The 69303-nt window shown below is 38.8% G+C and overlaps 2 protein-coding genes across 4 annotated transcripts; both read right to left on the bottom strand.

The window, feature by feature from the left end:
* Positions 1–11049: 11049 nt before the first annotated feature.
* On the bottom strand, positions 11050–36114 carry LOC118726888 (myosin-1). Its single transcript, XM_036452184.2, has 40 exons — positions 35999–36114; positions 35707–35737; positions 33915–34158; positions 33677–33820; positions 33412–33568; positions 32347–32374; positions 31472–31583; positions 31288–31380; positions 31093–31156; positions 30331–30429; positions 30135–30238; positions 29844–29982; positions 29535–29653; positions 29297–29446; positions 27294–27464; positions 26053–26365; positions 25882–25958; positions 24434–24521; positions 24236–24353; positions 23414–23537; positions 23190–23326; positions 22836–23091; positions 21907–22149; positions 21640–21816; positions 20402–20547; positions 20232–20322; positions 19759–20148; positions 18998–19124; positions 18255–18373; positions 17937–18133; positions 16422–16605; positions 15705–15870; positions 15494–15618; positions 14791–15099; positions 14500–14703; positions 14028–14153; positions 13768–13938; positions 13394–13498; positions 13176–13271; positions 11050–11308 (listed from the first exon to the last, which is right to left on the bottom strand). Exons 3-40 carry the CDS (start codon positions 34116–34118, stop codon positions 11156–11158), a joined length of 5826 nt encoding a protein of 1941 aa, XP_036308077.1. The 5' UTR covers positions 34119–34158; positions 35707–35737; positions 35999–36114; the 3' UTR covers positions 11050–11155.
* LOC118726889 (myosin-2) lies at positions 11050–65277 on the bottom strand. Of its 3 annotated transcripts, XM_036452186.2 has the most exons (41): positions 65252–65277; positions 63296–63522; positions 63066–63209; positions 61603–61759; positions 60472–60499; positions 60277–60391; positions 60095–60187; positions 59900–59963; positions 58139–58237; positions 57948–58051; positions 57419–57557; positions 57110–57228; positions 56876–57025; positions 55437–55607; positions 55003–55312; positions 54317–54390; positions 53371–53458; positions 53166–53283; positions 51830–51953; positions 51607–51743; positions 49942–50197; positions 47585–47827; positions 47295–47471; positions 47064–47209; positions 46890–46980; positions 46412–46801; positions 45683–45809; positions 44894–45012; positions 44552–44748; positions 43675–43858; positions 43418–43583; positions 43191–43315; positions 42716–43024; positions 42425–42628; positions 41798–41923; positions 41537–41707; positions 41353–41457; positions 41139–41234; positions 38662–38810; positions 36643–36650; positions 28060–28070 (listed from the first exon to the last, which is right to left on the bottom strand). In XM_036452186.2, the coding sequence occupies exons 2-40, from the start codon at positions 63500–63502 to the stop codon at positions 36647–36649; spliced, it is 5826 nt and encodes a 1941-aa protein (XP_036308079.1). In that variant the 5' UTR covers positions 63503–63522; positions 65252–65277; the 3' UTR covers positions 28060–28070; positions 36643–36646. The 3 variants fall into 3 exon arrangements, with proteins under 3 accessions (XP_045442484.1, XP_036308079.1, XP_036308078.1); XM_045586528.1 differs by lacking the exons at positions 28060–28070; positions 36643–36650 and adding an exon at positions 11050–11173 and having other exon boundaries at positions 38676–38810; XM_036452185.2 differs by lacking the exons at positions 28060–28070; positions 36643–36650 and having other exon boundaries at positions 38528–38810.
* Between the last annotated feature and the right edge of the window lie 4026 nt (positions 65278–69303).

The raw sequence follows: 69303 nt of genomic DNA, 5'->3' as shown, positions 1-69303 counted from the left end.
GTTTTGCCACATACACAGCTGTTGCTGAATATGACAGGAAATCTATCTACTCTCAGTGTGTCCCTAAGATCTGGTGTGATATTTCAACTGTCTTTGGGCAGCTTAAATTACTGATTAATGTGATCACAGTTTTTATACCTACTATTAACTTGGAATTTTTCTTTAACACGTGATAGCTTGAATTGTTTCTACCTTTTTTTTACTTTCGACACAATGCTGTGGAATAGTTGGTCAGACTTCTTTTTTTAATATCCATGGAAATTATTCACAGAAATCTAGTGACTTACCCAAAATGTTAGACTTTAATCTAGAAATAAGAAACATATTCTGGTTTTTATTTAACTTAAGATTTTGATGACTCACTCATTTTTATTTCTTTTGCAATTTAATATCTAAATTATAGACATAAATGTTATGAAACATGTTCCCAATACTTTGGGAACTGAAAGATAAAATAAACTGTGGATGAGATTAAGACACTCAGACTAAATCATTAGCTCTGGCTAATGGGGACTCTGCCCAATCGCAGATAGACTCATCATGCAGATCTTGAACACTCTAAAACTACAGTGATACTGTAGTAGAGACTGGCATGGACCACCAGGAGTCGCTCAGGGATCTCTGCAGAGCTTGGATGAGGGAGAAGACTTTCTCTCACACTTGCTTTTCTAATGACTGTCTACATTGGAAATGCAGGATATTAACACTAAGTATTCTTGTATGTGTGTGGTTCTTTATGAGTAGGTATGGGTAGGAAGGAGAGTGATTTTGGATGCTATATTTAAGCAGTCTGGATAAAAGCTTCTCTCTAGCATTTCTCATTATCCTCAAGATTCTGAAATATTATAGTCTCCTGTGATCTTTATCAATTAAATACATAAATATGGTGAAAATCTAATATTCACCTTATAGAGTTGTATGAATTAAATTAGATCACATCATTAATTTATAGTATATGTTACTTATATATATAAGTAATATATGTATTATAGATTCTTTTACTATATTGTAAATGGAAACTGTATCCAATTTATATGTAACCTCATTTAATTTATACACATATACATAGATATATATTAAAAATTCTTAGCATAGTGTTCACCATGGACTGCTGAAGCAGACATTTCTTATTAGAGGTGAAGGTCAGAATGGCATGCTGATCATTTCCCAAATATGCCCAGAGGGTCAAAGTGGTAGTAAAGGGCTGAGGACAGATGGAGTTTAGGAATTGTCAATGAGCAAGATTATTTTTGTTGTTATGTTTTTCTTATATAAGTTGTGTTTTAAAAAATACAGTTGGGAACTAGGCTGGAGAAATGCTTACGTCTTAGTTTCTGTGGTGTCCAGCATGACAATATGACTTGAGAAGTTTCATTAAGGTCAAGCATGACAATATGACTTCAGTAGTCTTACTGAGGTGATATTGTCATGCTAGACACCTTGTTTGATTTCTTTTAAATTTCTCTGGGATTCCAATGAGTCATCACTACTGAAAAGAAGCTGTATATTTATTTTTAAGTCAACTGCTTGCTACAATTTAGAATTCTCATTCTAACATGTGGGTGCATTTGCCTATTCAATATATATTTATTGAATGTCCACTACATGTCAGCCCTGTCCTAGCACAGGGTGTTGCTATAAAAATTGGCAAATCCTATGTCCTCAAGACAATTTCAGTGAATTGAGGAAAACGTACACAAACAAGTAAGTCAACAAGCAATTTGGTAGTAAGTGTAAATAGAAAAATAAAGCAGAGTAAAGGGGAAAGAGTATTGTAACAAGTCAGCTTCTACAATACGGTGACTTTTGGGTAGAAGTTTGAGGGAAAATAGAGTTTCTAGTTGCTTGCTTCTATTTTCTTAATGAAATATGAGGCAAGATTTTTGACTGAGAGGAGGGCAGTGGAAGAGATGTAGTGGATATACAGATAGAAGATGTGAAGTTCATTTTCAAGGTTTGCCCAGAAATACTGTGCTATGATCATGAAGTTAAAATGAGAACAGTTCAGAAGATTTGTATTTTTTTAATATATATTTTATTGATTTTTTACAGAGAGGAAGGGAGAGAGATAGAGAGCTAGAAATGTTGATGAGAGAGAAACATCAACCAGCTGCCTCTTGCACTCCCCTTACCGGGGATGTGCCCGCAACCAACGTACATGCCCTTGACCAGAACCTTTCAGTCTGCAGACAGATGCTATACCGCTGAGCCAAACCGGTTTAGGCGTGGAGATTTGTATTTTTTTCTCCATCAACTTTAGTTGTTGGAGATGACCATAGAAAATATGAAGAGTGAAATGTAGGGAGAGAGGGGCAAAGAGTCAAGTGAGTGATTATAATATTAGACCATGAAAGTTAAGCTTGAAAAAGGAAGAAAATAAGAATATAAGAGGACATCGAACAATGAAAAAGTGGTATAGGTCAATGGATAGGTGGTTGTGATGATGTCAAAGAATTGCAGGGATGGAATATTTGGAGTAGGTGAGCTGGAAATGAGTAGATATTGGGTAGAGATCGAATGAAATAAATCTCTCTTGGCTGTGATGTGTATTGCTTTTTATATACTGTTGGATACAGTTTCCTAATACTTTGTTGGGGATTTTTGCATCTATGTTCATGATATATATTGATTTGTAGCTTTTCTGACTTGTAATGTCTTTATCTTGTTTTGTTACTGGGGCCATTTTAGACTCACAGAATGAGTAAGAAAATCTTCTCTTTGTTTTTGTTTTCTTAAAGACACTGTGACAAATTGGTGTCGTTTCTCTTAAATGATTGGTAGAATTCACTAATAAAAGCATTTGGGCCTGGTGCTTTCTTGAGAAAGCTTATTAATTACTGATTAAGTATATATATACATATACATATATATATATATTTATATATATATATACATATATATATATATATACCTATTCAGAATATATATTTCTTCTTTATGCTTTGGTAATTTATGTAGAGTCTTAATGGGATGCTTGAAATTGGGATTTTCGTGAAAGTACAGATATTGATAATGATAAAGGCAGTGATGACGATATGACTTATCACTCTAAAATTTGAACTTGCTTTGAATAACAGGATAGGTACGACATGTATTAACTGAAGAGGAGAGATAAGGTAAAATGCATTGATTGAGTAGGAGACAAAGATAGGATGACTAACTGAAAAGAAGAGATAAGACAGATACAGTAATTAGAGAGGAGAAATAAGAAAGGATGTAATAGAGAAGCTCTGAAGCTGCTGCGAGAGGTGCTGGTTGGGCACCGTGGCAGGCTGCTCTAACAGTACCTTTTCTTTCTTTTATTTCTTTCTTTTTTTTGTTTTTTGTTTTGTTAATCCTCACCTAAGAATATTTTTCCATTGATTTTTTTAGAGAGAGTAGAAGTGGGGTGTGAGAGTAGAAACAGAGTGAGAAACATCAATGTGAGAAGTCCTTTTTTTGCCTCTTCCATGCACCCTCGCCAAGTATGGGGATCAAGGCAGTAACCAAGCATCCATCCAGATCAATAATTTGAACTCTGTCAGCACCCAGGAATCCCTCTGTTTCCCTTGCAGTCAATGTCTCCTTGCACTCCCCACCCCCTGCTCCAGCTCCCCTGGGCAGTGGGAATAAAATATTAGCTGATCAATATTTTATCCAGCAGGAGCAGCCACTGCTCATGACTGTGTGAGATGCAGCAGCCCCGCGACCACACGAGGAACTGCTGCCCCATAAGCAGCCACTGCCACAACCACCTGAGGAACAGCTGCTGCCCATGACTGTGCAACCCACCACCATGCCCACTGTAACAACCTCAGGCTCCATGCGACATAACACCTAGTTCCTTTCATGAAAGCAAAAATGAGGAGACAGAAGAAAAATCCCCAAAGGAAAGAAAAGGAGGAAGCACTAGAAATGAACTAAATGAAATTCAGAAAAAGAATCCAGAATAAGGGTGATACAGTTCATAAACCATATAGATGAGAAAATCAACAACCTGTAAGGAGAAAATAAAGAGTGATATAACTACAATAAAAACAAAAAAACAATATGGAAGCTTTCAACAGTAGATGAGGAGAAGTGGTGGACCAAATTAATTAATTAGAAGACAAGGAAGAAAACCACATACAACCTGAACTGCAATTAGAGAAAAAATCAAAAGGCAGGAAGAGAGCCTGAAGGAACTTTGGTACAACATTATATGAAGCAACATATGTATAAAGGGGTACCAGAATAACAAGAAGAGGAGCAAAAACTAAAACCATTTCCCCTAAGAGTAGGAACAAGACATGGATGCCCACTTTGACTACTGTTTGGCATAGTATTGGAAGTGCAAGCCATGACAATCAGACAAGAAGAAAAAATAAAAAGCATCCAAATTGGAAAAGAAGTAAAATTGTTGTTATTAGCAGATAATGAAGAACTTTCAATATTGTACATCTAAAACCCCAAAGACTCCATCAAAAACTACTAGAACTAATAAATGAATTTGGCAATGTAGCAGGATACAAAATTAACACCTAGAAATCTAAGGCTTTTTTATACACCAACTAGATGCCCATTGCATGAAATTCATGCTAGGATAGTCCTTCACAGCCCTGGCTGCCTAGGGATTCCAGCTGCCTCACGACCCCGTCTCTTATGCCTTCCACCCTCCCCACCACCCAGACTCGCCTTGGCCTGGTACTGCTCATGTCCACCACTACACACCCCCAGTTCCCTTGTTCTGTGGAGCCCCCCCAATTGTTTGTCCCACAGAGGGTAGCCTGGGCCTCCCTCTTTGGGGCAATTACAGAGCCCACTGATTGATTGCCCCACTGGCCAGTGGCCTGGACCTCCTTCTTTGGGTGATTACAGATCCCCCCTCATCAATCACCCCCTTGACCAGTGGCCTGGGTCTCCCTCTTTGGGGGCAATTATGGAGCCCCCTGATTGATCACCCTGCTGGCCAGTGGCCTAGGCCTCCCTCTGTGGAGTGATTGAGGGGTGATGGTGGGGGTCTCCCCCTGGACCAATCACATCACAACCATCTTGGCTGGCCTGGCGCCAGTGTATGTCATAGCATGGTTGTCCAGAAGGTCATCCAAACAGTTGTTCTGCTGTTTGATCATTTGGTTGATTTGCATATTATGTTTTTAGTATTATAGATAATAAACTCACAGAAAGAGAAACTAAAAAAAAAAAAAAAAAAAAAAAAAATTCCATTTACCATTACAAAAAAAATTTAAGATACCCAGGAATAAATTTAACACAGGAGATAAATGACATGTACTCAGAAAATTACAGGACACTGAAAGAAGAGATAGAGGAAGATATAAACAAATGGAAGAATATACCAAGTTCATGAATTGAAAGAATCAACATCATTAAAATGTCTATACTACCCAAAGCAATTTATAGATTCAATGCAATCGCCATTAAAATACCAATGGCATACTTCAAAGACCTAGAACAAACTCTCCAAAAATTCATCTGGAATAAAAAAAGAGCCCGAATAGCTGCAGCAATCTTGAGAAAGAAAGACAAAGTTGGAGGGATCACAATACCAGATATCAAGCTATATTACAAAGCCCCTGTTCTCAAAACTGCCTGTTGTTGGCACAAGAACAGACATATATACCAATGGAACAGAACAGAGAACTCAGATATCGACCCAAGTCATTATGCTCACTTAATATTTGATGAGGCAAGAGCATACTATGGAGTCAAGATAGTCTCCTCACTAAATGGTGTTGGGAAAATTGGACAGATACATGCAAAAAATTAAACTAGATCACCAAGATACACCATACACAAAAATAAACTCAAATGGATAAAGGCTTAAACATAAGATGGGAAACCATACAAGTCCTAGAAGAAGCCATAGGCAGCAAAATAGCAAATATTTGTTGTAGCAATATTTACTGATACAACTCCTAGGGCAATAGAAACTAAGCAGAAAATAAACAAATGGGACTACATAAAAATAAAAAGCTTCTGCACAGCAAAAGAAGCCATCAACAAAACAATGAGAGAGCCACTGTATGGTCAAACATACACTAAGCCAGATTATTTTGACCACCTGATGTTTGTAGGCAAATTAGCCGAACACTGCATCATATGGGATATGGAAGCCCAAGGCCTGTTTGAACACCTTTGCAGCCTGCAGTTACCAAGATTAAAATGACTCCAATTCACACAGGAACCCAAGGATTGGACAGTCAAGCATTGGAAAAGTCATGTGGGTATGATGAATCATGTTTCCACTTGCATCATGCAGATGGCAGAGGGAGAATTTCTCGGAAATCGCCTGAAAATATGCACCTTATATGCATGAGTACAACCCTTCAAGCTGGTGGGGGCAGTATCATGGTTTGGAGTATGTTTTCCTGGCGTGATTTGGGCCCTTTAATTTATGTGGTCCAACGTATGAATAGCACAACATACCTAAATATCATTGCTGATCCAAGTTCATCCTCTCATGTTGTTGGTGTATCCCAATGGAGATGGCTTCTTCCAACAAGACAATTCGCCATGCCACAGTGCTCATATTGTGCAGGAGTTGTTTCAAGAACACGAGGGAGCCTTTACCTTGCTTAGGTGGCCCCCACAATCACCAGATCTCAATCCAATTGAGCATTTGTGGAACAAAGTTAAAAGAGCCATCAGGCAGCTGGTTCCACAACCATAAAATTTCACAGAACCGGACAGTGCTATTCATCAGGCATGGTGTCAGATTCCTCTCATCACCTTTCAACAACATGTAGAATCAATGTCAAGAATAATCGCTGCAGTATTGAAGGCAAAAGGTGGCCCAGTGAAGTACTGGTGGGGAGGTCATAACAATCGGGCCACTCAGTGTAATTGCCAATGTTATTTCTGATAAGGGTTTAATCTCCAAAATTTATAGTGAACTCATACAACTTAATAAGAAGATAAACAACCCAATCAAAAAATGGGCAAAGGACCTAAATAGACACTTTTTGAAAGAGGGCATACAGAAGACCACGAGACATATGAAAATATGCTCAAAGTCACTAATAATCCTAGAAATGCAAATCAAAATGACCATGAGGTACCATCTCACATCTGTCAGAATGCCTATCGTCAATAAATCAACAAATAAGTGCTGGAGAGGATGCGGAGAAAAAGGACCCCTGTTGCATTGCTGGTAGGAATGAAGACTGTTGCAGCCATTGTGGAAAACACTATGGTATTTCCTCAAAAAATTAAAAATAGAACTTCCATTTGTCACAGTAATCCCATTTCTAGGACTATATTCCAAGAAAACAGAAACACCAATCGGAAAGGATATATGCACCCCTGTGTTCACAGAAGCATAATTTATAATAGCTAAGATTTATAAAAAGCCTATGTGTCCATCAGTAGATGAATGGATTAGAAAAAAATGTGCTACATCTACACAATGGAATACTATGCTGCTATAAAAAAGAAGGAATTCTAACCATTTGCAACAGCATGGATGGACCTGAAGAGCATTATGCTAAGCAAAATAAGTCAGTCATAGAAAAATAATTATCACATGATCTCACTCATTTGTGGAATATAATGAACAATATAAACTGATTAACAAAATAGAACCAGAGTCATAGAAACACTGAACAGACTGTCAACTTATGAAGGAAAGCGGGAGATGAGGGGGTAAGAGATCAACCAAAGGACTTGTATGCATGCGAATGAGTATAACCAATGGACACTGACGGATGGTGGTAAGGACATGTGCTGGGTGGTGGGGGTGGCTGGGGAGTGGTCAATGGGGATAAAAGGAGACTTACATAACACATTAAACAATAAAGAATTTAAATTTAAAAAAAGAAAAAAAAGGATGCAATAAATTAGAGGGGATAGGGAGAGAGAGAACAAAATGTAATAACTGAACAGGAGAGAGAGCACAGGATGGAATAACTGAATAGGAGAGATAAGAAAGAATGTGAGTCCAATCTTTGGTTAGGGTGGTTGGGGTGCATACAGGTGGAACTGATGGATGTTTCTCTTTCTCCCTCCCTCTCTCCCTTCCTCTCTATCTAAAATCAATAAAAACATAACTTTGGGTGAGGATTTTAAAAATTTAAAAAGAAAAGAGAATGATCAGATGCATAATATTCAATTTGAAGGTTGATTTAATTAAGGATTCATTTGATTTAGCAGCAAAGAAGTCATAGGATTATGTGAAATCCATATAGGTAGAGTGGAGGGAGCAAAAGCCAGATTGGAGTCAATGGAAGAGAAGGAAGGAGGTGAGGAAATGGAGTCAGAGTCTATCCACAATTCTTGAGAAATTTTGTTGTAAATGAAAGTAAGGAAATGAGACAATAACTAGAGAAAATAGGATTAAGGGAGAGCTTATGAAAAGGTCCAGTAGAGTGGGAGAGATTGGAATAAAAGTGAAGGAAAAGGATGGTCCATTCTATAAATATACTAAGTGAGAAACAGGATGAAATTCAGAGCCAGGCATGGGAGGTGGCCCTAAATTGGAGAAGAGACTTCCATAGTGAAAGGAAGAAGATGGCTTGGCAGTAGAAATGTAAGACCATTTTCATCCAATGGCATCTACTCTTTCTTTTAAACAGGATGTGAGATTTTTTTTTTTAGAATCAAAGAGGAAAATGGAAATTTGAAGAGAGTGGGCAAGATTTCAAATAGGGAGAAGTAGAGTGATTGAATAGGCTGACAATGTTACTCCAGCACTGAAGGCCCAGTGAGTTAGTGGTTGGGAATATATAGTGGTACCATTTTCTCTGAAGTTTGGAATAATAAATTATCATATTCATTTAGGTGTAGTGTTTTTACACTCAAGTATAATAGAGGGATAGGAAATGGCAAAGCATTTTACAGTGTTGTCTAGAAAATAGACAAAATGATAGATGATGAATGTTTCCTTAATTGGGAGAGAAATTAGCAGTAAAACGGAGGCTGGTGAAAATGAAAAAAGTAAAAGGCAAGAATAATGAAAGTGTCAATGATGTTGCAGATCTGTTATATTGGGAATAGTCCAACAAGCAAGCTAGAAAATCAGGAAGGAGATGCTTGGTTTGGTGACTTTGAAGCTTGGATATTTTCTGGACTAAGGTTGTGGTAGAGGGAGATGGAAGAGAAGGCAGTGGAGGGTGGGAGTCAGTGTTTTGGATGAATGTTTCATGTGGACATTGAGTCTCCTAGAAATGTGATATGAAGAGAGAAGAGGTGCCAAAATCTTTGATGAATGAAAAGTCAGTAGTTGATAGCGATAGGGATGTGGAATAATTAAATAGCATGAATCTCAAAGAAGGGCTTCCTACATTAGTTTAAGCAGCAATGGAGACCGAGGGTGAGGGGTGATTTTGTGTCTAGCTCGGGATTAAGGAGTTGTTAAAGCATAAAAGGATAATGGTTAACTCTTAAGAGAGTTTCCAGGGAAGCTTTGATTTTAGGGAGGAGCAGGTTTCAATGTAAGCCAAGCAATGAGGGGAATGTTCCTAGGAATGTAAGAAATCCCATGTTTTTCCAGGATGGTCAGTATTAGGTGAGGGTACAACTAAGGTTGGCTACTCTTATCAGGCTCTATCTTCTTTTCCTGCCTCTTGCTGAACATTTGCCTATTTATTCATTTCCTCATGAAGTGAATAACCAAATGAAATGGCAATGTGGAATTGCACTAATAGATTGTAATTTTTAGCAGAAAATTGGATAACATATTAAGGCCACTTGTTTTATAAATTACTATATAGTTAGCTCAAGATGTAGTGTTAATCAATTCAATGATCACTACAAAATAAGTGAAGCCAGAGGGAAACTTCCCCTGGAACTGAGGTCCAGAAGTGTTCAGCTGAATAATTTAACCTACTGGATAACAAGATTTAAAACATTTCATTTTATATTGTTTCTCTTAAGTAGGTTGTATAGTGTTCTTATAAGATCTCTGTTAAGTTCTAATGGACAAGATTCTTGTTTGCTCCATGTCTGATAAAAAAAATGAGATAAACAGAAGGCCCATGCTACCCTCAGTACATGTAAATCTGTAGTAATAATGCCACAGATTTTATACTTTTCAATTATAGCTATAATGAGGTTATACATTATAATCATGATGATAATTGTCATAACACCACAGAAAGGTACAATGTAGCAACCTAAAGATAAAATGAGAGTAGGAAACAGACTTTTAAAAAATATTAATTGGCCTTCTTTTGCTATCAGAAGTTCTATGAGGAAGCCTTGTAAAAGATGCAGCAGTTTTCAAAGAAAAGAACAAATACTTAAAATATGTTCATTCTTAACTCCTGTTTACCTTCTGATGTATTAACAAGAGAGGAGACTCGGTGTAACAAACAACTAAACATCTGTAGGTAACAAAAAAAGAAAAAATCTCATATTTAAAAAGGACCAGTGCCCTGGCCAGTGTTGCTCAGTGGTCAGAGTGTCGATTCATGGACTGAAGGGTGTTGGGTTCAATTTCTGGTCAAGGGCACTTACCTAGGTTGTGGGTTCGCTCCCTGCCCCCAATTGGGGATCATGCGGGAAGCAGCCAGTCCATGTCTCTCTCACATTGATCTTTCTCTCTCCCTCCCTCTATTCCACTATCTCTAAAAAGCAATGGAAAAAATATACTCAGGTGAGGATTATATAAATAAATGAATTGGACCATAAAATCTAGAACATATTTCCCCCCTTAGCGATTCTAATGACAACTTAATAGTTCATATCATTTTAGTGAAGAGTTTGTATTTTAAAGTGTCTTATCTACATTTTTTACTTTCTCTTTTATCTTTTATTTTGTGTTGGCAATTCATGTTGTACCCTATTTTTACTCAGCTTTGGGATCAAGACTATTTACTTCGCTTAGAGAAATCTGCCAAGTGAGGTTTAACAGGTACTGATATATGCATAAGGTCTGCCTCTAGCTTTCACCTGCCCCCCACAGGGGCATATATGGGTTAGAGCATATATGTAAGGCTGCTCCTATCACCTCTTATTTTTGGTGACTAAATCCTTCTCCATTAGATGCAAGCAAAATGTTTGTTTTTTTATTTGATGCCTAAAAAGGTAAATTTGACACGGGTGGGGGGGGGGGGGGGAATGAAACACAAATTCTTTGCAAATAAATTTTTTATTTGCAAAAACTGTAAATACAAAACAGAGTGACAAAGATTTTCACATTTTGTGCATTTCTTTGGTCACTTTTCAACATTTGGGTGAATTACTCTTCACTTATGATTTTTGTGTGAACCTCGCGGCTCTTCACCCGCAGCTTGTTGACCTGGGACTCTGCAATGTCAGCCCGCTCCTCGGCCTCCTCCAGCTCATGCTGGAGCTTGCGGAACTTGGAGAGGTTGACGTTGGATTGTTCCTCCTGAGAATGAATAGAAAGGCATTCAGGAGTGAATAGAGTTCAGAATTTCTAGTTTCTCAATAGTTGGTCTTGAATTTTCTTTTTACTTAAAAATGAATCACTTATTAGCAAACCTTTTTTTAAAATCTAGAGAAATGGTCTGAAATCTTGAACTCATGGATAACAAGGAAGGACAAGTGACATTTGTCTCCAAGGTGCTCTAAAAGTTCTCCTTTTAGAACTTCTAAACAGCTTAGAGCTACTTCTAAATTGCCAACTTTCAAGCCTCTTCTTTTTTCAAAATCCTGAGAATGGAACTAGACCTTTAAAAATGCTGGCATGGCCCTGGCTGTTTTGGATCAATGGATAGAGTGTTGGCCTGAGGATTGAAGGGTCCCGGGTTTGATTTCAGTCAAGGGCAACTACTTCAGTTACAGGATTGATCCCCTGCTCTGGAGTGGGAAAGTGTAGGAGACAACCAATCATGTGTCTCTCTCACATCAATGTTTCTCTCTCTGTGTGTCTCTTCCCTTTTCTTCCATTTTCTCTAAAAATCAATGGGAAAATATCTTCAGGTGAGGATTAACAACAACAAAAATGCAGACATGCAATCTATATTATACCAAACCAATAGCCTTGAGTATAAATTTTTGCCAGTTAAGGCAGTTTAGTAATTAAACAAAAAGTTGATTAAGTCTATTTTAGAGTGGTCTCTGATTATGTTTGAATATATAGCAATGAATTTGAGAAGCCCAGTCCTGGTTTAGACTCTTGTAACCATACTTTTTTTAAAGGCTCATTTAGAACCACCAAAATATGGCATTCAAATTTAGAACATTAAAAAAACTTAAATAAGTAAATAAAGTTTTTTTGGGGGGAAAACTTAGTTCTTCCTCTTACAGATAAAGAAAGTTGGAGCTAGAGAAAGGCTAACTAAGTCCTCTCTGTCTCTCTCTGACCTAAGAAGTTTAGAGATCAGGGGGAAAATAAAAATAATAAATGAACACAAGAACTAATTTATGATATGTATTTCTCTATAGCCATACTTTTATACTTGGGAAATTGATGTTACTTGATCATTATTTCTCATGAATCACAGGCTGGGGAAATTCGATAAGGTGGAATGCTAAGAATTCATGGTGTATATAATGGTATTTCAAACAGTGTTTCCAACATAGAATTACTGTTTTCTTCTTGCAGACCTGCAAATCTGTTCTTCCTTTAGTTTTTTATTTTAATAATACACCACCCACCTAGTTAATCAAACCATAACTTGAGATATTATCTTTGATTTCCTTTCTCTCACCTCCCAAGTGCAACCTATTTGCATATCTTGTAGTTTCTACCTCCAAAATAGCCCCAATTCTCTCTGTATGCTTCACTACTATCCTAATCCAAGCCATGTTTTGCTATACCTACCTTTGTCACCCAAAAATCATCCTCCATATAGTAGCCAAAATACTCTTTGAAAAAAATATAAATCAGGACATGACTGACCAAATGCAAAATTATCCTGTGGCTTCCCAGTGTCCCATTATGCTTAGAAAGAAAGCCAGACTTCTTATCATGAACTGGATGACCATGTGATCCTCCTCCTGCCAGCTCTTCAGCTCTATCTCTATTGCAACTTCCCTCATTATTCTACTTCTTGAACCAGACTCTTTTCTACACAAAAGCTTTGCATTTGCTCTTCTCCATTCCTAGAACAAAAAATTTCCCTGACTTATCAAATGGTTGGTTTCTTCTCATTCTTTAGACCTTCATTGAACCATTTACCTTTAATCTTTCCTCATTTTACCCTTTTTTTGTTCATCCTTTTAACCAAATTAGCTTGGACATATCTGAGAACTGGAGGCTGCCTAATCACCATGAGAGATTCTGAACTCACCGCTTCCTCAGCTTGTCTCTTGTAAGCTTTCACCTTTGCTTGCAGTTTATCCACCAGATCCTGGAGTCTTAGTACATTCTTGCGGTCTTCCTCAGTCTGAAATTATATTTTAAAGAGTGAGTTTCTTGAAAGTATAAATACCATCATATTTTGTTGTATGTTTGGTTTTCAATCCTCTGTAGACTGGGGTGAAAACCTAGAGAGGCCATTTTCCTTACTTGGTAAGTGAGTTCCTTTACTCTTCTTTCATGTTTGCGTAGACTCTTTACAGTTTCAACATTGCGCTTCTGTTCACCTTCAACTTCTCCTTCAAGTTCACGTACCTGCAAGAAAATGTGCATTTTAAAGACATTTATTATGATGCATTCATTTAATGAATTTCTACTCTTCAAATGTCCTGTAGTACTTCTTTTACTCTGCTTTATTTGTAGTTATTGATACCCTAGTCTAATCTCCTCCTTTTATGTTCTTGGCAGCAAGGAATATCTCTCATTCATCTCTGTATGCCACACATCATCCAGTTGTGCTAGATATTGAAAAATCATGCATTGGATTAGAATGAGGTGGGAAATATGCTGATCAGAAGACTCACTCTAGCCTCCAGTTTCTGGATCTGCTTCTTCCCGCCCTTCAGGGCCAACTGCTCAGCCTCATCCAGACGGTGCTGCAGGTCCTTCACCGTCTGCTCCAGGTTCTTCTTCATCCGCTCCAGGTGGGCACTGGTGTCCTGCTCCTTCTTCAGCTCCTCGGCCATCATGGCCGCCTAAGTAGCAGTAAATTAAAACCATTCAGAAAACTGAAATAGCACATTAAGATTCAAATTTGACCACCACTGTGTTGCCCTCTGCTCACATCAGTGATGGCCTTCTTGGCCTTCTCTTCTGCGTTGCGAGCTTCCTGGACAATGTCCTCCATCTCTCCCTGGATTTGGGAAATGTCTGTCTCCAGCTTCTTCTTGGTGTTGATCAGACTGGTGTTCTGGTTAAAACATCACAATTAAAAATACTAAATACCCAAGAGAAAAATTAGGATGCCCGCTGTTCTAATGAAATCACAAACTAGTTAATTAAATTAACTAATTGGTATCCCTCCTTGTTACATAAAGTATTTCAGGTGCCAATGTATTTTTAAAAGACAGTCAACACTAGATGTCAAAATTAAGATAAGCAAAATATTCTTAATCCAAAAATATTAAATGTTTTAAATTTTATCCTCCATGAAACTATTAATATGAATAATTTTTTAAATAATACTAAAATGTGAGCAAGAATTTGATTTTCCTTCTTCTGTATTTTTTCACTCTTCTTCTACTCTGTCTATTCACCTGGGTGTGCAGAAGCTGGACACGCTCACTGGCATCCAGCAGCTCCTGTTCCGCAATTTTCCTGCTCCTCTCCGTCTGCTCCAGAGTGGCCCTCAGCTCCTCAATCTCAGCCTGCAGCAGGTTGGCTCTGCGCTCAACCATGGCCAGCTGCTCCTTCAAGTCCTCCTGGCCCCGGAGAGCGTCATCCAGGTGCAGCTGGGTGTCCTGTGGGGTGAAAGATCATTGAGACATCTTGTTCTCAGGGCTTCAGCCACCCCAACTGCACTGGGACCATCTCTTGACCCCATTTACCTTGAGAATGCCTTGTGTGTTCCTGTAGTTCCTCAGGGCCTCAGCAGCCATGCGGTTGGCATGGTTCAGCTGGATTTCCATTTCATTCAGGTCTCCCTCCATCTTCTTCTTGATCCTGATGGCATCATTCCTGCTCCTGATCTCAGCATCCAGCGAGCTCTGCATGGACTCCACCACTCTAATGTGGTTTCTCTTCAGTTGGTCAATCTCCTCATCCTTTTCAGCAATTTTCCTGTCAATTTCAGACTTGATTTGGTTCAACTCCAGCTGGATGCGCAGGATCTTTCCCTCTTCATGTTCAAGAGATGCCTTAATGACAGAAAGGGTGATATTAGCGGAGAATGGAAATATATAGTATTCTAGAAACAGGAATGAGTTCCTACTTTTTTGCCACCATAACACATCTTTATTCCATTACTATAGAAATTTCTACAATGTTCTGTTGTTGGTTTTATATATGTCTATCTCCCCAGCTTGATAGTGCCCTTGATGGCAAGGCCCTTAATTCATCTTTGTTTTCTAAATATCTAGCATAGTTCTTGACATATAATTATGTTAGTTGTATACATGGTCAATTCTCCATTTCCATACTCATATGCAGAGTAAAAATTATTTTTCTTTTCTCTTGATTCATCAATTCTTGTGTGAAATTGACCTTAATTTTTCTCATAACTGTTTTTACAGTGTACAATAATATGCCTACCTCTGCCTCCTCTAAAGCAGCCTGAAGTTCACACTTTTCTTGCTCAATTTGTTTCTTTAATTTTTCCAGTTCATGGATACGTTTCCCTCCTTCTGCAATCTGCTCAGTGAGATCAGAAATCTCCTCTGTTGGTGAACAAAAATAGAGATATTTGTTCATTGAGGGAAAGCATTATTTAACTACTTCTTAAAGAAAAGTGAAATGTGCTCACGTTGCAAATTCTTATTTTCCCTCTTTACGGTTTCAAGTTGGTCTAAGGATTCCTCATAAGCATTCTTAATCTTGAACAGCTCTGTGCTGAGGGAGCGGGACTCCTTCTGGGAAGCTTCAAGTTCAGCATGAGTTTCTTCATACTTCTGCTTCCATTCAGCCAGGATCTGAGGGGCAAGTTATGGTCAAATTTAGTGGAGTGAATACAGAGGCAGTAAAGCATCAAACAGACTGTCAAATTATATCCCCTATTTTCTTAGGAAGGATAGGGAGAGGTGGGGGAGATAAGAGATCAACCGAAGGATTTGTGTGCATGCATATAAACATAACCAATGGTCGCAAGACACTGGGGGGTGAGGGCATGTATGGGAGTGAAGGGAGGGGGGCAATGGGAAGATATGTACACATGTAATACCTTAATGAAAAAAATGGAAATAAATAGCCATGGGGGGGGAGAGAGAAATTTAGTGGGTAAAGTTTAATGTAATGAAACCATTCACTCTAGCATCTCTGAGAGTTAAGATGATCTGGGGTGAAAAATTATGATGAATGGGAACAGTAGAAACCACAAGAACACTCCCTCCCTCCACCTACCCATGAAGCAGGAACTACTGAGTATAGTCCTCAGATGGTTTGAATAAGTCACACTGTAAGGCACACTGATGTTAGCAGGCTATCTTGAATTGTATGCTGAGGCAGAAGCTTCTGCAGTGATTACCTTGTCAAAGTTCCTCTGCTTCTTGTCCAGGGCTGCGCAGGCGGCATTAGATCTCTCCACATCAAGCATGAGGTCCTCCACTTCATTCTGGAGCCGCTGCTTCGTCTTCTCAAGGGAGGCACACTTGGCATTCACAGCTTCTACATGTTCCTCTGCGTCCTGCAAACGCTGGGCCAGCTTCTTCCTGAAAAGTGAAATGGGGACAATAGAAGTGAATAGTCATCAGCAGAACTCAGTGTTCGAAGTGGGTACAAGAGAGTGATTTCCACAGTCAGACTCTTACTACCATGCTTTTCAAACTTGTTTTGGAGTTCCAGTTCTGTATTAACTCATTCCCACTCTCTTACCAACCAAATGCTGAAGATAACTCAAATTTCAATATCTCTGTACTTCATACTAGTAGTCTGACTTTTAGGCAATCCAGGATCAGCCCAATGCAACATTTTACCCTTCAAGGTAGCTGACTCATTAGTCCTTTATAGAATCTTAATAGCTACCTTAAATTACTGTTATATATATATATATATATATATATATATATATATATATATATATATATATATCTCAGTGGAGAATATATATATATATATATATATATATATATATATATATATATATATATATTCTCCACTGAATTTTGATCTCCAGAGGATAGAATTTATATTTTGCTAATCTTTGTACTAGTATTCTTGTAGGCTCTTATACATATTAAGTACTGAGATGTTATATTAATTGAATTTAAATAAAATATACTTTATTTTTGTCTAATTATATCCCCTATTTTCTTAGTTTTCATAAAACCTTTAATAAAAAGCTTTCCCAAATCAATATAAGTTTTGCTTTGAGAGTTCAACTCAGAATCTCTTCCACAGCATCCAACAAAGCATTATAATTCCAATGATATGGATGTACATTAGCCATAGATTAAATGAATAGATCTCTTCTTAACCTTCCTGTTGAATAAGTAAGTCTCTTCTGTCCACATTCTCTCTCTTGGACTTTGTATTGCATTGTATAATTATGAAACAGTTTTCTTTCTTATAAGTACCACGCGCTAACCGATTGCACCACTGGAGCTCCCAGTTTTCTTCCTTATTACAGAATTTTGTCTATTTTTATTTTATTGTCTTTAATAATATACTTATGCCTCCACTTTTTTAATACAGCCATGTTTTCACATCTCAAAGGGAGGAGCTATGCTTTAAAGTCTAATTATTTTTCTTTCACAAACCTATCACCTTGGAGCAATATTTTTGTTCGTTGTTCAGAAAGAGGAGAGGCACAAGAGAGTATAATTAATTGTTATTCTAGCTACAACTGTCCCCCTTTTTAAAAACAATCATTCAGCTCCCTGTTCCCTTATGTTCTTTCTAAAAAAAAAAAAAAAAAAAAAAAAAAAAAAAAAAAACTAGTTTCCCCTAGTTTTTCCTTTGTTTTGGGAGCAATGGATATTTGCTCACTTACTAGAGGTAGCAGATGCATTCTGTTAAGAGAGATGCTAAGTCTAGAACATACTTGGCCTCCTCCAGCTCCTCTGTGCGCTGGATGGCGTCCGTCTCGTATTTGGTCCTCCACTGGGCAACCTCGCTATTGGCCTTGGACATTGCCCTCTGCAGCTCGGCCTTGGCCTCCTGCTCCTCCTCATACTGTTCCCTCAGCAGGTCACAGTCATGACGGGAGGACTGCAGGGCGTGGGCCAGAGCACTCTTGGCCTGAAAACAGAGATTGGCAATTTAATGGTATATATTTAAAGTTCTATTTAGTACACACGTTCCTATAGTTCACCAGAAGAAAATAAGGATAATGACCAAAACAATGAAGAGTAAGGCTTACTTTTATCTCCTCTTCAAGTTGCCTTTTTAGTTCCTCAATCTGTTGTGTGAATGCTTGTTTGCCCCTTGAGAGCTGAGAAAGCATCGAGTCCTTTTCATCCAGCTGACGTGAAAACTCACCTATAAAGACCAAGATCCAGAAAATTATGAGCTATGGAAATTAAAGCTGTAACTTAATGGAGCATGGAAAGGGAACTTAGTCAAAACATGATGGAAAGTATACTTTATAACAAACCACCAACATCCACTTCAATCCTGACAAAAAAGTTTATGTAAAAATGAGAAGAATGGAAAACTTTGAGGCAGATTACATGCTTATGAACAACACAAATATTTTTTTCATCTTTTGATCACTGTAGAAATTGTTAAGAAGCATGTGAAAAGTAAATCAAACCAACAGAACATTCTAGTGCCTTTTAAAAACTAGTGTTGTACTAGTTTATCTTCCATTGAATCAAAATATTATTCAGTAGAAATAGGAGACTTTGAGTAGTTCCCTTTGTAAGTAGAAGTGATGTTCAAAAGGAAATTGTGGAGTCATTTTTATATTAAGAAATGATCAAGTATCGTTTCACTCTCAGAAGGAGTCGATATATGAGATAACTGATCATATCATAAACAAAATGGCATTTATTTCCAATTCTTTAAGCACCATAATTCGGAAAATACATTATATTAAATATAGAGGAAATGAGCATCCAAGGTAAATTTGTCATTGAAGGTCAACACTAGTAAGTGGCCCACCTGATTCCGTTTGCAGGCGAGCTCTCTGAGCCGTCAGGTCGTTGATCAGCCGCTGCTGCTCTTCTTCCTTTGTCTTAATTTCACTCAGTTGATCTTCTAGAGTGCGGCACATCTTTTCAAGATTTCCCTGTGTTCAAAAAGTGGCAGAAGACATCTTAAGCAAGTTTTGGGACCATAGAAATTGTTATTAATCCCAAGCATTCCATAGGAGCTTCAGTACTCATCTATTTTGAAAATCCCCTACTTTTACAAAGTAAAAAACAACTGAGGCCTTAGACTGTGATGGAAAGAGTAACAAGATACTACTTGTGAATTTGTCTTTACTCAATTGGCCTACTTCTAAGAGAGTAATTATATTTGGTTCAGCTCATGAGTTCTTTTTGAGAATCAAATTATGTATGTGTGCTTAAAAGAAAAACAAAAAGCCTAATCAAGGTGAGGTGTTTTAAAAATCTCAAAGTGTACAGTTCAATTGTATTTTTTTATTTGAAAGAGCTTATGTTTTCACTATGCATATTCTTTGAATGTGACTTCTATAAAGAGTGAGCACTTTGCCCTGTCACACCTAAGTTACCCCTCCCTCTGATCAGTCTCTTGCCAGATTTCTTACAGAAATATCTTAAAGACATTATTTCTGCTTTGTCTCTTAGCTCATTTTGTGCAATAGATTCCACATATGAATGAATCACATGATATTTGTCTTTCTCTGTTTGGCTTATTTTACTTAGTATAATGCTCTCAAGGTACCATCATAACTGTACCTTGGCTTTGGAGACACTCTCCATATTACTAGAGAGGTCATCGATCTCCATCTTCATCTCACTCTTCTCCTTCTCCAGCTTCTGCTTGACCCTCTGCAGGTTGTCGATCTGCTCCCCAAGTTCAGCCACACTGTCTGCGTGCTTCTTCCTCAGGGTGGCTGCTGTGGCTTCGTGCTGCAGGGTGGCCTCCTCCAGGTCCCTGCGCATTTTCTGGAACTCAGCCTCCCTCTTCTTGTTCATCTCAATCTGGGCTGAAGTTGCCCCTCCAGCTTCTTCCAGCCGCTCACTGATCTCCTCCAGTTCCCGGGAGAGGTCAGAGCGCTGCTTCTCTGCTTTGGCCCTAGAGGCCCTCTCTGCCTCGATCTCCTCCTCCAGCTCCTCAATGCGGGCCTGGGAGTGATGAAAAGCACAAACTTAGCTTGTGTTAGTAACTTTGTCATGTTGAATTCCACTGGTGGAAACCAGGTACTTACCTGTAACTCCTTTATCTTCTTCTGCAGCTGCATCCCAAGGGCCTGTTCATCTTCAATCTTGCTTTGCAGATTGCTCATTTCAAACTCTTTTCTATTAGGAAAGCACTTGTTGTAAGTCACATATATACTAATAGTATTTCCCCCAGTAAACTTTTGTCTTTGCTGCTTACTTTTTAAGTTTTTCATCAAGTTGCTGTTTGTCATTTTCAACATCCATTGTGGATTCTTGGGCCAATTTTAGGTCTCCCTCCAGTTTCCTCTTTGCTCTTTCTAGATCCATCCGGATTTTCTTTTCTTGTTCCAAAGATCCTTCAAGCTAAAAGTTAATAATCTATGAATATAGTTCCTGGCATGTTACCACCTTTTGTCCCAAGTTGAACTTATAAACATTTAACTCATATATAACCAGCAAATTATTTTGATTTTTTTCTTTGAATTAGACAAATTTATCCCACCTATTACATTTTATTGCTATTTATCTAGTCCAGGGATTCATCATTTATAAAGTAAAATGCACCTCATTAGCACATTTTTACAGTAAACTACTAGGAGACCTCTTGTCCTCTCTGTCTCCCTACTGGAATTCATTGTGTTTAATGCTTTACCACATGGGATAAACACCATAGCAATATTTCCAAACTGTGATCTTTGTCAAGTCCTCCTTTACTCAGACATTTACAGCGGATTCTCCATTCAATATCAGAATATGTATTGAATGGAGAATTCAATACATATTCTGATACTTATCTCCCATGTTCTCTGTTTGGAATCCCCTTTGTCTTTGTGAGAGAAAACCTTATGGATAATTATTACTTCTTTGCTCTTACTACATTTCTTGTTTAGAGAACCCTCTCTCTTCTATGTCTTTCCATAGCCTCTCTTCTTTCAAGCCCAGATAAAGACCCATTTTGTTTATAAAGTTTTTTCTTCCTTCCTTCCCCCTAATTTGTTTTGCCCATATTATCTGTTACAACTAACTTTCTTTATTTTATTTTATTTTATTTTATTTTATTTTATTTTATTACTTATATGTCCATATTAGTTCTTATAGCAGGATTAGAGGCCTGGTGCATAAATTTGTGCATGGGTGGGGCCCCTCATGGGGGGGAGGGACTGCAGGAAATTGGCTGGCTGCAGAATGTTGGCTGTGGGAGCACACTGACCACCAGTGGGCAGCTCCTGTATTGAGTGTCTTTATTCTGGTGGTCAGGGTATGTTAAGTGTCTCGTCAACTGATCGTTCTGGTCGCTTGTCATAAGGGTTGCTTAGGCTTTTATACATATAGATACTATCCTATACTGTGTATTCATTTGACACTCCTGGAAGTGCTCATTACACTGTAAGAATCCAAACTCATGCCCACTTAGTTATAAAATAAAAACATAATTTTACATGGTGTTAGGCTTACATCATCCACTTGTTGTTCAAGCTTGGTTTTAGCTTTGGTCAGGGTGTTGACTTTGTCCTCTTCTGCCTGCAGGTCATCCAGGGTCTGCTGATGGGCCTCTTGGAGGGCCTTCTTCTCCTTGGTCAGCTTAGCTATGGTTTCATCCAGACCTGCCATCTCTTCTGTGAGGTTTTTCACCTAGAAGGTTAAGGAAGAGATTGTCTCTACTATACAGCAGCTTATTGGATGGTACAATCTCTATATAGTATAGCAGAATATGCCTCTTACCTTGTTCTCTGTGGCATGTTTCTCCTTTTCAACCTTGGCTAGTGTCAACTCAAGGTCATCAATGTCTTTCTTCAGTTCTGAACATTCGTCCTCCAGTTTCCTCTTTTTGGCCGTCAGTTCAGCATTGATCTCTTCCTCATCTTCGGCTCTCTCAGTCACCTCTTTGATTTTGGCCTCCAGCTGGATTTTAGTTTTGATCAGCTGGTCACACCTTTCCTCTGCATCAGCTAAGCTATCCGCTTCCTAAGAAGGAACAATAGATACTTTTATATTTTAGTTCTCTGCATATTTTCAGATTGTATTAATATTTTGAAAGCAAACCATTAAGTTGTTTTTAAAAACGTTAGGTTAATTTTTATTAGCTTTCCATCATTTAGGAAATATTTATTGGACAGTTACTTCACTGACAATAAAATAAAGGAATTTAAGTCATGGTTCCTGGTAAAATTATGACACAGTTTTATTTCTAATGATGGTGTTCAGGGCACACCACCTCAAAATATGGCCCTTGGGCATACTGAAAATCGTAAGTTGAAAGAGTTTGAGAAAATGGCAGAAGGAAGAAGGTTGTTTGAGCTTCTACCCTCATCCTTCTTTCCATAAATTTCCCATGTGAGGAGAAAGGATACATTTTTATCACCAGAGATGGGGAGTTGGGGGCCAACAAAGTTGTACACATAAGCCTTATCAAACTAACCCTTAACTTTTTACTTACCTCTTCACCATTAACTACCCTTAGCACAAACCCATGTGTCTTGTTGATTCTTTTAGTAATATTGTATATGAAAATTTATAGAACATTCTAAGCATTTGTGAATTAGAAAAGGTTGATAATAAGTCTCTTGGTAAGACAGAATCTAGAATGTCCCCTACCAATTGGTTAAATAAAATTTTAGTATCAGATTACAAAAATGGGTGTTGACACTCACAGATTGAACCTGCAGTTGTAGTTCGTTTTTCTCTTGCATCAGAGCAACCATTTTTTCTTCCAGCTCTTTTCTCTTGGCCTCAGCCTTTGCAAGGTTTTCTTTGGTTTTCTCAAACTCTTCCTTCATGTTGGCCATCTCCTTCTCTGTTTCAGCACTCTTGAGGAGGGGCTTAATCTTGAAATATAGCTTCATCCAGGGCCAGTGCTTCACATTCATGAAGGCGCGGACATTGTACTGGATGCAGAAGATGGACTCTCTGTGATAGGAGCAGAAATTTTCAAAGTCAGATTATAACAGGAATCAGAATTAGAAAGTCTATGCTGATGGAGTTTAGTAAAGTATCCCTATTAATACCTTCTCTCTACCATCTTCTGGTACTCCACTCTTGCCAAGAACCCTCTGCACCTGGCCTGGGTTCGGGTAATCAGCTGGGCCAGCTTTTCATCTCGCATCTCCTCTAGGAGCCCCAGAAGACCAGCTTTGAAAAAGACCTGTGCATGAGCAGAGTTGTAGATCAGAAACTTTACATAACTTCAAAGCGACAAGAATAACATTAGGTAGACTTCAGAGACTATTACCTTAGTGTGACCAAATTTATACTGAGTGTGGTCAATGTCAATGGACCCAAGAAGCTTCTCAGAAGCCTTCTTACTGTCAATGAATTGTCCTTCAGGGATAGCACTTGCATTTAATACCTTGTATCTGTTTAACAAAGAAATTATATAGCTATTGTTATGAACAAGAAGTCTTCCTGCCTTATTATAGAAACAACATAGCTGTTGAGTAGTGTAACAAACATTAACAAGAAATCATATCTACCTCATTATTCTCCATACATTCAGAGTGTCAAACTTTTGGTATTTCAATAGACTCAGTTAAATTTATATTTATATATATATATATATATATATATATATATATATATATATATATATATATATATATATATATATATATATATATATATATATATCTCCATGTCTCTGGATCTATTTTGTTTGTCAGTTTCTTTTGTTTATTAGATTCCACATATAAGTGATATCATGTGATACTTGTCTTTCTCTGACTGGCTTATTTCACTTAGCATAGTACTCTACAGGTCCTTCCATGGTGTCTCAAAGGGTAATAGATCCTCTTTTTTTACAGCTGCATATTATTCCATTATGTAAATGTATCACATCTTTCTTACCCACTTATCTATGATGGGCACTTGGGCTGTTTTAGATATTAACTATTGTAAATAATGCTTCTATCAACATAAGGGTGCATATATTTTTTCTGATTGGTGTTTTGGGATTCTTAGGAAATATTCCTACAGGATCACTAATGATCCTTTCACTGGAAAAATTAAAGTAAATAAGAGAAATCTCTTAAAATAATTCATGGTGAAAAAGTCTGACCTCTGTTTGAAGTCTGCGTAAATGATTCTGCTTGGGAATCCCTTTCTGCAGATTCTGATGCCTTCCAGCACACCATTACACCTCAGCTGGTGCAGGACAAGTTCATGCTCCATGGCCCCTAAAACAAAAGATACACATGCCTCATTTCATGGTCTAGCACAAACACATGGGTTTGTCTGGATATCAAAACTGTCTTACCGGGAGTTTTGGTTTCATTGGGGATGATGCACCGCACAAAGTGGGGGTGTGTGCTCCTCAGATTGCTCATCAGCTTATTCAAATTTTCCTGTGAAACCATATGAAATTTGTTTTAAAATGTATACTATTTTCAGACATTCATATATGCAGACATAATCATGCTCCATGGCATTCATTTAATACTTCTTAAATTTTTAATTATTTTTACATTTTATTTTTCAATTACAGTTTATATTCAATATGATTTTGTATTCGTTTTAGGTGTACAGCATAATGGTTAGACAAGCATATACTTTACAAAGTGTTCCCCCCAATATTTCCAGTTCCCATCCAGATTAGAATTTGCAAAGAGTTAGCTCTGGAATTTCCACATTCCTAAAATGGTCTTTTATTGCCTAATGTTCATTATATATAGAAATTTTTGTCTTAGGTGTTTGAAGTAGTTGTTCACTGATTTTGAGTGTGATAGAATACATTATCAATTTAGTATGACATTCTAAACCTATGGAAATACTTACAGCTACTCTTTTTTGCCTAGATATGTGATCTGGTTTTACAAAGAAGTCAATATCTTTCTCCAAATCTCCATTTCTTTCTTTACCTGCCTTGCAGTTCTAACCCCTTCCCTGTCACATGCTTATTCCTTATCATAGTTGGAGGTTTCTTTTTTTGTTTGTTTGTTTGTTTTTTATTCCAGTGAGTGGCCTTTTAATGCCTTGTTCTGGAAACTGGCAGAAAACTGACAGCCCTGTTACCAAGTATGCGATGTTTTCCAAGGAAATCCTGTGTGTTGTTTTTGTTTTGTTTTTTTGTTTGTTTGTTTTTTGTTTTTGTTTTTTTTGGAAAAACTAGAGCTTCAGTTTTTGCCAATTGGATTGTCAAAAGTAAAGTAAATTTTTTTAAAGGGCTATTTTAAAAATCATATCTGGGTTTCTTTGTGTATGTGTCTGTGTGTGTTGGTGTTTTTGTTTGTTTGGTTGGTTGGTTTTTGTTTTGTTTTTTTGCTTTTTTTTAGTTTAGCTTCCTATTCCTACCACTGTTCTAGCCTCAGATTTTGAAATCTACTCATTTCAGTCTATGTGCCAATATTCACTTAAGCACCTGCATCATTTGGAGGCTCCCAACGGCTCAAGGAAATGTAATGTTTTGCTTACTCCTTCCCCAGTAGAAACTTTTGAATGTCAAATGACCTCACTCCCTGGCCCCCAAATTGAATTTTACCGTCAGATACTTATTTCGGCAATTCACACTTCTTTCTCCTGAGGCCTGTGTCTCCCATATTATACTGAGTATCTCTTCCAAAGTGCCATAAGACTCAGTTCTACCTGCTGACCTCTCCCCTTGAGTCATATCCAATATTATAATCCTTGCAGCATTAATTCCCCTTTCCCACACAGTAAAATGAAGTTTAATTTCCTGAATTTAATTAGAGAAAATAAAGTGTGTACCCTGAAGAGAGCAGACACGGTCTGAAAGGAAGAACCCTTCTTCTTGGCAGCTTTCTTCCCAGCAGCAGCATTAGCCTCTAAAGGGAACCAAGGAAGCACAACAGTCATAGAACAGGCTTCCTCACATGAGGTTTCAGACATTCAGTAAAAGAGAATTCTATCGAAAGTTACCTGCTTCAGCGGCGGCTGCTGCATAGGAGAAGAGGTAGGCTAGAGTCTTCAGGGAACACTTCTGGTACAGGGCAAGCACAGTCTCATTCAGGGGGTCCTTGTTCTTGTCAAGCCAGCCGGCAATGTTGTAGTCCACGGTGCCCGCGTAGTGCACCAGCGAGAAGTGGGCCTCAACCTTGCCCTTGGTAACCTTGGGCTTCTGGAAGTTGTTGGACTTTCCAAGATGCTGCTCATACAGCTTGTTCTTGAAGGAGGTGTCTGTGGCCTTGGGGAACATGCACTCCTCTTCCAGGATGGAGAAGATGCCCATGGGCTAGAAGGAGCATAACAGTATTCAATACCAGTCTATTCCAATGACTCCATTGTCTGCAGGAGCCAAAGCCACTTTGGTGCTGTTATTCTATTACTGTGCACACTGGGCTGTAAGTGCTGTGAGAGTAAGGCCCTTGGTCTGTTTTGGTGCAATGACAGAGCAGTGCTAGACATATGGTATGTGCTTAATTTTTGTTGAACAACAATACATGGAATGAGATTATGTGTATATCAAACAGCAGTGTGGTGGTTGCCAGAAAGAAAGGGGTCTTAATATAAGGTGACAAGAGAAAAATTGACTTGAATGGTGGGCACAAGGTGCAATATACAGATCTTGTAACATAGAAACCCACACCTGAAATCTATGTTCATGTTGACCAATGTCACCCAATAAATTTAATGAAAATTTTTTTAATTATGTATATATAAATGTAGCTCACTTTTAGCAATAGGTTTACTAAAAATTTCATGTACATAGACTTCAAATAATACAAGTAATATTTTGAAAAATCATCTGTATTTTTCAGTAGCCACCTCCTTCCAACTTGGCCAGTGATCAAAACATTATGGAGGAAAAAATTTAAGTTAATGTTGTTTTTACAGTGCCATTGAAGCCCACTGCTTCATGGGTCTTTGGACAAACCAGAAGGGTATGAAATGCCACAATCCCTGCTGGGCTCCCATCATATTCTTGGGAATAACTGAGCCTGGGATTTTAACCACCCAGACACCCCTCTAGGTGTCCGAACAGATTCTGGGTGCTTTCCAAACACTTAGCCTTTGTGCACAAGGGGATTCTACTATCCAAGGGCTTACAGCCTGGGACAGTGAGGTTAGAGGCAGCAACATGTTAGCAGGAAAGAGAGGAAAGAGGTGATAGCCTCACATAAAGAGGAGCTATCCCTGAGGAGTGACATTGATTTCTTTACCTTCTCGATGAGCTCGATGCAGGCAGCCAGGTCCATCCCAAAGTCGATGAACTCCCACTCGATGCCTTCCTTCTTGTACTCCTCCTGCTCCAGCACGAACATGTGGTGGTTGAAAAACTGTTGCAGTTTCTCGTTGGTGAAGTTGATGCACAGCTGCTCCAGGCTGTTGTACTAAATAAGTGTAAAATACAAATTACCATTAATTTTATAATAAAAGCTTCTATTGGATAGGAGATTTTCTTAATTGGTAAACCCAACTGCACTCAGGATGATATGGCTTCATCCTGCCTGTCATTTTTGCTGCTGTGGGTGAGGAAGTGTTAGCACCCTTGTTAGAATTATCTCCTGAGTAGGAATAAACAGGGTCTGAATGATACTCCTTATGCAATAAAGCAATTATTTGGTTTTCACCATATATATTTTTAGTTATAGGTTTCATAGTAATTTATCTCTTTATGATTATGTTGTATAACTACTAAGGTCGATACATATGAGTCACTATGATCTGTGTGTTGTTATTAATAATAGGAATAAAAATTCAATAGCTAACCTTTGTTGAACATTTACTATATGCTAGACACTGTGCTAAGTGCTTATACAAATTATTGCACTTGATCCTCACAGCTGCCTTTTTAAGGTGGTACTATTTGCCCATTTCATGGGTGAGGAAACACTGTTGGAGAGATTATGTGACCTGAGCAAGATCCTGCTGGTTAGGGGCATGACAGGGCTCCAAAACTTTGACACCACAACCAGTGTCTGTACCCAGTATTAGAACTTGAGGAGATCTGCTATGCTTTACTACACAGGACACCTAGACCTAAAAATAATTGTGAGTGCTATTGTGTTAGAATAGTGTCACCATACACAGAAGTCGAAGAGGTTCTACCATACAGATGAACCTTGCAAGCATTATACAAAGTGAAAGAAACTGATCATAAAGGGCCATGTGTTGTATTGTTCCATTTCTATGGGATGTCCAAAATAGGCAAATCCATAAAGACATAAAGGAGATTAGAGGCATCAAGGGCTGGGGGAGCAAGAAGTGAGGAATGATTTAACAGAATAGGGTTTCTTATTGGGGTGATGAAAGTGTTCTAAAAATGATTATTGTAATGGTTGCACATATCTGTAAGTACATTAAAAACTATTGAGTTAAATAAGCAAATTTAATGGTATATGAATTATATTAATAAATCTATTAAAAACTCAAAGACGTTGCAAGTATGCAGTGTTGTTAGTTTTCTTATTTTAAAAAAGTGTGATATGTTCTTGTTCCTGCTTGGTGCCAGATTATTCCTTCCCATGTGGGCTTGGGAATTTCTGGAAATGCTCCTGTTCCTAAAACTCAGAAAGATTTCTCCAGTATCTACCAGTCAGGAAAAGGTATAGGAATTCTACTTGTGGGTCAGACACATCTGAGATACTGCTGACAGATAGAGGACTTCACTTCAGTACCCTTGTTCCTTAAGATATATTCGAGGTAGTCTCTCTCAGGCAAATGAATTTGAGTTACTTTTCAATACCACATCCTTCCTCTATACCTGGATATTTTGGGGCAGATAGGAGCCTTGAAATCTCCCTTTGAATTTGTCATTGTCTTCCCCACTGTCATCTTTGTTGTCCTCAAAACCTTCTTTATCACTTACCGAGTACTATGTGTTTGCGGTTTATGCTTAGGGATTAGGATATAACCAGCTCGTAACTGGCAGAATGATCTCAGAAATAAGTGTGCTATTTGGAGTGATACGTGATTTACCTATCAGTCCTAGTTGAATTTGTTCTATGATTGGTCAGATACCATTCCCATTATCCAAGTTTACTTAGGTAGGAATTGACAGAGGTGGAGTTTGAGTCCAGACCTGTCTCATTCCAAGTTTGTGCCCTTCAATCTTCTTACACATTTAGTTTGTAGTACAGTTATTTCTCACAGACCTTTTTTCAATATTGATTTTAGCAGCATAATTTGTAAACTTCCCTGCTCAAAGTTTCTGATGACTCACATCAAAGATCTCAAAGCCAGCAATATCCAAGACCCCAATGAAGAACTGCCTGGGCTGCTTGGTGTCCAGCTGCTGGTTGATGCGGGTGACCATCCACAGGAACATCTTCTCATAGACCGCTTTGGCCAGGGCACCCACTGAATTGTACACCTTCATGGACAGAGTAATAACTTGCTGTTATTAAAGACATGTTATGAAGGCTTAGGATGTGTGTCATTCATTAAGGTTGTGCACTTACTTGCTGTACAGTCTGGCCTTTGGTGACATATTCATTGCCAACCTTGACCCTAGGGTAGCAAAGGGCTTTGAGCAGGTCAGCAGAGTTCAGACCCTGGAGATAGGCTGCCTTGTCAGCAACTGTAGAGACACAATTCAGGTACCCAACATGACCCACTATTCATGGAGTGTGAATCACTATAGAAAGTCTGTGCAGGAGTACATTTCTGTATGTTCCATTAGAAGCTCAGTTGTAAAAGAGACATGAGTTTGGAATGGGCTCTTTTGCCTAGATTCTCCTGTTAAACCCAGATGTAGCTACACTTTATACCTTCAGTGCCATCTGGCTCAGCTTGCTCCTCACGCTGCTTTTGCTTGAATTTCATGTTCCCATAGTGCATTACTGCACCTGTGAGCTTATAGATGGAAACTCTTTCTTCAGCACTGAAGCCCAGGATATCAATGGCACTCTACCAGGAGAAATGAGAGGACAAAAATTAGGGCATAAGAGAATAACTTATTTAGGAGAATTTATACTATGTGCTTACGACACACCTACAGTAGGTTGCTATTGTCATTCCCATGCATAATGTATTTTTTTAAAACTGCATGTGTAACTTACATCTGTGGCCAACAACTCTTCTTGGTCATCAATGCTGGGGACTGTGATCTCCCCTTGACTGACAAAGGCATAGTCATAGGGGTTCGTGGTGATCAGGAGCATTTCTGAGTACATAGAATTCAGGAGGTAAATTGTACATTACAAGTTGTTAATAAAAAAGATTAATTTTGATCTGTGAATTTAAGACCTTTCTTACCAATCAGTTCTGGTATCTTGTTAGACATGATCTGATAAAAAATATGATAACTTCTCTCCGCCTTTAGCTGGAAAGTAACTCTGGACTTCTCCAGAAGATCTGCAATGAAAAGTAGGGAAATTGGAGGGAAATTGTGAAGTTCCTTGAGTGATTTGGCATTTATGGTTATCAGTTATATTTTATTGGCCCCTTGAGATTTCAGCTGAATGTTCCCATGAGGTACCATATAGTACATCTCTACAATGGCAGTTGCTCTTACATCTCTAGAAAGAAACTAAAGTATGCTTGCCCAAGGCATATTCATCTCTCATACAGAAGATGCCTGATGCATGAAATATAATAAATTCTTGATGTCCTCTCCTCCCCAGGGTCTCTTCTCACCTTATAATAGAGGGAATACTAAAAGTGAAATTTGTTAAGGCTCAGGCTTGGAAGCAATCAGACATATTCCACCCAGAGGCAACTCATTTATCCCTAATGTTAGTTTTGTTTTGTTTTTCTTAGAAAATTTTGAGGTCAATTCTGAGGCTGGAATAATTCAGACAAGCCTAACAGCTCCTGGCAGTTATTACAGAATTATTAGCTCATGACTGGCGTGAATAAAGTACACTCTGGACTCTGGTTAAGATTGGCATTAACTGTGGGCATGTTTGGCAGCAGAATGGTATTAAACAAGCTCTAAGCACAGCAGGAGTTGCAAAATGTTCCTCCAAACCATCATTTGTCATTCTTGGATTCTATTTAAGAGGTTCTGTTACTCACATGTTTCAATATCAGCAGAAGCCAGCTTCCCTGTGGTACCAAAGTGGATCCTGATGAATTTACCCTTGCAAGTAAAAAAGATGTTATGTGAAAAGCTTGAAGCACACAAGAAAGATGAGATTGAAATGATAACTCAGACATGCTTTCTCTGGCATTTAAAGGCCAAGAAAACCCCTCTGTGACCAAGACACTTACAAAGCGAGAAGAGTTGTCATTCCTCACGGTCTTGGCATTGCCAAAGGCCTCCAGCAGAGGGTTGGCACTGATGATTTGATCTTCCAGTGTCCCCTGCAAAAGCAAGTGCAGTGCTCACATCTGAGGCTCCCCACTTCCTTGAGAGCCCCCACAGTCTTGATTCTGACTCTGGTATTGGACTCACCTTCATTTTGCCAGAACCTTCCTCCTTCTTCTTCTCTCCAGTGACTGCAATTGTTGCAAAGTACTGGATGACACGCTTGGTGTTCACAGTCTTCCCTGCACCAGATTCTCCGCTGTCAAAGGGTGACCAAGCAAATATGAGAAATTAAGCCATAAAACTACTTCCACCATAATCATTTACTACCTAATCATCTATTTTATGTCTTTACTAGTCTCCTCGATATTTTTCTGTTCCTACATATAGCTCATATTACTTCTTTGCTTAATATTGACAAGATATAAATTCATTTATTTATTATTCTTATAACACATATTTCTTCCATGCTTAAAGTATACCAGGCTCTCTTCTAAGTGCTAAGGCCTGGGCATGAGTGGTTCAGAAAGCAGCCACTTAACAATTAGGGAGAAAATTAAAATATTGGTTTAAAAAACTATGAAAAAATGCAAGTGTTCTTTCGTTTCCATAGACCAAAGATATAGCCCAAGATAGGTCTTTGAAGGAATAAACATATAGACATTCCTTTCGTAGGCCTTAAAACCCACTGGTAACATTCCCAAACTACTTAACCTACAGAAGGATGTACATTGCTCACTGAGCTGTACCAGGTTTAGGCCATGTCTATAGAAGGGATTTTATATCTCCTTTTCCCAGGTAAGTCCTATGGAACTTTTTAAGACTCAACTAGAATGATGTGATTTGTGGCATTGTTATTTTACATTCTGATGCATTCTAAAATCCTACAATAAAGTGAAAACAATATCTAGTTCTAGGCTGATTATGCTATTGCTTTAGTATGTGGGCTAAATTTCTTCTTTTGGTTTTTATTATCCCAGTGAGAATAAAATTCTTATAAGACTCAGAATAGGAATACATACGTGATTAAGATAGACTGATTCTCCCGATCTGGAAAAAAAAAAAAAAAAGTGCATAATCAGCATATCTACCAGTTATACAAACAAAGCTTTGTTCAGGAAAACACTTAACTTTGTATAGGACATTGAACCTAAGTGTCATATCCAATTAAGTTTTTTAATATGTTATTGTGAAGTTATATATGATATTATTCTTAAGTTGAGGAAGAGGAAACTATAAAGCGTTGTCATATTTTAAATTTATTAAGCTCCCACAGGAAGTGTGTCCTTCTGGTTTAAAATAAAATAAATAAAGAATTGCACTTTGCAAAGGCAGATAAACATATTCCCTAGTTGTCATGTGTGGATTTCAGTGTCATGCTGAGTGCAACTGAAAAATGCAGAATATGCTAAGGGTTTGAGCTGTAGTTTAATTGGTTAAAGTAATATTAAGCTAAGGTTGAGATTTACTTTCTAAGTGGATCCATTGGTGCCACACACACACACACACACACACACACACCTTTGTGTCATGGCCACAGATTGCAACCCTAACTTTGCTCAGTCTTCCCATAACTATGGCTTAGGGTCAAAGAAGGAGCAGGTGAAAGAGGGTGCTTCAATCAGAGTAAAACTCTTTTAAAGGGGAAAAATAACAATTTCTCTTTATATGCATGTTAGCCCTTAAACACCCCTTCATTCAAAGAGAGGATATCATATCTGAAGTGAGCTCTGATGATTTAAAGAGATAAGAGATAAAAGTACTTCTGAAAACATCAAGAAGAAACTTGGGCACTAAAATGATTGAACACAATTTTTATTTCTATTCAGACAGTTATTCATCTTATTCTTGCTACTTAAATATGTAAAATAAATCACATCTTTTCAAGCAGCGGGACTAAGCAGACTAATAAGGATGGGGCAGTTGCCTGCTCTAGTAGGTTCATGGAGGTGGAATCAGAACTGAGTTTTAGTTCCCACTCTTACAGTATGTACCTCGTGTCTTCTGGACAACTAGTGGGTTGGATTAGATTATTTCTGATTATTGGTGGTAAAATAATTGATAGGAGAGCCAGCTGAGCTACTCACCAGTCAGCATGAACTGATAGGCATTGTCAGAGATGGAGAAGATGTGGGGTGGGGCCTCCTGACGCTTTTTGCCTCGGTAGGCAGACACCACCTCTGCATTATACACTGGCAGCCACTTGTAGGGGTTGACAGTGACACAGAACAGGCCTGAGTAGGTCTGCATTGAAAAGAAGAAAAAAATTATTATTTTGTGGAGATATTAATAACTATTTTTTTGAAAATATTAACTACCTGTATGAGCAGAAGGCCATGATAAGGAACTCACGTAGATCATCCAGGCTGCATAGCGCTCTTTGAGGTTATACAGCACAGCAGGCTCGTGCAGGTGAGTCATCATGGCCATGTCCTCAATCTTGTCATATTTGGGAGGGTTCATGGGGTACACCTGGTCATCTTTCACAGTTACAGTCTGCGAAGCAAAAGAGGCCAGATCAAAAAATGAGTGTCAGCTCACCTAAGCCAAAATGCAGGCCAGTCCAACCATCTTCAGGTGTTATACTCACAGCGCCTTTTTCAGTCTTGACTGTCACCTTCCCTGATTCCCTGCTCTGCACTACTGCTTTCACAAAGGACTCTTTAGGGTCCACCACAAACACTGATGACTTGGCATCAAAGGGCTTGTTCTGGGCCTCAATGCGCTCCTTTTCAGACTTTCGGAGGTAAGGAGCAGCCTCCCCAAAAATAGCCATCTCAGAGTCGGAACTCATGGCTGCGGGTTATTGATGGCAGCACAGTTGAAGACTTTGCCTGGCAGAAGAAGAAAAGATAGTATAGAAATTCAGAAACTGAACCGGTAGATTCATATTTAAAAAGAAAACATCGTATGGTTTTCTAACCACTTTGCTGTAGGTCTGAAACTAATACAGAATAATATTGAAAGTAAACTAATTGGAAAAATATTTTTTAATGTAGGAAAAAAAAAACATTCTTCATTCACTGACCAGCTGAGCATTGAGTATGACCCCCCTCTCTGCCTTGGCTAGAGAAGAAATGTCAGTATCTGTGTTCCATGCCAGTGCTGACAGACACTTAATCACACATTTGGAAAGAGACTATTGTAACCTGGCTCACTTACTCTTTGATATTATCGTTGCTTTCTGAGTTCTATTACATATGTATAATGATTTTTATAAGCTGCCTATTATTTATTGGTTAATACAAAACACAAAGCAAAATAATGGCAGGGCGTTCTCCATCTCTTCCACTTACTGTCCTTATCTTCATTTGGATGATAAGTACCTTGCAGGCAAAGAGTACCTTTCCCTCTATGGCATCCTTCACACCTCTCAGAACACAAGATGGATGCAGCAGATAGCTCAAAGCTGCCTTTGTGAGTAAAAAGAACTATAGAAATAGGTTGCAAAAATTCTAGGAACTATTTTGTATGTGGTGAAAACCTTTTCATTCTAGATTTGGATTTTCAAAGACTAATAAAGGAAAGGCAAAATGTGAGAGCTTTGTTTTGCATCATTTTGTTAAAATATATTCTATTCATCAATTTCTCTTGTTCCTATACCATAATTTTGACAAAGCTTTTTCATCTGTCTAGTATTTATCAAAGACTTAAGATAAAATGTTATTACTTTTATTTTCTTGCTTTATTACTAATACTATAAAAATTTCACAAAAATTTTCAAGATTAGTTTCTTGCCACTTAACATCCATTAATCCTGTCAATAATGATAATAGGTAATCTATTTTATAATAACAAAGATATCTTTCCAGGAAAACTTAAAGCACTTGGGCAGACTTTTCCAGATTTTCCCAAAGTCCAGCGATTAGAGTGACAAAATTAAAATGCTTTGTCTTGCTGAAATTATTCAGCATTATTTTCCATATTTTAAAAATGTTCCATTTTACAGATCATGAAACAACATGCAGATTTTAGTCACTTTCCAAGGCAAGGATTCAATCTATTTAGACAACATCTCTAGTTTTATATATTATTTAGTGCTGGGTAAAAGCTGTAGTATAGGAAATTTACATTTTCTCTATAAATTAATAACACAGAAATGGATTGCATGTTAGAATTCAAGTATTTAAAAGACAAACTGCAGTGTTACAAATAGAAAAATTATGTATAAAACTCCTAAAGACCTGAGAAAGCGTTTTCATATATGACAAAGGACATAAATGCATATGTAATCAGTTTCTAAGTCCCCCTCAGAATTTTTCAAGGGAAGTATGACATCCATTGAATTAAAATGCTTTTATTTGATAACCCCTGACCACTCTCCAAAACACTGCAGAAGGTTTCTTGCACCCTTGAGGAATGAGAAAAAATCAGTATCTTACCTTAGAGCTACAACCTGGAAGTGGATCACAACTGCAAGAAAAAAAAGAAAAATTTCTTCTGAATTATATTCTGACAATCCCCAATTATAGCATGCATAATTCTTAAGCCAGGATCAGAAAATGACTGGGACCACTAAAACGTCTAATTAAAATTGCTCCGGAGTACGTTGGTGCCTCCCTGGAAGAGCTGCCAGGGGCCGTGGGAGCCAGGATGTGTGGCATGGCATGTGTGAGGGCAGCCAGGCATCCCTTACCGTCCTTCGCACAGAGCCCTGTCCTCTCACACACGTACCTTGAAGCTTTATGAGGAAAGGCAAGTCATACTCATTCCAAGGGCACTTTTATAGCTTTATGAGGAAAGACAAGTCCTCATTCCAAGGATACTGTTATAGGATCAAATATGGAAAACACGTAGCCTCCTCCTCTTTCTTCAAACATGTTTGGCAAAACATTTTTTTGGCAATGAAGGTCTCCAAGCATAATTCCCTTCATATTAAAGATGTTTGGATATAATTAGAAATATTTCCTCTCCCATTGGGTTAAGTATATGAATCAATCTCCTATAAATAATTTGAGTTGTTGGCAACCTGAAAGTGAGGTGCTGTTTCAGAGGCGCTATGTTCTGCAATCCCTGGACTTTTTTGCCTGCTGCTCTTCTGTTTCACTGAGTTGACTGTGGGAAGTCTTGTCAACTGGCTGCACAGTTGCAGATATCACACCAGGGAAGGACGATTGTTTTTTACCAGAGAAATGAGAAAAGATCCTTAGTTCCTCCCATGAATACATGATATTTTTTTATTGGTTTTGCTTGGAAATTTAATTTTAACATTTGCTTCATGAAGAGCAGCCAAAGATAGCTTCATTTGTTTTCCCTAGCCAGTTGTCTCGGATTCATTGTCACATTATACCACTCCCACTTCAAACTTGCTCCAAAACTGGATTATCTCTCTGAGCTGAGTTGTCCTACTTCTCTCACATTTGTTTGTTTATTTTTAATGCAAGTTGCTAGTGAAATTCTGTTTTCTCTATGAAATTCAACATAGGAAAATATAAGAAAGAAAAAAAAAGGGCTTTTCTCTGTGTATAAATCAGCAACTATGACTTCTCTTCCATCAACTACCCATGGTATATATTTCACATTTTGCTTACAAGCAATATCTAAACATTGTGTTCCATTCTAATTTTTAATTTTAAAAATATTTGTGTTATTATATCTGTGACATGCATTTCTTTATGTCAGCATTGTCTGTCTGGAACCGACATCAAACTTGCTTAACATACCCTGTTTGTTTGTTTTTTTATCATTCCTGTATTATTGTGCTTAAATTTCTATTGATTTAATGGACAGCGGTTGCCTTATGAAAGCAGATGCCTGGAGATACTGGTTGAAATGGTCACATGATAGTATTAGTGTAAGAGACCATCTAATCCATATCACTCATCTTACTAATTATGCAACTGAAATCCAAAGAATAGAAGAGAATTTTCACAAATCCCATGGTAATCTAGATGCTGGTCCCTTGATGCAATGCTGTGATTGCTGTAACACTCTTCTATCTGGGGTAGATTTAAGCCATTGGGGGAAAGGGTCTTAAAGGAGACAGACTTCTGAGAGGGGCTTCCCTAACCAACTTCCCTAACCCACTTTGTTACCACAGATACATCATTTCATTCTCTTACATGTCCGTTTACTTTATAGGGCATCTGGAAAATGTGGGTAATGATTCTCAGGAAGATAAAACATTTTAATAATGCTCTCAATAGGATTTGATGGGAATTTTAAGAGCCTTTTGACCTGCTCTGGATAGATTTTTTAAAAAGTAGAATGCAAAACACCATTTTTGGTGTTGCCAATTATGATGCACGTAAGCAAGTGAAAAAAAGGGCCATTGCAATGAGAAGGACAATCACAAACCCTTCCTAAAGCCAGTGATACCTGTTAAACTGCTCGCATCCAGTTTGGTTATTGTCCCACGGTGTCATTTACTTTCTATTTAGCTGGAATGTTACCTGTTAACTTTTCATGTATGCTGCCCAGGAAGGTTATATGTTTGGCTGTGATCTTAACCGAATGCGGTTTAAAAATCAATCTAGGAAAACTCGGAGAGTGCCACTACTACCTGCTTTTTGTACCAAACTCATACTCATCCTTATGAGTGTTGAATACATATTTAAATAATCTATTTTGAGATTCATGTTTTATTGATTGCACAGGAAGCCACAAAGTCTGAAAACATAGGCTAATAAACAGTTTACTGATGTTAAATATCTCTTTGTATCCAAACTGTATAGCCACCCTGTGACTTTTATAGGGAGGTCAAATCAAACTCTTTAATGTCACATACATTACCTAATACACACACTGAATATACACTATATTGGTATTGATGATGAAAGCATTCATGTGCTAATAATACTTTGTATTTATATTCTTGATAACAATTATTAAGCAGGGAGAGTTAATGATATATTTTAGCCTGAACCCCTTATGTGAGAATAGAGCTAGTGCCATTCTTTGCATAGACCTGGAAAACTAGGTTCATATTAGGGGAAATAGGAGCTTTCTAAGACCCTGCTATACCCCAGTATTAGGGAAAGGTTAGAAAGAAATACTAAAGAACTTTCAGATTTCTGTTCATCAGAAATGGCTTCCCCTAATTAGTGACAACTTTATGGTTTTAAAGTATTACTATAGACCTAAAATAAAAGTAAATACATAACTACTTCTTAGTGGTACATTGAATGGTATTGTTTGATAGCCATGTGTTGTTCAAGCTTTGACATCAATTTAAGAGAGAGAGAAAAGACCAGTCTAAGGATGTTGTTTGCAAAGCACCCTATGCTTTTATTTCCGTTGCAGTAGGGTGGAATAGACAAAATTACAGATAGACATGACCAAAGATTTCACATTTTGTGCTTCTCTTTAGTCATTCCATAACATCATGGCACAATCACTCTTCATTTATGATTTTTGTGTGAACCTCGCGGCTCTTCACCCGCAGCTTGTTGACCTGGGACTCAGCGATGTCAGCCCGCTCCTCAGCCTCCTCCAGCTCATGCTGGAGCTTGCGGAATTTAGATAGATTTGTGTTGGATTGTTCCTCCTGAGAATAAAAATGGAATTGTAAGGACCCCATACTGTGCACCTTTCTAGACTGTATAAGCCTAAGGGGAGAACAGACTTGGCATCTACAAAGAAATTAAAATGCTCAACAAGAAACATGATTGTCTTACCTTCTGGATTCTGCGTATCATTGAAATTAACTTTATGATTTATTTGGAATTTGATATCTCATAAATAATAACATCTGTATTTTTGCAACCAAAATGTATTAAAGATACATTCCACAAGTAGAGTAAGAAAAAGTTTAAGAGCAGAGGAGGAGGCAAGAATATTGTCATGCTTGTTAATGCTTGCTATAAAATGACTGTTTGCACGAGATAGATATTCTTTATCATATTAAGAATGAATTTCTTTTAAAAATATTTTTTGGAGAGAGAGAAACATCCATGTGTGAACAGAGCATCTATCAACTGCCTCCTGCATGCCCCTACTGGGGATCGAGCTCACAACCCATCATGTGCCTTGACCAAGAATCAAACAGGCAACCTTTTGGTCCATGGGACAATGTCCAGCAAAATGAGTCACACTGACCAGAGCAAGGATGAATTTCTCTATATGTTTTTGTTAATCCTCATCCAAGGATATTTTTCCATTGATTTTTAGAGAGAGTGGAAGGGAGGGGGAAAGACAGAGAGAGAAACATAAATGTGAGAGAGACACATTGATTGGTTGCGTACTGCACGTGCCCCAACCAGGACCAAGATTGAGCCTGCAACCGAGGTACATGCCCTTGATGTACACTCTGTCTGCTAAGCCAAACTAGTTAGGGCAATGATGAATTTCTTAATAGTTTCTTTAACTTGAAAAAATGTTGGATTTCATGATATATTATTTTGTCACATTTTAATATAATCACTAACTTTTTTTTGTAATAATTCTATTAAGAGATTCCCTGATATTAAATATATCTTTCATTATAAGAATTGAATCTATGTAATCACTAATGAACAATATCTTGAATAAAATAAAAGTTTTAGTCTTGCTGGCATGGCTCAGTGATTGAGTGTTGACCTATGAACCAGAAGGTCACCTTTGGTTCCCAGTCAGTGTTGTGTGCTTAATCCCCAATAGGGGGCATACAGGAGGCAGCCAAACAGTAATTCTCTCTCATCATTGATGTTTCTATCTCTTTATCTCTCTCCCTTCCTCTCTGAAATCAATAAAAATATTTTTTTAAATAAGGGTTTCCTCAGCTTAGTAATTTATTTTTACTATAATTATATTCATTAGTAATAATGCCTTCAGTTTTCTCCCTCTTTTTCTCTTGGACAGGTTTTGGTATGAGGGTTATGTGAGCTTCTTAAAATAATTTGGGAATCTTTTCATCTTTTCCCATGCTCTGCAACAGCTAACATAGCTTGGGGATTATGTGTTACTTGAAGTTTTGAAAGACTATCTGGAGCTGAGCTCATTTTCAGAAGTAATTCTGAAATAAATTATTTAGCCAACTTACTAATTTAAGTTCTTCTATAAAAATCACCAATTTCTTAAAGATTTCAACTTTGTTGACAGGTTTATATTTTACATTTTAAAAATGTAAACCTACTTGTATGGTTGTCTATTTTCTCATTTCTAACATTGAGAGTTTGTATTTTTTTTCTCTTTTCCTTCAATTAAGCTAGATATAAGTATATTTGTTTTATTAATGTTTTTGTTGACTCCTTAGAGACTATCATATATTACTGAAATTAGTAAATTAGAGTATAACACACTCTTGTTCATCAATTTCTACCTTTCTTTTTACTAGTGCTTCTTTTCTTATTATTATTTATAATTTCTTTATTGGACTGCAAGTTTATTTATTTTTATTCATAACAAAAGCATATGAAGCAATGACTTGTCCTCCAAGTACAGCTTTGACTATTTTCTATAAGTTTGTAAAAATAGTATCTTCCTTGAAATATTATTTATAATGGATTATTATTCAGTAGTTAAGTTTGTGATTTCTGATTTAACCCAAAATATTTAGGAAATGTAGCTTCTTAATGTTTAAGCATTTGGGAATTTTTTTTTTATATCTCTCATCACTTTACATTTTTACTTGCTGTGCCTAAGAAATGTGGCCTGTATTATTTCTGTCTTGAAATTTTTTAAGATTTCTTTGTGGATTGAAAATTTGCTTTTTAAGTCAAGCTATTAATGTTATAAATAATGAACAATAAGTAAAAGGGCACAAAAGTTTTTAAGAAAGACATGGTCCCTAGAAAGCAAATAGCTTATTTACTACAAGCAATAGTAAATCGAATTACTTATTAACTTTTCTTAACCAGGGGGCTTGTCTCTTATTTTCTAGCTTAAGGATACTTACAGCTTCCTCGGCTTGTCTCTTGTAAGATTTCACCTTTGCCTGAAGTTTATCTACCAAATCCTGAAGCCTGAGAATATTTTTCCGATCTTCTTCCGTCTGAAAGAATAAAAAGTATAGAGCTTTACTTCTAAATAACATGGTGGTTGTATCATTGCATATGAATATTTCACGTACATATGGAGGAGAACTTAGTTGATAAAAATTATTGCTCTACCTGGTAAGTGAGTTCCTTCACTCTCCTCTCATGTTTGCGCAGACCTTTGACAGCTTCAACATTACGCTTTTGCTCACTCTCTACTTCTCCTTCCAGCTCACGCACCTGTGAATAAATAGGCACTTAAGAACTGTGATCCAATGAGGCATTGGGAGCAAATGGAAATAGATGTTGAGATACACACTCTGGCCTCCAGTTTCTGGATCTGCTTCTTCCCGCCCTTCAGGGCCATCTGCTCAGCCTCATCCAGACGGTGCTGCAGGTCCTTCACCGTCTGCTCCAGGTTCTTCTTCATCCGCTCCAGGTGGGCGCTGGTGTCCTGCTCCTTCTTCAGCTCCTCGGCCATCATGGCCGCCTGGTTAGCAATAAAACATAATCAGTTGAGGGAGCTGAGATAGCACATCAAGATTCAAATTTGACCATGATTGTGTTGCCCTCTGCTCACATCAGTGATGGCCTTCTTGGCCTTGTCTTCTGCGTTGCGAGCTTCCTGGACAATGTCCTCCATCTCTGCTTGTATTTGGGTAATGTCTGTCTCCAGCTTCTTCTTGGTGTTGATCAGGCTGGTGTTCTATTTAAAAATAAGTTATAAATTTTTTATCATGTTATCTAAGAACTCAGATAAAAATATGTAAGTCAAATGACCTTCAATATTATTTTGCTATGTAGTACAATAAAATAAAATAGAAATGTTATAAGATATTCAGCATCTCCAAGTATATAGTTCATAATTAGGGCAAATATCTCTATAATTTTATAACTGCTATTTACTGGTGAGATCATTCACAGGCATAAAATTATAACAGGTATTCAAACATTCCATTTCTCCACAATAAAACTGTCAATACTGATAACTAGGATCAATAAAGATGTTAACACAAAATAACATGAGTAGCCTTAGAATATTATAAGAAGGAAAAAATATGCAAAGTAAAAGAGCAAAAGACTTCTCAATAATACAGTGAAAATTTGGTAGAAGTATAAAACTTGGCTGTCAGATATAGATTTAAGCTTATATTTTCTGGGATACATGCACATTTATTAAAGGCGAGTTCTTTGTGCTGAATCTCACCTGGGTGTGCAAGAGCTGGACACGCTCACTGGCATCCAGCAGCTCCTGTTCTGCGACTTTCCTGCTCCTCTCCGTCTGCTCCAGAGTGGCCCTCAGCTCCTCAATCTCAGCCTGCAGCAGGTTGGCTCTGCGCTCAACCATGGCCAGCTGCTCCTTCAGGTCCTCCTGGCCCCGGAGAGCATCATCCAGGTGCAGCTGGGTGTCCTGTGGGGTGAAAGATCATTGAGACATCTTGTTCTCAGGGCTTCAGCCACCCCAACTGCACTGGGACCATCTCTTGACCCCATTTACCTTGAGAATGCCTTGGGTGTTCCTGTAATTCCTCAAGGCCTCAGCAGACATGCGGTTGGCATGGTTCAGCTGGATTTCCATTTCATTCAGGTCTCCCTCCATCTTCTTCTTGATCCTGATGGCATCATTCCTGCTTCTGATCTCAGCATCCAGCGAGCTCTGCATGGACTCCACCACTCTAATGTGGTTTCTCTTCAGTTGGTCAATCTCCTCATCCTTTTCAGCAATTTTCCTGTCAACTTCGGACTTGACTTGGTTCAACTCCAGCTGGATGCGCAGGATCTTTCCCTCTTCATGTTCAAGAGATGCCTTAGTGACAGAAAGGGTGACATTAGTGGGGAATGGAAACATTTGAAAGTTTTCCTGCACACCTTTTCTTTCACAGACTTTGTGATTTTTATCTTTTTATTCAATTTGTAGTGGATGGGCCTAATTCTTTTCTGAATGTATTTGTAATGCACACTTTGACCTGTACCTCTGCTTCCTCTAAAGCAGCCTGAAGTTCGGCCTTTTCTTGTTCAATTTGCTTCTTTATTTTCTCCAGTTCGTGGATACGTTTCCCTCCTTCTGCAATCTGCTCAGTGAGGTCAGAAATCTCCTCTGTTGTTGGGGTGAAAGGCAGGTAGAGATTTGGTCAGACAGAGGACATAAGAGAAAGGTTCCTTCAAGGCCTGAATATCACTGAGAGTGAAAGGAACTCACGTTGCAAGTTTTTGTTCTCTCGTTTCAAAGTTTCTAGCTGATCCAGGGATTCCTCATAGGCATTCTTCATCTTGAACAGCTCAGTGCCAAGAGAGCGGGCCTCCTTCTGGGAAGCCTCAAGTTCAGCATGGGCTTCCTCATACTTCTGTTTCCATTCTGCCAGGATCTGAAAAGCCGAGGGTGGTTACGTACTGGACAGGAAGGGGGCGGGGGGGGGGGTGGAATTAGGGGAGAGCAAGGGCTGCTGCAGAAATTACCTTGTCAAAGTTCCTCTGCTTCTTGTCCAGGGCTGCGCAGGCAGCGTTAGTTCTCTCCACATCAAGCATGAGGTCCTCCACCTCATTCTGTAATCGCTGCTTGGTCTTCTCGAGGGAGGCACACTTGGCGTTCACAGCTTCTACATGTTCCTCGGCGTCCTGCAGACGCTGGGCCAGCTTCTTCCTTGAAGATTACAGATATTTGTAGAGAGAAGTGAACCAAAACAAGAATTGTGAACTATTACCTCACTGAAAGGTATTGGAAACTTTCATGTTAAAAATATTCATATTAAAAATATCCATTCACTTATTGGAGAGATATTGATGAGCTCCCTTTTATGAACGAGACACTGGGTACACAGCAGTGAACAGGATAGAAAAAGGTCCTTATCTCATGAAGCTTCCAAACAAGTGGGAGAGAAACAATGAGCAAGTGAGGAAATGCATAATAGCATAATAGCATCTGCTGATGTAAGTGCAATGAAGGGAGTGGGGGGAGGAGAGGAAGTGGTGAGCAACTATTCTAGGTAGTTAGGGAAAGCTCCTTAGAGAAGGTAACATTTGAGTCGAAATCTAGGAGTCTGAGTGTGAGCTGGAGGGAGGTTGGGATAGAGTATTCCAGACAGAGGGACAGGCAAGTTCTATGCCCTGAAGCAGCAATGAGCTTGTGTGCTTGACCAACAGCAATAAGTCCTAATTATCTGTCGTTCTTTATTTCCTTAACCAGAGATTAGACAAAGAGGGCAGAGATCATGTTTGTTTTGTTCATTCTTCACAGAAGACATTTATGGGCTAATAAATGGACTCTTCAAAGATTGTATCTTTCTGATTCAATATGCAAAGAATTTTGTACATTCTCTCATATCTGTGCACATACTTGGCCTCCTCCAGCTCCTCTGTGCGCTGGATGGCATCCGTCTCATACTTGGTCCTCCACTGGGCAACTTCAGTGTTGGCCTTGGACAGCGCCCTCTGCAGCTCAGCCTTGGATTCCTGCTCCTCCTCATACTGTTCCCGCAGCAGGTCACAGTCATGGCGGGCTGACTGCAGGGCATGGGCCAGGGCGTTCTTGGCCTGTGGGAATAGTTACATCTTCATTTTACTGGATATTTAAATGTTTAATCATTAAATTTCAAAATCTTTTAAATGTTGATGTAATGGACTCCAATTAGGGTCAGATCATGGGAGGGGGGAGAGAATGAGTCATAATAATAGTTACCTTTATCTCCTCTTCAAGTTGCCTCTTTAATTCCTCAATTTGTTGAGTATATGCTTGTTTGCCCCTTGATAACTGAGACACCATCGCTTCTTTTTCATCTAGCTGACGTGAAAATTCACCTGATAGGCAAAGGAAATAACAGCACTTTTTTAAGTGAAGAAAAATTTTGCAAGTATATATTAGAAATAAATTTTAACTTTTAAACTCCCTTCAATTGAGTGCTCAAAGGATTGAATTATTTATTGACATCTTCATGCTTAATGTTTTTTCTGATTTTTATGGTGAAACATATTAATCGGAATGAATAAATACACTTTAAATATTTTTGTTTTCTCCATAATTTGTTCTTTCAGGGTTATATGTTACTGTATAAAACCTGCTGATAACATTCAGAGAAGGGAGCTAATGTGCCTAATTGTACCTCATCCCATTTTATAAGACTTGTTAGAGACTGGGTTATCCATTGCTCTCCTCAGGAAGTTGGTTCACGGTGATATAAAGAAGCTTGGTCTAAAACAGAAGCTCTGGACCCACGTTGGGGTATTTCTTAACCCCACACTCCTCTCATGGTGGCCAAATAGTCAAGGCCTCTCTGGAGCAGAACTTAATGCAGTCTTTTGAAGCCTCTATCTCCAATGTTGTCCCCAAGTGACCTTGAAAGTTTGAGTCTGAGCTGTTCAGTGAATCACCCGCTCTCAGTTGCTTTTATTAGGTTTTTCCATCACCAAATCAGTTGTTTCTAACCACATCACCTCCACTCTTAGGCAGCATAGAAGAGGAGGGAGTTACCAGATTCAGTCTGCAAGCGGCCCCTCTGAGCGGTCAGGTCATTGATCAGCCGCTGATGCTCTTCTTCCTTCGATTTCAGTTCGCTCACTTGGTCCTCTAGAGTGCGGCACATTTTCTCTAGGTTTCCCTGTGTGAGACAACACAAAGGAGTAAATGAAGATATTTTAACATAATTTAGCTGTAGTTATGTTTATTTTCAGATATGAAATAAATAAAATTTTCTTACATGTAATATGATATAGACAGTATATTTTATGCTGTCCTATGTTGAAAATATACATTGGGATTTTTCAAAAGCTAATTGTGAAGCTATGTTCAATATTATAAAAATTTTTATAATTATGGTCTAAATTTAAGATTTTTTTAAAGAATTTTTGGTATATTTTCTAAAAGTGTGTTCAATATTTCACTGCCATTCTGTTGCTTATTGAATAATTGAGAGTACTTGAGACCTGTGTTCTTCAGTTGGAGACCTAGAGAACACAGATGGTCTATGCTCAAAGGGATGCTTTTATTCATTATTGGTGTGATGGGGTCAATGTGCTTTACTTCTTTGATTTCACATTCTTCAGATGTTCAGTAGAAATGATACAAACACTAATGTCTTTCCTACAAAACTCCTAGATTACTACATAGAACTGTCTCATGTGTGTAAAGTACCCTGTGCCTTTATGATGTGAGCTAAAGGATTATTGTTGTTAACAACCAATTTTTCAGACTCAGTAGTACCTTTGCTTTAGAGACTATTTCTACATTACTAGCGAGGTCATCGATCTCCATCTTCATCTCGCTCTTCTCCTTCTCCAGCTTCTGCTTGACCCTCTGCAGGTTGTCAATCTGCTCCCCGAGCTCGGCCACACTGTCTGCGTGCTTCTTCCTCAGAGCGGCTGCTGTGGCTTCGTGCTGCAGGGTGGCCTCCTCCAGATCCCTGCGCATTTTCTGGAACTCAGCCTCCCTCTTCTTGTTCATCTCAATCTGGGCTGAAGTTGCCCCACCGGCTTCTTCCAGCCGCTCACTGATCTCCTCCAGTTCCCGGGAGAGGTCAGAACGCTGCTTCTCTGCTTTGGCCCTAGAGGCCCTCTCTGCCTCGATTTCCTCCTCCAGCTCCTCAATGCGGGCCTGGGAGTGATGAAAAACACAAACTTAGCTTGTGTTAGTAATTTTATCATGTTGAATTCCACTGACAAAAACCAGGTACTTAACTTACCTGTAACTCCTTTATCTTCTTCTGCAGCTGCATCCCAAGGGCCTGTTCATCTTCAATCTTGCTTTGCAGATTGGTCATTTCAAACTCTTTCCTTTTTGAAAAGTAGCAAAAGATAACAATTGAGTCCATATCCACTATTGGAAGCATGTTCATAAGTAATTATTTTATACTTACTTTTTTAACTTTTCATCAAGTTGTTGTTTTTCGTTTTCAATGTCCATTATGGACTCTTGGGTCAACTTGAGGTCACCTTCAAGTTTCCTCTTAGCCCTTTCTAGGTCCATGCGAAGTTTCTTTTCTTGCTCTAAGGACCCTTCAAGCTAAACATAAATAATGTCGAGTTAAAGGTTTGCTTAGCCTTTTTCAAAAAATATATGTATTTTTTCTTGATAATCCTAGACTTACATCATCCACTTGCTGCTCTAGCTTGATTTTAGATTTGGTCAGGGTGTTCACTTTGTCCTCTTCTGCCTGCAGGTCATCCAGGGTCTGCTGATGGGCCTCTTGGAGGGCCTTCTTCTCCTTGGTCAACTTTGCGATGGTTTCATCCAGGCCTGCCATTTCTTCTGTGAGGTTTTTCACCTTAGGAAGTAAAAATACTTTGCTTTACATGCTACATTTTGGTGAATTCAGTTTTGTGTTTATATTCCATAAAAATAATAAAAACATAGACTTTTCTTGTGTATATTTCATACCTTGTTCTCTGTGGCATGCTTTTCCTTTTCAACCTTGGCCAGTGTCAGCTCAAGGTCATCAATGTCTTTCTTCAGTTCTGAACATTCGTCCTCCAGTTTCCTCTTTTTGGCCGTCAGCTCAGCATTGATCTCTTCCTCATCTTCGGCTCTCTCAGTCACCTCTTTGATTTTGGCTTCAAGCTGGATTTTGGTTTTGATCAGCTGATCACATCTTTCCTCTGCATCAGCCAAGCTTTCAGCTTCCTTGATTTGGGAACAAAATCAAAATTGAGAATAAAGAATGAAATCTTTCCAATGATAACAGTGTAAATTTCTGCTATTCTTTTAATTTAAACTTTTGTGAACCATGTGCTATGTGCAATGCAGGATATTCCATGTTGGGGAGGGGGGGGGGGGCGCGGATGTATCAGTTATTGTCTTGTGCCTTTAGTAGAGTATACACTTGTTCCTTGGTATCCCTGAGGGATTGGTTCCAGGATCACCTTATGGGTGCCAAAATCCACCATTGTTCAAGTCACTTATATAAAATGGCATAGTATTTGCATGTAACCTACAAATATCCTCCCATAGACTTTAGATCATCTCTAGATTACTTATAAAACTGATATATGGTAAATGCTATAAGTAGTTGATATACTATATTATTTAGGCAATAATGACAAAAACATCTGTACCTGTCAGTAGAAACACAATCATCACAAGCCTGTCTTACAGTATATGTCAGCAATAAAACAACATTTTCCCTAATATTTTCAACTTATAGGATATGAAGGGCCATAGATTAGAAAGCCTATCCCCTAAAAGCTACCATTAATTCAGAAAGCTATGTGACATAAGAGTTCAGAAAAATTATATCAGAGATGGTTCTGCAAATAAATAGAATTTAAGTTGGGCCTTGATAGATGAGTAGGATTTGGTTTTTAGAAATCAATTTATTGGGGGAAGGAGCAGGAAGAGAGAATGCATTCCTTCAGGAGACATTCAGGATGCAGCTGCTACTAGACTATTTCTCTTTGTGATTCTATAGGATGATCCTGATCATGCTCTAAATTCAAGTTGAGGCATAAAGTAATCAAGAAATTCCTGGCAATCTGCTATGTTTCCAGTTAAAAAGGTTGGGGATATACAGGAAATGAGAGAGGAATTGATGTGCACATTTATCAGTGAGCCTTCACAATCAGCCTTTGAGTACATAAAAGAATAAAATGTGTTCCTTAGAGCCATGTGGTGGATATAATAGTATAGGACAGATTCTAAAATTCTTAAAGGACAAGAGAAAAGATTTGAAGATTGTGGGGGAAGAAAAACACCTTTTTCCTTTTGTAATCTAGAAGAAGGAGTTGTTACACCCCAAAACTTGACTGAAGAGAACAATCTTTAACAAGAAAAAAATGTGATTTTGTGATGAGTAAATGATGCCATACCAATTCAATTCAAACCAAGTGAAAGGCAGTCTTAAAAATCATGCATTAGCGTTGATGGAATTAGTTCTAAAAGGGTTGATTCGGGAGTGAGCAGTGAGCAGGCTGGAAGGAGGAAAGGAGAGTTGGCAGGCAGAGCAACTCAGTGCTGCTGCAGAAATCTGGGTATGACATGGTGGGCACTGACTGTGGAGGTGGACTAGAAAGAGAGTCTGAGTTTCGGAGATCAATAACAAGCAACAATTCAATAAAATTTGATGCAGAATACTGCAGTTGTCAGCTGGATGTATTGTGATTCATGATCCATGAACATCTAGAAGTTGAAGAAACTTTTAGAGAAAAAGTCACTCTCTCCATGCTACCCTCCCTTAATATTCTATTTGGGATCTTTTTATATGAAAATCACTTTCAAGCTGAGACTGGTTTGGCTCAGTGGATAGAGCGTCAGCCTGGGGACTGAAAGGTTCCAGGTTCAATTCCAATCAAGGGCATGTACTTTGGTTGCGGGCACATCCCCCAGTAGGGGGTGTGCAGGAGGCAGCTGATCGATGATTCTCTCTCATCAATGTTTCTAACTCTCTATCCCTCTCCCTTCCTCTCTGTTAAAAATCAATAAAATATATATTTTTTTAAAAAGAAAGAAAATCACTTAGAACTGTCTTCAAAGGAAAATAAGTCATAAATTCTATAGTTTGATAAAACTGCAAAGTGAGAGACAACATTCTACCTCAGATCTACTTCATTGTCCTGGTGCTGGTGTGGAGGTGGTTATCGGGCAATAAAGGAATATTTGGACTTTATTAGTACAATCAGAATGCTTTCACTTTTTCCTACAGTGTGTTTCTCACACTGACTACCCAACTTAATATCAGTGGGGAGCATATCTGTAGCATTTATATCCTGATTAGCAGTACCCAGGATAATACCAGCACTTACAGACTGAACTTGGAGCTGCAAGTCATTTTTCTCTTGCAAGAGTGACACCATCTTTTCTTCAAGTTCCTTCCTTTTTGCCTCTGATTTGGCAAGTTCTTCTTTGGTCTTCTCGAACTCTTCCTTCATGTTGGCCATCTCCTTCTCGGTCTCCGCACTCTTGAGGAGGGGCTTGATCTTGAAGAAGAGCTTCATCCAGGGCCAGTGCTTGACGTTCATGAAGGCACGGACATTGTACTGGATGCAGAAAAGGGCTTCTCTGAAATGACACAGAAATATCAGTGTAGACTCATGCAAATTGGATATTGTATGGATGATAAAATCAGATGAAATCTTGGCAATGAGAGTTTGGGGTGCTGCCCCACTGTGTTCTCAACTGTGTTCTCAACAATGAAAAACATTGATTTTGTGGTGTTGGTCAAGGACTTGCTAATCACTTATTTCTCTAATTCAGTGCTTCTCAAACTTGACTGTACACAAAATCATCTAGAGGGCTTATCAAAACATTGTTTCCTGGACTCTATCCCCAGAGATTTAGGTTCAGAGGATCTGAAGTGAAACCTAAACATTTGCATTTTTATCAAGTTTGCAAGAGACGCTGATGATGCCAGTCCAAGGACCACCCTTTGAGGAGTTTGGCTCCGCCTCAGCACTCTCAGGGTTTTCTATGAGAACACCAGTAGGAGGAGGGAAGGGCAACTAGCTTCTGAGGGATGTGAGACATGGTATAAATAAGCTCATTAAAAACAGAATTTCTTTGAAAATCTCTGGTTTTATATTTTAATATTGTGTGAATTTTGCATTCTACCCTATATCACATTCATTTTCATCTAAATTATTTTTTTAAATTATCCTCATATTTAGGCAATTAACTGCCCAAATATATATCTAGAAGGTCAAGATACTTATTATTTTTAATTAAAGATAATATAAACATATTAGCATAACTAGAGGTGATAGAAAAAAATTTGTTTTATATAAATTCTTTATATATTTACATATACATACATATATGTATGGGTGTACCTATGACAAATAGAAAATACATTTTTCACTATGGATCTCATTCATATGCATCCTGCAGTTTGAGATATCTTAGTCTTGAAACTCTGACCCTGTATCATATTAGATCATTAGAAAACTATATATCTGGTGACATTGTCTTAGCTTACTGAAGAGAAAATTTTCACAGATAAATTCCCTTAATATTTTAAATCATGATAGTTTGATAATAGAAATAATCATATGGAAGAAGTTGTTTATGTGTCTTCTTGTATAAAACCACTGTTGAAAATACTGTCTGCTATGCAGTTCAATGTATCTTATTTAGTAATCAACCCAATAAATTCATATTAGAACCAAGTGCTAGGGCAAACTTTGTCTCTGCTTACTCACTGGTATATTTTCTATATCTATATCTATATCTATATCTATATCTATATCTATATCTATATCTATATCATCTATATCTATTCTACAATATATCTACATCTCCCCAAAACATTCAACATGATCTCTACCTAAGTCTTCTGGTACATGTATATCTTCACTTCAGTGCAGGACTCAGATTCATTCCTTATTACCTTATCATATCTGAGTCTTAACTGTAAGCCTCCTCAAATGTGTTTCTGAAGAAGGAAGACATGAATAAACAATATATTTACATACCTCCTCTCCACCATCTTCTTGTACTCCACTCTTGCCAAGAACCCTCTGCACCTGGCCTGAGTTCGGGTAATCAGCTGGGCCAGCTTATCATCTCGCATCTCCTCTAGGAGCCCCAGAAGACCAGCTTTGAAAAAGACCTGTGGATGAGCAGAGTTGTAGATCAGAAATTTTACATCAACTTCAAAGCAATAGAAATAGCGTCAAGTAGACTTTAGAGACTTACCTTGGTGTGACCAAATCTGTACTGAGTGTGGTCAATGTCAATGGATGCAAGGAGCTTCTCAGAAGCCTTCTTGCTGTCAATGAATTGTCCTTCAGGGATAGCACTTGCATTTAATACCTTGTATCTGTTAAAGTACATAGAGTTTTTTTTAAAAAAAAAAACTTGGTTTACTGATAATACTAATAATAACTAAGCCTTAAATGATCCATTAAACAATCAAAGTTTCTGTTTTAAAATTTATTATGCTAATTGAGGCCCAATGCATGAAATTCGTGCAAGGGGCTCAGCCCTCTCAGCCTTGGCTTTGTCCGGAAGGTCATCCACCAGGATGTCTGGAAGGTCGTTGGCTGTCCATTCTAAATAGCATATTACGCTTTTATCATTATAGATTTTGTTCACAGGAAGTTTTACCCTCCTGCATAGTTGTAACTTTCTGCCTCATCAAACCTTGTTCTCATGAAAGGGTTCTATAATCTTATTCCCATTAAGGTATAGATAACTAATAAAATATAGCATGTTATTCTTGCTAGATGCATTTGCTTTTTAAGGTCCTGAGTCTAAGAAAGCAAGATTTAATGGGGAATCTGGTAGAAAGTACTCTAGGTATATGGAACTGATCTAAAATCAAACATAGGAGTGCTGTAGGTCTTGGATACTGGAATTCTCTGTCCATCCCCCCAGACCCAGACTTAGGAGAGACCAACTCCCTACAGCTGTTACTCAGCCTCTTGTCCACTTTGCCTTTTATTTGATTCTCAAGATGGATTTATCTAGGAAGGAGAATAGGGAGCTGAGGAGCTATTATTGTGACATGATTCTGCAAACCACTAGGAAATTAGTGTATGAGAGAAAAAGATGAAGATACAAAAGAAGTGACAGCAAATGACTTACTGATAGCTATATATGTGTGAGCAAGTTCCTAACTCAACCACTTAATAACCATGTAACTTTGGGTAAGTAACTTAATTTCTTTTAGCTTCAGGTTATTCGTCTATAAAATGAGGTCCTGGTAGTACTTCCTCTGCTGAGTTTTTATAAGCACTAAATGAGATAATCCAAATTTATTAAGCACTCAAAAATTATAATATTCATAATTATCGAAGTTAATGTGTACACCTATGAGTTAACCCAGAAGCTTGGTAAATTCAATAAAAAGTTTGCAGAGTACTTAAATATGTAGTCTGTCTTTATTTTAAAGGTGTTTTGAGGCTTATACTTTTCTACTCTTTGTGGAAAATTACTATAAAAAATAAAGGCATATTTTCACTAAACTGTTTTGCCTGCATTAAATATATTTATGCTAAGCTTTAAGTTGCACCATTTAGGAGAATCTGACCTCTGTTTGAAGTCTGCATAAATGATTCTGCTTGGGAATCCCTTTCTGCAGATTCTGATGCCTTCCAGCACACCATTACACCTCAGCTGGTGCAGGACAAGTTCATGCTCCATAGCCCCTAAAAAATACATATTTATTCATTAAGAGTTTGTTTAAAAGAATGTATGGCCATCATGCATTATGCCTTCATTCTAGAACTTCTTACCAGGAGTTTTTGTTTCATTGGGGATGATACACCGCACAAAATGGGGATGGGTACTCCTGAGGTTGGTCATCAGCTTGTTCAAATTCTCCTGTAATGTCAGGAAAAATCCCATTATTTCAGCCTTTAGACTAAGCATTTGATGATGTCTATAAAATCAGTGTCTATGGTAGAGTTGAATGACCTACATGGAGCATTTTCACTTAAGGTAACACCTTGACATGCTTCTCCTGAGATGCAGTTTCTGCCTGAGTACTTCCTTTTCCACGTGAGGGGCCAAGAGTTGCACACATAAAGAATCTGACACATGATTCTTTTTATTGTAGACAAATACTGTCTGTCTTTTTACCCCCTGGTCACCCATATGCATTCACAAGGCCATTGCCTTCCCATACTAGATGGTCACACTTTCTTCTCCTAAACCCAGTGGTTTTCCAAGTAAGAAAATACATGCCTGCACCACATTTGGACTTTTTTTTCTTATAAATATGGCTCCCTGTTTCCCATTATATCAATGTTTAGACTATAAATATATTTTATAAAGGGAATAATTCTACCAGTTATAATTGAGAATTGACCAGATTAAGAACAAGGATATCATATTGCATTGCTTATAGGCTAGCTGTTAGATTTTCATTAGTCTTACTGATTATTTTGTCTCTTGAGTACATGCCATTGCTTATGTTTATGACTCAACTAAATTATAAATTAAAGAGTATCAAGTTCTATAAAACATTCTATAAAATATTGTTTATTACTTGACTTAACATGAAAGATGAGCTAAAAACTTCTGAGCAATTTAAAGCTCTTCTCCCCAAAGTTAAATTAACACATGTCACTAGGTAAAGTCAGCCCTTTTCTGAACACTTGTGAAAAGAAGACCCTTTGATTTTGATTTTAACAGATTGCTAAAGTAGCTGGGGAGTGTCAAGAACAGTTTCTCCCTTACTCTGAAAAGGGCAGACACCGTCTGGAAAGAAGACCCCTTCTTCTTACCACCTTTCTTGCCACCACCACCTGCCTCTGGAGAAAGAATAAGAAAAGATGTCACTCAGATACAATTTTGAATTAACAGGGCTATTTCTTGCCTATTTGCTGATTTTTTTGCTGAAGTGAACATTTCTTGACACCACTAGGCTCTCTGTTGGACTCGAATGAATCGTATATGCCAACCATGTTTGCAATCACTTTTCTGTAATTTTATTTCATCACTGGGAAATGAAGAGGACATTTGTCTCACTATATGGAGAAGGAATCCTCAATATTAGGACACTTAGGGACACTATAGTTTAAAAATCATCAATAGAAGCTAGAGTTGAGAGGCATAAGTTTGTCATTATATTATGTTAAATACCCCCAGATACTCAATATCCAACAGATGTGGAGGGAGAAGCAGGAAAGAATCAAGAAAGCCGAGATTTTGCTATGGATGAGATCCAGGCAGTTCCTCTCTGACCCTTTGCAATAGGCCAGAGGCAACCACAGGGGAACAATTACAACACAACCTCCTTACTCAAAATGTGGAGACACAATGGGTTTGGCCCAGCAATTCTGCGAGGACTCTGAGATCACCAGCCTCAATTTAGCACCACATTTTGTAACACTGGAGAAAGTGTTAGATTTTTTGAGCAGTACCTGCTTCAGCAGTTTGAGCTCCAGAGAAGAGGAAAGCTAATGTTTTCAGTGAAGACTTCTGGTACAGCCCGACCACGGTCTCATTCAGGGGGTCCTTGTTCTTGTCAAGCCAGCCAGTAATGTTGTAGTCCACGGTGCCCGCGTAATGCACCAGCGAGAAGTGGGCCTCAACCTTGCCTTTGACAACCTTGGGCTTCTGGAAGTTGTTGGACTTTCCAAGATGCTGCTCATACAGCTTGTTCTTGAAAGAGGTGTCTGTGGCCTTGGGGAACATGCACTCCTCTTCCAGGATGGAGAAGATGCCCATAGGCTAGAAGCAGACCACACACAGTTATAATTCTATGTAAGCATTTTTCTCTGGGCATGGAATTAAAATAAGATGCAATGAATAATTTAATTGCCAGAAAATATGGTTTCTGAAATGTAAAAAAGACCTTCTCAATGAGCTCGATGCAGGCAGCCAGGTCCATCCCAAAGTCGATGAACTCCCACTCGATGCCTTCCTTCTTGTACTCCTCCTGCTCCAGGACGAACATGTGGTGGTTGAAAAACTGTTGCAGTTTCTCGTTGGTGAAGTTGATGCACAGCTGCTCCAAGCTGTTGAACTAAATAAATAAATAAATGTGTTTACTTTCCTCTTTTTACACATAGGGCTTTTTAATTTAAAAATATATGTCAAATAGCTTTTAAAAATCATTGGAGGCCTGTGAGGTTGAATGTTTTCTCTTCTATCATTTATGCACAATCCTAAAGCATTGTTCATACACTTTCCTGCACTTGCATAAGTATACTCAGGTATTTTTCTGAGTTCCTACTTAATCATTCATGTTTATTCCCATTAACTTTTACATTTTCTATTGATTCATTTAAAAGCTAATGTGTGAGCCATTGGCAGCTGGCAGAGAGGATTTCTGCTGTCTGTACATCATCCTGGTCAGCATTACAGTGAGCAATGATTGCCACCCACATTCTTCTTTAATCTGAATTGAAATAAAAATTAAGATGCCAAGTATTATGTACATTCTGTTAACTCACACTTGTATTTTATTAAATACCAAAACATTAACATTAGCTAGATATAAATAGTGGAATTAATGTGGAATCCTTTTCCTAGATCTTCCATATTATCTGCAATGCCCAAGTTTTACTTTAAGAATGTGAAAGAAAAATATGAGCTTTTCAAAACTATAAGCCAGAAAGATGTATTTCATATTCACATATGAATCTTTATGCCATGATATTGCATTAATGAGAATTAAAAGTTAATTTTGATGAGTTTGGTTTTTTTTAATATATATTTTTATTGATTTCAGAGAAGGAGGGAGAGGGAGAAAGAGAGATACATCCATGATGAGAGAGAATCATTGATTGGCTGCCTCCTGCATGTGCCCTTGGCTAGAATCAAACCCTAGACCCTTCGTCCACAAGCCAACACTCAATCCACTGAGCCAAACTGGGAGGACTACATTGAGTTTCTTGATACTTACCTCTAAATTGCTAACCTTTTCTCAACCCTTATATTTGCCTAAGTTTTTCTGAAGTATTTTTCCACCATATATTCAGGACATATTATGAGTTGCATAGGTTAAGCTAATTTTGCCCTGTCAGATTTTTAGTGCCCCCTGTCACTACACCATGCTGGTGTCTGACACCCTCTGGGCCATTGAACAAGTTAAAGAGTTGTCATCAAGGGCATTATTTCTCATAAAAGTAAAATTGCCACTACAGTAAATGATGAGCCCAATCACACTCTTTTGTCTTAGCATAATTTTTGACAACTTAAGAAAAGGTTATTATATTCACAAATTTCTTCCTATTGATATTTCCATTGCCTTAAGATAAAATTCCAATAACCAACCAGCTCCCAACTCACATCAAAGATCTCAAAGCCAGCAATGTCCAAGACACCAATGAAGTACTGCCTGGGCTGCTTGGTGTCCAGCTGCTGGTTGATGCGAGTGACCATCCACAAGAACATCTTCTCATAGACGGCTTTGGCCAGAGCACCAACTGCATTGATCACCTTGAAAGACAAAGATATATTGAGGTTATTAGAGGACTGTAACATTCTTGCATTCCTGACAGTGCATTTGAATTGTGAACCTACCTGCTCTACAGTCTGTCCTTTGGTGACATATTCATTGCCGACCTTGACCCTAGGGTAGCAAAGGGCTTTGAGCAGGTCAGCAGAGTTCAGACCCTGGAGATAGGCTGCCTTGTCAGCAACTGTAGAGACACAATTCAGGTACCCAACATGACCCACTATTCATGGAGTGTGAATCGCTATAGAAAGTCTGTGCAGGAGTACATTTCTGTATGTCCCATTAGAAGCTCAGTTGTAAAAGAGACATGAGTTTGGAATGGGCTCTTTTGCCTAGAATCTCCTGTTAAACCCAGATGTAGCTACACTTTATACCTTCAGTGCCATCTGGCTCAGCTTGCTCCTCACGCTGCTTTTGCTTGAATTTCATGTTCCCATAGTGCATTACTGCACCTGTGAGCTTATAGATGGAAACTCTTTCATCAGCACTGAAGCCCAAGATATCAATGGCACTCTACCGGGAGAAATGAGAGGATAATGATTAGGGGAGAAGAAACTAACTTATTTAGTCTTTTTAAAAAATATTTTATTAATTTTTTACAGTGAGGAAGAGATAGAGATAGAGAGCCTGAAACGTCAATGAGAGAGAAACACTGACCAGCCACCTCCTGCACACCCCCCACAGGGGATGTGCCCGCAACCAAGGTACATGCCCTTGACCGGAATCGAACCTGGGACCTTTCAGTCCGCAGACCAACACTCTACCACTGAGCCAAACCGATTTTGGTGAAACTAAGTTATTTAGAAGAATTTATACTATATCCTTAACCACACACCTATAGTAAGTTGCTATTGTCATTCCCATGCATAATGTAGTTTTATAAAAACTGCATGTGTAACTTACATCCGTGGCCATCAACTCTTCTTGGTCATCAATGCTGGGGACTGTGATCTCCCCTTGACTGACAAAGGCATAGTCATAGGGGTTCGTGGTGATCAGGAGCATTTCTGGGTACATAGAATTCAGGAGGTAAATTGTACAAGTTGTTAATAAAAAAAATTAACTTTGATCTGTGAATTTAAGATCTTTCTTACCAATCAGTTCTGGCTTCTTGTTAGACATGATCTGATAAAAAATATGATAACTTCTTTCTGCCTTTAGCTGGAAAGTAACTCTGGACTTCTCCAGAAGATCTGTAATGAAAAGCAGATATTATATTGGAGGGAAATTGTGAAGTTCCTGAAGTGATTTGGCATTAATGGTCATCAGTTATATTTTATTAGAGGCCTGGTGCACAAAATTTGTGCACAGGGTGGGGTCATCCCTAAGCCCAGGCTGCACCCTCTCCAATCTGGGACCCCTTGAAAGATGTTCAACTGCCCATTTAGACCCGATCCCACCGGGATTAGTTTTAAACAAGCAGTCGGACATCCCTCTCGCAATCCAGGACTGCTGGTTCCCAACTGCTCACCTGCCTGCCTTCCTGATTGACCCTAATCACTTCTTCCTTCCAGCCTGATCCCCCCTTAGCCACTCCTATGCCAGCTTGATTGATGTCTAACTACTCCCCTGCCAGCCTGTTTGCCCCCAACTTCCCTCCTCTGCCATCCTGGTCACCCCTAACTGCCCTCCCCTACTGGCCTGATTGCCCACAACTGCCCTCCCTTGCAGACTTGGTCCCTTTCAACTGACCTCCCCTGCTGGCCATCTTGTGGTGGCCTTCTTGTGTCTACATAGGGGCAGCCAACTTATCTGTTGGAGTGATGGTCAATCTGCATATACTCTTATTGGATAGGATAGAGGCCTGGTGCATGGGTGGGGGCCAACTGGTTTGCCCTGAAGGGTATCCCAGATCAGGGTGGGGGTTCCCTTGGGGTATGGGGTGGCCTGGCAAAAGGCCTGTGGTGGTTTGCAGGCTGGCCACACCCCCTGGCAACCCAAGTAGAGGTCCTGGTATATGGAATTCATTTACCTTCTACAATTAAAACTTTGTAGCCTGCAGCAGAGCCAAGCCTCCTGTTCGATGGCTGCAGCAATTTCTGTTTGGATTTGTTTACCTTCTATAATTGAAACTTTGTATCCTTGAGTGGAGGCGTAGGCCGGCCAGGGTATGTGGAAATCTTGGCTTCCTCCTTTGCTGGGGGCAACCCTAGCCTCTCAACTGCTCTCTGTGGCTGCAGCCATCTTGGTTGGGGTTAATTTGCATACTTGCTCTGATTGGTTTTTGGACTTGGCTGGTAGGCATGACTTGTGGGTATAGCGGAGAGATAGTTAATTTGCATATTACTCTTTTATTAGGTAGGATTGGCCCCTTGATATTTCAGCTGAATGTTCCCATGAGGTACCACATAATACATCTCTACAGTGGCAGTTGCTTTTACCAACTCTAGAAAGAAACTAAAGCATGCTGGCCTAAATCATATTCATTTCTCATACAGAAGATGCCTGATGCATGGAATATAATAGCTTCTTGATAACCTCTCCTCCCTAGGGTCTCTTCTCACTTTATAATAGAGGGAATACTAAAAGTGAAATTTGTCAAGGCTCAGACTTGAAAGTCATTGCATATACTCAACTCATAGTGTTAATTTTGTTTTCCTTAGAAAATTTTGAAATCAATTCTGAGGTTGAAATAATTCAGACAAGCCTAACAGCTCCTGGCAGTTCCTACAGAATCACTAGCTCATGACTGATGTGGTCAAAGTACACTGTGGACTCTGGGTAAGAAAGGCATTAACTATGGGCATGTTTGGCAAAAGAATAGTGTTAAACAGGCTCCAGGCTTGTCAGAAACTGCATGATATTCCCCTCAAGCCATCATTCCTGGATTCTATTTAGGGGGTTTTGTTACTCACATGTTTCAATATCAGCAGAAGCCAGCTTCCCTGTGGTACTAAAGTGGATCCTGATGAATTTACCCTTGCAAGTAAAAAAGATGTTATGTGAAAAGCTTGAAGCACACAAGAGAGATGAGATTGAAATGATAATTCAGACATGCTTTCTCTGGCATTAAAAGGCCAAGAAAACCCCTCTGTGACCAAGACACTTACAAAGCGAGAAGAGTTGTCATTCCTCACGGTCTTGGCATTGCCAAAGGCCTCCAGCAGGGGGTTGGCACTGATGATTTGATCTTCCAGTGTCCCCTGCAAAGGCAAGTGCAGTGCTCACATCTGAGGCTCCCCACTTCCTAAGACCTCGGCTGTCTTGACTGTGACTTGATTATTGGACTTACCTGCATTTTGCCAGAAGTAGTTTCCTCCTTTTTCTTCTCCCCAGTGACTGCAATTGTTGCAAAGTACTGGATGACACGCTTGGTGTTCACAGTCTTCCCTGCACCAGATTCTCCACTGTCAAAGAGCAACTTAGTCAAAAGAGGTCCCAAAGCTGGCAGCTATCAGCCAAGAAAAGAAAGCATAAATCTACTTACGTGATCAGGATTGACTGATTCTCTCGGTCTAGAAAAGAGAAATTATAGTCATTTAATACTCTTCTCTCATGCATTTGTTACTGGCAAGTAAAGTAAAATGGAATGACCTTAGTGCTCTTTTAAGCTATCCCTAGGGCTTGATGGGCTTGAGGTCTATTCCCTTTTTCAGTCTCTTCTCTTCTGCTCTGTAGGGCACCCCTCACCTCCCACCCAATTTATCATACATGTAACCATTTAAACAGAGCACTGCTGGGAAGCACCAGACATTTTAAATACCCTACCATAAATAAACACCAAAAGTGGGCTTGGGTCTACAGATGGATTTAGATGACAAGTTTTTGACTTATTTATTGTAGGTAGAAGAAGTAATAAAAAATAGGTGTTAAAGATATTTTAGCTTGTGAAAAGGAATATAGTAAACATGGTAACTTTGGAAGTAATCATGGCTTTGGTCATTTTTTTAGGGAAAGGTAAAATTTAGTGTTCATGTTTTACTCTGTCTAAAGAGGAATTCTCTAAGTGTTCCCTAAGGTACATAGTACTAAGAAGTGGTCTAGCTGAGACCATATTCTAGAAAGAAGATTCATGGTATAACTGTTTTATACCAAAACACCTTACAATCTGGAAATCTGGAATGTGTTTGTGTTGGTCCTGGGAGAAGGGCAATAGCATTTATGTCATCCTTAATGTAAAGAGTCTGTTCATCAGTCCCAATTTGCAGATATGAGGATAAGACCAGAGAGGCAAATTTTACTCTTCTGTTTTTTAACTCTTGGTAATAGAAATATAGTGTGTGTGTGTGTGTGTGTGTGTGTGTGTGTGTGTGTGTGATTAGATATATGTGGATATGTTCATATTTTTGCTCAAGCTCATTAAGTGTCTGAGTTATTCAAAATTTAATTAACTATGGCCAACATCTGTTGATTTTCAAAAGTTTAAGGGATCATTAGCAATTATGGGATCATAGGGATTGCAAGCCATCTTTTACGCTCTCTCTTTGCTGGACCATCTCTCTCACAAACACATCAACCTCACTGAAGGGGACCATCTCAAAGAGCATTTTGAGATGTTAGAGCTCCTTCATCCTACAGTTCTGCTCTAAAAAGATGCACATTATAGCAGTCAGCTCACCAGTCAGCATGAACTGATAGGCGTTATCAGAGATGGAGAAGATGTGGGGTGGGGCCTCCTGACGCTTTTTGCCTCGGTAGGCAGCCACCACTTCCGGGTTATACACCGGCAGCCACTTGTAGGGGTTGACGGTGACACAGAAGAGTCCTGAGTAGGTCTGTGCAAGGGAATCAAAAAGAATAACTACTCAAAGGCCTTTTCCATTATTTATACAATTCGCTTATTAAATGAATTTTAACTAAAAGGAACACTTAAGTAAAATGCTGATGCCATTCTTTAAGACTTCAGCATGAAAACTAGTTAGAAGGTTCAACAATAGGACAGCAAACTTTTTGAGGGAAGGGACCACAATTTAAATTTATTCCCATTGGAATTTATCAGTGATTTTCACATAGCAGAAACTCCAAAAAAATATTTTTAACTATAATATGAGATATTTTTACTGTATTTTAGGAAAGAAGGATATATTTCTTTTGTAACAATCAAGGTAGTTCAAATTCATAAAAACATAAATTTGGACACAACCTAAGCACCCAACAACACAGGAATGGTTGTTAGGTGAAATGGGCTAAATCTTCTTAAGACAACATATCAGAGACATTCAAAAAGGTAAATAATAAAACCAAACACAAAATGATGTAAATGCATCATAATTACAATAGGATGATTTTCAAATCTTTGACAACTGATCAGGGCAGGCACACACACACACACACACACACACACACACACACACACACACCAGTAAGAATGGATGCTGACTAAACACCAGGTTCACTTGCATAGTGTGTCCAGCTGAACATCAGCACTGACTAACCTATACCAAATACAGTGTAACATCACTTCAGCTGGAAATCTGTACTGAGTGTATAGTACATGTCAGGTGTCTGTGAGGCACCAGCAATGAAGTATAAATAAGATGATGCTCCTTGAGGAAGTCACAGATGGTCAAAAAACATGGTCAGTGTTATTGCAGGGACAGAAACAATATGACAGAAAATGAAACTCTGCCTGGAAAGTTGGAAAGGTTTCATCAAGGCCTTCCACATAGAAGGGTTGAAAAGGCATAGACACCTTGCTGTTATGAAGTGAAATTTGGTCTTTAAAGACATTATGTTTAGGTGCTACAACATAAGTTAATTTTTTCCTCTCTGGATGATTTTGCTGCTGGAATAAGGGAGGGTTGAAATGTAGGCATGTGGTTGAGATATGAGCGTTACTCCAAGATTTGTTTAAAGGATCTGCTGCAAACTCAGTGTGTGGGCAATGGCCATGCCCAGCTTGGGATGAGAAGACAGGATACAGTGCCAGCTGTTGGCTTGTGCCTTCCAATAACAATAGTGAACCTTTTAACTAGTTACACTAGTGAAAGCACAGTGTGTCTCTATCTGTGACTCGTGTATACCACAGTGAGAGCAATGGGCTGGGGTCCAGGTGATGACCACTTGGGAGGGGGCACTCACGTAGATCATCCAGGCTGCATAACGCTCTTTGAGGTTGTACAGCACAGCGGGCTCATGCAAGTGGGTCATCATGGCCATGTCCTCGATCTTGTCGTATTTGGGAGGGTTCATGGGGTACACCTGGTCATCTTTCACTGTCAGAGTCTGGTGAACGGAAAAGATAACTTTATGTCAACTGAGTGGCCAAACAAAAAAGTCAATTAAATGTCAGCTCCAGGGACTCAACTCACCGCTCCCGCTTCAGTCTTCACGGTCACTTTCCCTCCCTCTCTGCTCTGGATAGTCCCTTTGACAAAGGACTCCTTGGGCTCCACCACAAAGCAGGATGTCTTGGCATCAAAGGGCCTATTCTGGGCCTCAATGCGCTCCTTTTCAGACTTTCGGAGGTAAGGAGCAGCCTCCCCAAAGGCAGCCATCTCCTGGTCGGCGGCCGTCATGGCTGCAGGACTCTGGGGCCCTAAAGGAGGAGAGGAAATGTCACACTAGAGATGATGGCCTGTCATGCAGATCAATATATCTCTACATCGGTGATATTCCAAGGGCCCCGTGAGAACTCCACCAAGTACATCCACTGCACACCGAGCTCCAGTTACTGAAACAAACATAATCACAAGCACTAAAATGGATCTGGGGTCTCTGAGCACCCAACGCCGAACATGGGGCTTACAGCTATTATCTCCTTTTATTCTTTGAGACTGGCATTTTCTAACCAGGGAGCTGGATTGTAGGTTCAGCAGCTGCCGAGGAGCTCATGACCTTGGCTAAGGCACTTGGCCTTTTTGAGGCTCAGTGTCTCCATCTGTAGAATAGGGACTACTACATCTTGCCTTTCTTAATTCACAACCCTGAGATACAGTGAAGATAGTTTTTTAAGAGTTAGAATGCACATTATACCTTAATCAATAAAGAAATTAGAAAAAAGTTAGAATGCTGACTGAGGAAGCAATTGAATCAGTTCAGGCTACCATGTAGATATAAAGTGTCATCTTGCCAGATGATGGAGAACTTGATTTCCTCCTTTGGGTGTTTATCCAGAAGTGCCCACCTTCAGTGGATTTGGGGGATTGTAACCTTGTTTATTTATTTTAATTGAGTGCTCAGTAGAATTTCTCTAGCATAATTCTGTGTATATAATATCCACTCAATCATTTAACCCAGGTAAACTAATTGAGGCTAAAAGCCATAGCAAATGTTATCCTCATTCTTCTCCCTTGAAGGGCTCCCTTTGCTTTCCAAATTCCCTCCTGAAAAGTGCAGGATACACTGCTCCATTCAGTGCTATCTGCAGGTTGCCAGTGGTATCGGCAGAATAAAAGATTTGGCAATGGATGCCCCTGTAGCCATTACACGATCTCATTATTTGAACCTCCTTTAACCAGCTCTCCCCCAGCTCTCTTTCTAGAACTGCAGTCTGTAGTGGAAGGGCAGGTTAATGCCTCTACTGTACAGGCAACAATGTCATGGTGCTTTCATTTCAGACAGCACTCAGCTCTGGGAAAGGCAGCGATTTCCAGCCTTTGTCATCTCCTGGCACACGTAAAACTAAGTCCTAGAATTCTGAGGCATACCAAAAATTCTATTTTTTTGCAGATCTAAGAAAAAAAAAATAGGTAAAATTTTCACTTATTCACACCAGACAACTATTGTTGTGTTGGTTACTGTCATTTCTTTGACAATCTAAGAGAAATGAGGTCAGTGTCCCTGACTAGTCAGGTATTTCATATTTAAAAAACTTTTTGCAGCACACAAGTTGAAAGTCACTGGAGTAAGGTAACACTTAAAAAATATTTTAGAGAAGTTTAAAGGAAGCATTTTCTTAGGTACTTCCTTTCTTATTTGTTAGGTATCATGTTTACTAAAGGAATTCTAAAAGCAGGATACATGTTTATCAAATTTGAGATGTTTAGCAAGGGAATTTAAGTGCAGACTTTTTTCCAAACAGAAACATGGAGAAACAAAATAATATTCTAATGGCAGCTATCCTCTTGCTAATGTGTCACCCACCAATGCCTGAGTGTCTCAGCGAGGATGTGTGCACAGCTCTGAAAGGCTAGTCCTTCCTGCCCCTCTCCTTTCCTGGAGAGTTGTGAAGTGTTTACTGAGGCACCGCTTTCCAAAGGTTGCTAAGAGACACTGATCCATCCCTCTTGCCTTCTCCTCCAGGCACTGCTTAGTCTAAATCTTACCTTGTTAGCCAAAGAGAAGATGTAGCCTGGAAGCAAAACAGTTCTGTAAAAGAAAAGGGAAAAGCACTTGACTTAGTTCACCAAAACCAAAAACAACCAAAATCCCATTCGTGGCTTTAGTTGCTACTGTACACAGAAGGCAACGAAAGCCCTGGCTGGGAAACGTGCAGGAGCAGAAGGAGCAGTACCAGAACTGGCAGCTGTAGCGACACGGGCAGAGTGACCAGCGTCCCTCTTGAAAGTCCTGTCCTGGGCCCACTTACCTTGGAGCTTTTTAAAGCAGGCGGAGTCAGCCTCCTTCCAAGAACTGTTTTATATGCATAGCTATGAAAACAATGCAGCTGCCTGTTCCTAAGTCAAAAGAAATCGTTTGGCAAAAACTTCTTGGCAACCTTGCATCCCCGCATAATTCTCATTCATATTAAGAATGGCTGGATATATTTTTAGAAATATTTTTCTTATTGAGTATGTGAATAAATCTCCTATGGATAATTTGAGAAGATGATTTGGATGGGAGGTTCAGGCTGGTGGATGAAGACAGTGACTGGGCAGCCAGGATACCTGGCTTCTCTCACAAATTTTTTTATGGCCCTGTTGGGCATGCCATCTGGGCTCACCTTTCACAGCCAACACATTAAATGATAAACATAAAATACAAATACTTATTTTAATTTTGTGAGGGTTAATTTTTACCTGTTGATTTTTCCTTTCAAATTTGTCCTTGAAGAACTAAGCTATGAGCCTTCAGCAGTGGGAAGAGAAAGTCCTCTTGTTCCAATATTGTTGTGGTTTTGGGGAATATCCTTACTTTCTCACTGTTTTGCTTTATCGGAGCTGGTTCTCTATACAATGCTGTTTCCTGCCCACCCATTTGTTTGACATGCCTACAATAAGAAAGGCTTACTAATTTCTAGTGTGTTTAGGGAGTACTGCCCAACATTTTTCCTTAGATATATTAGATTGGTATGCTAGAGTAACATGGCAGTGATTTGACTATATCTAAAAAGAGATTGTTGAGAACTTTTCTTTATGCAATATAAATATAATAAATATAATCAACAAGAAGGAAAATATTAAATACTGAACTTGTCTAAAGCTTCCAAATAACATAATTTTTAAACTTTCAAGGAGAAATTTCAACAAGATTGAAAGGACAAAACTTATTTATACCTGGTTTTGTTCTTGAAATAATGGCACACATTTTCTGATCAAAAACTTAAAAGATGATCGCATACAGTATTTGCATTCTTGGTAGTTAACATTGAGGGTAAATTTTGCACAGGAAGGTAATAAAAATATAAAACTATGTTCTTCACAACTATTGAATTTACATTTTTAAAATGTACCTGCCCTCTTTTTCCTTCTTTAGCAAATATAATGTCAAAATTTTTATGATGAGAATAAATTTTAAATCTACTTGAACCCTTTTTTTATGTCAGCTATTTCAAAAGATGGTGAAGCTCTAATCTGTGTTAGAGTCACTCCACTGCTGGGTCGGTCCCCACTAGAAGGGGACATCAGCCACAAATACACTGAGGTGCGTGATCCATTCAAAGTCCAAGATCTGGAGCTCCCACCCTGAGCTGTCTCCACCAGGACAAACGACTTGGCCCTCTAGACTCCCCACGCTGGCTGGTGGCACTCTGGCAGCGTGCCCTGTTTCAGGCGTCCTGAAATACCAAACCTCCCAGCGACCTAGGGGTCTCTTGCCTACAGCTGCCAGCATCACACTCCCAGCTGGCTGCTGAAGTAATTGCTCTCCTTGGCTCCACTTAGCACATGGTCAATGCCACTGTGGTTGTTTGTCTCCTTTAGGAATATAGGATACACTTTCAAACTCTAACTTGGCCCAGGTCACCTTCTAAGAACCTCTGTTGAGCTTCTCACAGCTGGAGACCGTCTCCAGAGGCTCTGGCGTCCCCTACCCACCCAAAGATACAATAGAAGGCATGAACATTTCATGGCACATATGTAACTTTCTTGATGCCAAGACACATTGGCTAGGCAGCTCTGCTTTAAGGAGAGCAATGGTTCTATTTCCCTATGCTGTTTCACTAAAAATGCAGCCATTTTAGTGCCCAAACTCATCTTTTGTTCCCTTCTTCCTGCCCATGGGCACGTGCTTTGTACTTTTAAAAAAATATTCATAGTTTATATTGTTTATAAAATGGCCTTTAATTTTGTTGTGTCATGGTTATATATTCTTCTTTCTCAGTTGTAAAATTCCTTCAATGGATACCAAGGCAGAAGCTGTCTAATATATTAGTTTTTGAAGTGAAGAAGAAAATGCGAAACTGCCTTCCCAGTGTTTGAGAACTACACCGTCTTGATTGTTTCCTATGCCTTTTGGCTCAGGACTCGTGATTGGCAAGTGTTAGGGGAGAATTTGCTGATGTAATGGAAATGTTCAGGGTAATTTGTTTTTCCATCCTGCAAACAAGATATACACTCAGTTCCAGCATTTTTCTTGATTCCATCAATATTTTGACCACTGTACTAATGAGTCAGGGTCTTTCTTCTTTTCATTGCCTGCCCCTTGGGCTATCTGTCACATTTAGCTTTGTTGACAACTCGGGAACAGAGAAAATTCAAGAATACTGATATACATAAGACATGCATAAGCATAAGACATGTAAATGGTACATGACTTGTCTGTGCAGTACAAGGAAGTTCGGAGGGAATATTAACCACTGACCCTGTCTTCAGGAGGTTATAATGTAACTGAATCACCAAGAGAGCATTAATGGATTAGCTCAGGTCACCTTCAAAACAATGTCACATCAGACTTAAAAACATCCAGCCTACAAGTTCTTACAGGAAAGGAGACATATTTTTATGCCTTAGGACCTCATCAATACCTAGAATGATGTGACATACAGGAAGTATCTCCCAAATCCTAGTTTGCAAATTCCAGATTTCTTTATCCTATCTTTATTCTTGTCCCTGATCACTGAGCTTGGATCCTGGATTTGACTTTTGACTGCCCATCCTTTGAGTATCCTAGAAAACTTACTAAACCTTCCCAGGATTCTGTTTCCTAGTCTATAAAATGGATAATGAGGGATATCTCATAAAGGGTTTTCAGGAATAAATAATAGAATGCTTGGAAGCTGAGATCATCCATGATAAGTATTTATTCTGAGTTCTCTGCTGCAGTGAAGTCCTTTCCTCCCTGATTCCTGTATTATGGCACGCTTGTTTCATTGCTCATCCCAATTACCCAAGAAACATTTACAGAGGGCCACTGTATGCCAAGATCTCAGGTAAGTTCCCCACTTAAGGAAGCTGCCACCTTGAACTTCCTCCTCCCTCTTGCACCATTTACATGTCTTATGCATATCAAGCTCCAGATCAGGTCTTACCCAGGCATTTTTCTCAGTTGCTGTACCTGATAGAGGAAGGGTAGTTTGGCTTAGAATGAGAAAAACTGGTGTGAGCTGTTACATTAAGAGAGGCATGAAGAAATGAGACCCTGATCCAGGGAGTTGGTGGTGGAAATGAAAAACAAAGGATGCTTAAGAAAATGGCTAATGGGCCCTCTGGGACTCAGGGGAAGCAAATGTTCGGTAATAGGTTGAAGGGAGACTGATGCCTCACACTGCACTCTTCTTTACCTTTTGAATTTTGTTCCTGATGCATGTAGTATTTATATTAAATATAAAAAGTGATTTGTCCAACAAGGATCCTCTAAAAAAGAAAAGATGGAATGTAAAGAGGGCCAACCACAGAATCAAAGAGAAGAGTAAGCCCTAAAGGAGCAGGCATGTGAGTTTCCAGTGGCCACTTCTGTGTTCCGAGGACTAGGAGCCAGGTCCATCAACCTACATGTGGAAATTTGTGGCTGCTGATGTTATTTTCTTGGAATTATTGATTTTCTGGCCCAAACTTGGTACCTTTGCACCAGCAACCTACACGTAGAAGTCCCACCAATAGAAATCTACACTTCCAAATGTCCTGTCATAGAATTTCCTTGAGCATTTGCTTTACTAAGAAAAAAAGAGAATGGCTAGCAAGGAGCTTATGGCAATGCTCAAAATTTAGTCATTGAGAGA

The sequence above is a fragment of the Pipistrellus kuhlii genome, unplaced genomic scaffold (assembly GCF_014108245.1).
Source record: "Pipistrellus kuhlii isolate mPipKuh1 unplaced genomic scaffold, mPipKuh1.p scaffold_m20_p_23, whole genome shotgun sequence".
NCBI lineage: Eukaryota > Metazoa > Chordata > Mammalia > Chiroptera > Vespertilionidae > Pipistrellus > Pipistrellus kuhlii.
This window is presented reverse-complemented; position numbering and strand designations above follow the sequence as displayed.

Bases quoted from the DNA above. Each gene is read 5' to 3' on its own strand.
- LOC118726888 (XM_036452184.2), bottom strand. From the start codon at position 34,118: ATGAGTTCCGACTCTGAGATGGCTATTTTTGGGGAGGCTGCTCCTTAC. The intron at 19,125-19,758 runs GTACAGTTATGA...TTTTGAACACAG, and splicing joins AGAGTGTCTCCAAAGCCAAG to GGAAATCTTGAAAAGATGTG. The intron at 11,309-13,175 runs GTGAGTTCAGAA...ATTCATTCTCAG, and splicing joins AGAGACAAGCTGAGGAAGCG to GAGGAACAATCCAACGTCAA.
- LOC118726889 (XM_045586528.1), bottom strand. From the start codon at position 63,502: ATGACGGCCGCCGACCAGGAGATGGCTGCCTTTGGGGAGGCTGCTCCT. The intron at 57,026-57,109 runs GTAGGTTCACAA...TTGTCTTTCAAG, and splicing joins AAGGACAGACTGTAGAGCAG to GTGATCAATGCAGTTGGTGC. The intron at 42,629-42,715 runs GTAAATGGGGTC...TTCACCCCACAG, and splicing joins ACACCCAAGGCATTCTCAAG to GACACCCAGCTGCACCTGGA.